This window comes from Carassius auratus, chromosome 14 (genome assembly GCF_003368295.1).
Source record: "Carassius auratus strain Wakin chromosome 14, ASM336829v1, whole genome shotgun sequence".
Classification (NCBI taxonomy): domain Eukaryota; kingdom Metazoa; phylum Chordata; class Actinopteri; order Cypriniformes; family Cyprinidae; genus Carassius; species Carassius auratus.
In genome coordinates, this window is record NC_039256.1 from 24352367 (window position 1) to 24424455 (window position 72089).

The following is a 72089-nucleotide window of genomic DNA, read 5'->3' on the forward strand; positions in this document are numbered from 1 at the left end:
TAACAGAAAATACAAAATTTTGAGTGGCATAGTGCTCTCAGACAATGTAAATATGATTTTTCGAAGCTATAATAAAAGTATGTTTTATAAGAAAATGCTATGCTTTCCACTTTAAATGTGCTCAATGTGTTACCTGCCGTTTCTTTGTTATTCTTGGTAAATTTACTAACAATTCCTGCAGTTTTGTCAATATATTACAGATAGAGTTATTAAAAGCTGTGAAATGTCGAATGTATAACATTTGCTATAATCATATATTGCAAATGTTGTTCAACACCTGCGAGGGCAGCCAAGCCATGATTTCTGTTGTCATCAGACAAAGTCAATGTTAAGCCTTGTGATTCAGCCTTTGAAAAACTCCCATTGCATTCAGAGAAAAGACCGATGCCACAATGTTAACCTGTGAGTGATGTGTCAATGCTCACACAACACTGTTAAAGCTAAACTTTATATCTTGTTGCTGCTGCTTTTGTCTGCATAGTCTTTCTAAAAGCAATTTTTCACTAGCTATGATCTTGAAAATAGGGGCCTATTTTTATCTTTCTTTGAATCTACAATGTTGTTCAGAGAAAGTTTTTACTCTATTTAAACCAAAAATAATGGGATAAACAGATGCAGTATTGAACAAGTTAAATTACACTTTTGTTACGTGTATGTAAGAGCCCTGCATTTAATGTCAGTGAATTCCAGCAGCTTTATACCTTGAAGTGAAATCAACAGATAACTCATGTTTGTTTGTTTTTTTGTACTTGGTGCTTAAGAAATGTTCAAAGGGGATGCAACACAATGTGCTTTCAAGTATGCAAACCTGGTCTCCACTAGACATCCAAGTGATGGCTAGATCTTGGATCCAAAGGCACCACTGCACAATCATTTGGCCAACAGAAGCTACCAGAAGTGCATGAATTTGGCCAGAGTTTTGCATCATGTTTGTTATATTGCTTCAAGCTATGCAAAGAGCAACATTGGCTCATTGGAGAAACATGCCTTATCACATGCCATGTTTCTTATCCAGACATATTATGATTACAGGGGCTTATAATTAATATAGTAACCATAGTGCATAATTTCTAACTTAATATATGTTGATGTTTGTATAACCAGCTCCATACATATGGCTTTTCTGACATGTAAACTTGCTCAGTAGCTAACCTGATACAGCACTGCAGCATTCGGTTATGAGTCCTGTGATACACAAGTTGCTAAAAGACTTGTGCATGCATATTGAGAGGGTTACTTCAGAAATTCTGTTTTTATCTCATGTTTGCTGTTGTTAACAGTATAGGTTAGGTTTAAGGTAGGTTTTAGAGTAGGTGGTATGTTATTTTGAAGCTTTTAGTACCATTTATAGGACATTTCATTTCTAAATTGTTGTGATATGTATAGCAACCAATTTAATAAAATGGCCACATTCATATTTGTCTTTTTCGTATGAAACTGAAATGCGCTTTTAGCGACACTCATTGGAAGTTTTCACTTTGAAAGTCACGAAACTTGCGAGAAGCAACAAAATATAATTTTATAAATATGTGTCCACAAGCATATTTTTTTATTAATTCTGGGATGGCAGACAGATTGGTGGATGCGTCTCTTGGTATGTTTTCAGTCTCACGTGACATTTTTTGAGGTGGAAAGAACTTAAGAGTCTAGACCAAGAGATATCTCCACATTTTATTGTACATGGCCAACAATTTGAGAGGTTTTAAGTCATTCTTTAGCTCTATTTTCTCTTCATAATAAATGGCTTGAGGTAAAAACAGTTCATTCTGTATTTGTGATTTACAAATCTATTAAGCTAGAGGACATTTGGTTCGTTGAGTCTCTGTGTATTGTGTTTCTGCCTTAGAACATACTGGTATAAATGACCAATTGTGTCACAGTGGTTCACAAGCCTTTGGAAACCTCAACACATTGCTCCACGTGGACCAACAGTGCCATCTACTGGTGAGATGGTAGACTATAAATTTTAGATAAAGTCACCGTCTGCTGCACAATGTCTTTGCTTATTTTGCCCTGTTACATTGTCTGTTTATAAAAAAATATTTATTTTGGTTGTGTGTTTTCTTTAATTCACCTCAGTCTTATTGTTTTTTTTCTGTCTATGTCCAGGTAAAGCCCAGTAGTGGAACACTGTCTATTACTGAATAAATTAATGATACAGTGAAAAAAATTTAATGCACAGAGAAGGGAAAAACAAGAGCATTTTTTTCCACTTTTTTGGAACAAATTATTGCATTTACTGAACATATACAAAATCCTTGAGGTGTAAGATGAGCAGTGACATTTATTACAGAAAAGACTGGATCGTCATGCTGCAGAGCATTTTAACATCTGTTTCTCACCTTTCACCACAATGCATGATGTGCAGATGCAGATGGCCCTTGTCACATTAAAGCAATCAGAACGAGCAGTTGAAATCGGCTAAATGCTACACTTAGTCCCATTATACAAACCAGTCATAATGAGTTTTCATAATGGAAGTGTCAACTGGAGAAAGAAAGTAAAATGGCCCACTTGAGTTATACCAGCTATCAGGTCAAGCGCATGAAAGCTCTTGAGTTTATAATCACAGCGCTAACTCCTGCTGCATGGATTCATGCACATTTTTGTATTTGTTGAGTGTTTTGTCTTTTTTTAATCATGATTGTATATGCATGAACGATGGAGCAGGAATGCAAGGAGAAGAAGTGATACAGCAAACAAGAGGACACATGGAAGCTGAAGTTAAGGACAGTTTAAATGTGAGTGAGAAACCTTCTTCAGAAACTGTGGTTCAGAAGTTGAAAGGCAAAATGGAAGGACTTATCAGCCAGCGACTCTCAACATGAGGTAGATCATTGCTACAAGGGAAGGAAGGGTGTATACGGAGGACACAGGAGGGGGTTTGTTGGGGTTGAGAGTAAAGCTCTGTAAAGTTCAGATTTGCCTTTTCCTCTATCTTCCTTCTACTTTCTAAAGGGGACAGATAGAGACACCTGTCACCTGTGAACCCAGCATGTGAAGCTAAGACTATCTAAACTATGAGAGTGGCTCTCATCTACCAGAAGTGACATGTATTCAACTGTCTTTTTCTTCAAACTTTTAGGTTTTAGGACAACTTTGATGAAAGGTGTTGATACACTTCAAATGTTGACTGCTGTGTGTGTGTGTGTGTGTGTGTGTGTGTGTGTGTGTGTGTGTGTGTGTGCGTGTGTGTGTGTGTGTGTGTGTGTGTGTGTGTGTGTGTGTGTGTGTGTGTGTGTGTGTGCGTTTGTGTGTGTCAAAAATATCCAAATGCAGTATATACATTTTATGTTTCAGTTGGTTTACACGATGAACATTAGATTCAAGTATTTTCTGTTTGTCTGGACTTTGCTTTTATACATGCACAGACACACACTGCAAAGATTTCAATCTTCAAGTCTCTATTATCTGTGCTTCAAATATCTCAACCTGATTTACCCTGCATTCTCTCTCTTCCTTAGTGGCTCAAGCGGAGATACGTGATGCTTAGATGTTTTTCATGCTTTTTTCTCTCCTTTGATTTATTTATATTTACAAATAAATGCTTCATCATGGGAGAGAACATTTCAAACCATCTCATGCCATCAATAAGTTGTGCACTTTTAAATGGTGCCGAAGCTCCTGTTGTACTCACTGCCAAGGCTACTCATTCTCAACATTACAAAACATTGGCTCACCTAGCTCGCTCAATCTAAGCTTCTCTCAGGTGGTCTTGGTGGGAACACCGTCCATATTTACCAAGCCTGTGACAATTTGGATCAGCCAGCAATCAAACCTAAAGTTATAAATGCTTTCAAACAGCTCAAATTATTGTGTTCTCTGATAGTTTTGACATTTTCCTTTCATTGTGTCTATGCGCTGCATTGCCACAGAGTTTCAATCGAACATGTCAGGAGAGCAGACAGTTCCTTTCAGCCAGTGTCTAGTTAGCCTCGTGCGACTTGTGTTACTGAAACACCACTGAAAAGCAGTTTAAACACCGTTGTAACAACACCAGACAATAGAAGAGAATGTCTGTGTATGAGTGTGTTTGTGTGTAAAGTGCTGAGCCATGCAAGCACTTGCTGAGAGTCATAAAACTCCATATGCAACTTTTGGGTGATCCAAAAAGCAAGAGAAGGAAACTGCATGGGACCAGAGAGGAAATGAGCCAGACTCTCCTATGGCTACAAAGCACTGTTAAATCACCTCCCACCATCAGACTACAGAGTGGGTGGATGCTGAGGACATCTTCATCCCAGATATCTGAGCAGGACTGCCAGGGGGCCACGGGGGTGGTGGAGACCTATGTAAGGTTTCTCATCCAGCGCCAGATCGCTCTGGGAATCCGCTTCATGTGGATGGGAAGGAGGAGAGGAAACCGTAAGCCCCCCAGGAGCTTCTGCACACCACAGAATCTCATTTTTGATTCATGAAGAGGTTGCAGTGACATCAAATTGCACAGCTACAGAGATAGAAGTGGAACGAACCAGTTGAACACAACAATTCTTGAAAAGTCAGCCACAGCTGTGGCATACCATAAAAGGGCATTTGTGAAAATCAAAACTGCAGTCAAAACACCCTGTCTGGTAGAATCAGATCAAAAGGATAGTCCACCCAAAATGAAATCGCTGCCATAATTTATTCACCCCTCATGCTGTTCCCAAACTATATGGACTTTTTTCTTCTTTTGTGGAACATAAAGGAAGATAAACAAAAAAGGAATACACTGGAAGCCAGTGGTCACCAAAATTGGTTGCTAAATTCTTCTAAATATCTTCTTTTGTGTTAAGAATAATGTGAATACAGGTTTGAACAGGCATGAGGATGACTAAATGATAACAACATACTTATTTTTAGGTGAAGTACTGTATACCTTTAATGTTTTTGGTGTTGTTTTTTAAGTCAATTTGTCAAATGATTCAAGTAATTTGTTTTGCTGTAGCCTACAACCCACACGAAAAAAAAAAGCCTATGAAATATGGAAAACAATTTTGGTCTTGGCCTGAAACATTAAAATACTTTAAACTGTTTTTGTTTTATTAGCTAAGCTCTTCAGGGCGCTCAAAGAATATGAAATATAATGTATTTTGATGTGAATAGAGTCTTGAAGGCTGTTGGAGACATCACACATACTTGGAGCACCATCTAGTGGCGGAGAGCTGTAATAAAATATGACCAAGCTCTGCCTAACATGCTTCAGATATGTAAGTGCTTTTAATAGCATTGAATCAGGTTGAACAAGTAGGCCAAGAGGGTAAGAAAGTAAAATAAATAAATAACACAAAACATGGTTTAACTTTAAATAAATAAGACCATAAGAGACTGCAAGTTGTTTTATAACTGATTTGCTGAGATGTTTAAAATGTAGCAATTGCAGAGTTATTAAAAATAAATAAATACAAGTATTTAGTATGAAAGTCTTTATCTGGATCGAAACCATGAACTGTTATTTGCTGAGAAAAATGTTTTTATTTTGTTTGAACTAGGCTACTTAAATTATTTAGTATAAAGAAAGAAAGAAAGAAAGAAAGAAAGAAAGAAAGAAAGAAAGAAAGAAAGAAAGAAAGAAAGAAAGAAAGAAATTGCATATTTAACCCTATCTAAATGTTTTCTGAGTTTTTTTTTTTTTTTTCTCTAACGGTAATGTATGGATTGCCGTGTCTTGACCCCTCCACAGTGCGCGTACAGGGGGCGCTCGTGTTTAATTTGTGCCGGTCTCCAGCTGTTGGCGTGGTGGAGCGCTGCTGTGATTCACAGCTGTAGATCTCGAGTTCTCTCCACGGTCAGGGATGCTGACGGGTCATGTCAAGAGAAGAGGCGAGTGGAACCTAAGTCCTCCTCAACTTTTCCTCTCCTGGACAGAATACTAAAAAATCGGAAGACGTTTAAAAGAAGACCTCGCTGCTCAAGAGTGTTCGTCTCCATCCTTCTATTAGAAACCGATTAACTCATAGGATTCAATTACTTTCGGCTGACATGTAAGTACTCAATACCCCAGCACTACTTTCATAAGGCTCTATTTACACCACATTTACTTTGCAAACGAACGCCTAAACGCGACGCGACTAACGAGCTGATGAAGAAAGCTGCTGATGTGTTTTAGTTTATCGCGTCGCAGTTTTATAGGCTGTGCAGAGTAAAACTCCATCGTTATGATTCTCATGGTTTCTTTTAGTGGCGGGACATCATAAAATGTTTCCAGAGAGAGGAAGCTTGACTTTTTTCACTGGGGTTTTGATCGTGGCGTTATCATGTGAAGCTAGAGGTGAGTCATGTTGTCTATTATCAATCTTTTATTCATTCATTAGGACATTATTATAGCCCGTTTCCCTTGACACATTCCTTTGATACAGAATACGATAGCGGTATAATGCTGATTTTATGTTTTTGGCTCACAAATAACATATTTCAGTGTACCTTTTAGAAGATCATTATTTGTATGTTTCACTTTTGCCTCTTGAACTTTTGTTCTGTCTAAACTTCTCTGAACTAAGAAAGAAGAAGTGTCCAAAAGTTTTCAAATATGATCACAAATCAATAAATCACATAATTTTTCAGTATTTTAGGGGTTTGAAGGGTTATACACAGGTTTTTAGTGTTTGTTTGCATGTTTAGGGGGGGTGTATGGGGGGGGGGTTGTTCTGTAAAAACTTGCAATATAATTAACCTTAATTGAAAGTATTCAAATATATATTTTTTATACATTTAAGCAATAATCTGTAGCCTAGTGATAAATTCAGTTTACTTTTTCTTTTACAACACTTAAAATTGACAATAAAATTGTGTGGAAATTATTAGTTCATAAGTATCAATATTAGTTATTGTTATAACTGATTGAATCAAAGATGTTATTGTAGCATTAAAAAAAAAATTACAGTGCTACTGAACCAATTTTAGTTTGTTATGAGGTCACAACATTAAAAAGTGACCTTTTGCTGCCCAATTTGTTTATTGACTACTTTAAGCACGTCAGGGAACGGGCCGGCCGTGTTTACTGACACAGCAGACTAACCGCAGTCATTCTTTTGGAGTTTCACATTTATATCTGCACTGCAGTGTCTCAGACCAAACAAGAGGTCCCTGTTCCTTGAACTGTAACAGAAATGTAGAGGTACATAATTCAGTGTTCCCTGCCAAGTTGAAACAGAATTTACATAAATCAAAGTCTAACTAACGACACCAACTGTGCAGGAGATTGCGTATCGGAGAGTTGAGTCAGAAAGGTGTGGACCTTCTCCACATGTGCCATCACCCTGCTGGGAGCCCAAAGGACATTTTACTGCCTCTCAAAGGAAATAAATGAGTGTGTTTGAAAGAAAAAGCCATTTCTGTGTGTTGTGTAATATCTAAGCTCATCTTGTATTATCGCAGATTAAAATTCCTTTACAATTTATGCTTTGACTCATACTGGGATTCCAGACCTGTTTATCTTTTATGTTGGCTTAGCCATTTATGGTCTCATTTTGGTCACTATTATCTGAAACAACATTATTTGGTCTGGCATAATAAATGCTGGATGAGTTAACTGTGGCATTTACTCTGTTAAAGGTGATTACTATTATTGCACTGATAAGAATGCCAGGTTAACCCACAAGTCAGAGCCTGACCTCTGCTAAGTAAACAATCCATTGTCTTCTCTGTTTATTGGTCCATTTGTTGACTCTATCCCTCATTGTGTGCTATGAGCACTTCTTGAGGGGGGGGGGTTCTCAATCTGTGTTGTCCTTGGATTGCTCTTCCTTTTCCCCTATCAGCCATTCTTGGAATTCTGGGCCCCAGTTTGCCCACTATCTGAGTGTTAAAAGTAGGGAATAAAGGAAAGAGGAGTGAGATATATGGCATTTCAGTAAACTGGCTATACAGTGGTAGCTGAATGAGATGTATGGCAGTGGATTTTCTAAAACAGTGGCATTCTTCAAGCTGTAATATTCAATAAACAATTAGGGAAAGTTTCAGGAAACCCTTTGTGCTTTAATAGATTTTGTCAGACACAACTGCACTTGGTTCATTTAAGAGAGTTCATTGTTGGGTAAAGTGACTATTATGTTGTGGAGAAACACGATATGGAGCTTAAGGCAAGGCAGTTACTGGATATGTTTCTAATGACACTTTGGCACTGTGTGTTGAGATCATTAATGTGTGACAAACACTTGTATCCCTAGAATTCTGGAAGAGCATGAGGTCTGAAATGACTTCACTGTAGAGGGGGGCAGCTTGAGCAGAGCAGGTCTTTCCTGATAATATTTATATTTCAATACTACTTTATTTGCCAGTACGTATTTTACTTGTGAGAAGTTAGAAATTAAGCAGGTGTATCTGTACATTCAAAATCATGATTAGATATAAAACCTTAAAGCAGCACAACCTAAGCACAAGGTTGTGTAAGATAAAGCGCAAAAGTTAAAATGCATTCTGCCATTGATCATAGATGTCGCTGGATATATTTATTGAATGCTTTGTCGATAACTTGGACAAATTATCGACTACTTTCTAATTTAATCATCCATTCAGCCTGTTCGTTTAAAACTGTAGGTGCGTTTCCATTACCTTTCAATCTGCACAAATTAAATTTGCATTAGTTCACTGCTGCATACTAAAATTGTCTTTTTGCAGGTTTCCAGGACATTTTTTTACCTAGGGAAAGGCCTATCTTTTCCTAACCTTATCAAATGTACGCATTATCTTTCATATCAAATTCTTACATTTTAGTCTTTTAAATCAGTTTTTGAATCTATAAATATGAAATGGTAGGGGGGAAATGCAATGATTGGCTAATTTTAAATATGAAAGTAAACCACTAGTTGGTGGAAGTATGTGATTGTCTTAATGAGTGAGTCATTGAGTCATTCATTCAAATGATTCATTCAGTTGGCTGGTTCATTCAAGAATGAAGCAAGTGTCTGGCTGCATGCAAAATCGAATACTGTCTTTTAGGTACTTTTCTGAATAAGTATTTACTTCCTGACCAAAAAAAGAATATGTTCTAGTATGAATGCATGTACATGCACATTCACCACATTGTCTCTGTCACGTGACCTACCACCATCAGTTGCGTCACATTTCTGCCATTTCTGAATCCTCTCCCATGGCCTGTAGGGATAGTCTCCATCGAAGATGAAAAAGCATAATAGTGAAAAAGCATAATAGGACCCCTTTAATATTTACTACTCATTTTAACTTGCATAAAATCAGTGTTACATTTGCAATCAACCTGCCAAAGTGACTAATGGGAGTGACGGTGCTACATGCCACTGCTAAAATCCACCCGCATTTGGCGGGTGTTAATGTCAGCATATTTTGATGTAGCAACTGCAGACCATGAATCTATGATGTAAGGCACACACGAGTGTTTTTTGGGAGGCTGTTTGGTTGTTCCTTACTTGTACACATACTTGTTTGTCTTTTTTAGCAGCATCTTAGTTGATCTATCCTTTTAAAGCATGCTGAATAGCAGTTTGATTGAATCATTATTAGAATATATTCCTTTGTGTGATTCATATATTTATATAGTGTAATCTATAACTTAGACCAGAGTTCTGTTATTCTGGTATTTCTGCCGTTATCCAACTAAAATGTGAAAATACTATTATTTACATAGAATATTTCAAGAATCTGATCACAGCAAGTGTGCACACTAGTGTAGGCTGCTTGCTTTCATCTTAAAACCTCACTGGTTTTCTATGAGTATGGGCAGCTCAGATTGGCATGACACTCCTCCAGCAATCCTTACACACACAAACACAGCAGTCAGCTCAGACAAAGTGTGAACACAGCAGTTTGAGAAATGCTCTTGCATCCCTGTTCTCTCGTGTGGTCAGAATATTTCCTGTTTCTCACTAACTTTCCTGCTGGTGGAAAGAAGCTGCCTGCTTTCTCCCAAGAAAATGTTTGGGTTCCTGTGGCACGGCGCCTGGCTGTTATGAGCAGTGCAGCTTGACATTTGTCTGTTTTTTTGACGTTTGTTCTGATCTGGCATATGATTGCTGCTGCAGAGCGTATACTTGAAGTTGAGGCGAAACAAACCGTGTCCATGCTAATAAATATAGCTCTGATTTACACACTCTACCGGTCGTGGAGTTCGATGAAAGACAGAAATGTGTATCCAACAGTCGCGGCAGTTACCAGCTGTTTAGAGTGGCACATGTATCAAAGGCCTGGATTGTGTTCTTTAAAGAGGTCAGATACGGTAAAACGTGGTATATTTGCAGTCACAGAAACATCAGGAAAAGGGTTTCATTTTTTTTCTCCTCTCAGATATTTAAATCAGTTCCAGACTCTGGGGTTGTAAACAGGAGATGTTGGCCCTCATGCCCCATTTACCTCAATGATCTACCTTTTAAAGTAGAAATAGCTTTGATAAGAACAGGGAAAACAGGCTTCAGTTATGCAGCTCTCCCTTCAGCTGGTCTCTCAGCAGGTGTCAGGATCTCTGGGTTTATTAGACAGATAATGCAGCTCTGCAGGCAGGCCCTGCTTATCAAACAAATGATAATGGAGCAGCTCTGTTGGGGCCATGCTGTGTCTGTGATCTGCCTCTGCAGGACAACAGTAATGCAGGCGTCAGTCTCTGGCTGCACCGGCCAAGTTACAGAGAAGCCAAATGCAATGGAAAACCATAGGCTGCTTAATATGGTTTGTATGATTAAAGTCGGCCTGTGCTTTAGTTTAATGCAGAAAACTAATTTGTTGTTTCAAATCTGCGTCACTGTATTCTTTTAAAAAGATAAATTTTAGCAGAATATGAATGATGAGCTCTGAAGAAATGACAAAAAGCACCATAAAACTAGTCAATGTAACTTGCATGCTATATTCCAAGTCTTCCGAAGCCATAAGATATCTGTGTGAGGAAGAGACCATATTTAAAACTTGTAAAGCAAACATGTTTCTAATTTAATTTTTATGGGTCTTAAACATAAACGTGCATATGCAAATTGCATGGAATTTTTTTTTGAAATTGTAAGCTATGCAAAAAAAAAATCCTGTAATTTTATTACTAATTGTGTTTGATTTAACCATCAGGGGCTTTTTTGGGCTTTGAGATGTTTTGACATGTCCTGACATTTGTGGTTATTTCAGTTACTTTCAGTTACATTTAAATGGCTAACGTCTGATGCATCTCTGTAAAGTAGCACATCTTTGGTGTAGTTCTTTTATAATGCCTTCTTATAGATTCTCTATAGAATATTTATTCAAATAACTTAACTTGCATGTTACTATAAGCACATTTATACAGTTTCAGTGAGCTACACATAGGATTGAGTTGTACATATTCCTGTGTTAGAGAAATTATGTACTTGGCACAGAGTTGACAATGCCTAAGGATACAAACAGCTGTAACCAGAGTTGCTCTTATCTGCCTGTCTGTCTGTGTGTGCTAGAGAAAGAGTTATTGTCTGTCTGTCTGTCTGAAAGAGCTGCAAACTGTATCAGTTAAATGCAGCACACTTGTGAAAAAAACTATATAAAAATAAATAAAAATAAAACGCACACACACATATATATATATATATATATATATATATATATATATATATATATATATATATATATATATATATATATATATATATATATATATATATGGAAATGTCAGTATTTAGTTCTTTTGAGGGGGACATTATGTGTTTGCATGCATGTGTACATGTGTTTCCAATTTGGCCCAGTTTTAGAGATAATTATGTTGTGATTTCACTATTAACACATTTTCTGCATAAGTTTGTCTTGCCACAGGAAGTGAGCATTGTTTAGTGTACCTATGTGGCAGCTGAGTTTTTTTTTTTTTTAAAGGATTATTTGGCAAATACCTCTGTCTGCGTGTGTGTATGTGCACACACATGCACATGTGCGTGTGTTCCTTGGCATTGTAAATGCTGAGCAAGTTAACCAGCACATTTCAATCGGGGAAATAGTGCAGTTGTTAAATTTGAACATGATGTTCATAACATCAGGTCCTGCATTGAGTCCAAACACACACACACACACACACACACACTAGAACATTAATGTCAGGACATCATGAACCCAGTCTGGCAAAAGCTGATGCTGTATTTTATCCCCTATTTTTTAATCTCAGATGAAAACCAGAACCATTAGCCCATAATTCTCCTCTGAAGTCCGAGGGCTTTTCTTTGTAGTTTGTGATCTATGTTAAACGTGCGCTCACATCACAAAAGCCGTCGGTTTTGTGGGTGAAAAGTCAGTTTACGTAAACAAAGCGGCTAATGAGCTGCATTTGTCGTTGCTGTATTGCGTCGACGCGGCTCTTTGAGTGTCGGTATTTATGGAGGAGGCATTAAAACACAAAGGAGGCGCGCCAAGCCTTTGAACATTTCTTTTTATAATCTGAGTTAAAAAGTTTCAGCGCTTGAATAGTTCTGGGTGTTCAACTGTTTCTTCCCCTTCTTGTCTATGTACCTGTGACATACCGAGCTGGAGTGTTTGCACAGGTGGGAGAGGGCAACTCGATTTGAATGAGAGATTGAGAGCTGCCATCCCACCTTTGTTCTCCCCATTCCCGCGGACTGAGCTTGTCGGAGCATTGTCCTCGTGCAAGACCAGGCCGATGCCTTCGTCATGTGCAATTTGCCGTGTATGGGCGGTTCACTGTTTCGATACAGGAGGCTGCTTGGGAATTTCTTTATCCCTTGTTTAAAAGAAGGATTAGCTTGTGTTTTACAGGATTACAGGTGTCCAACACAACAAGGATCAACTTCAGCTGCAAGAGATGCACTTCACTGTCGAAAAGCGAATCCAAGATCTCATGTTGTGAGCTCTAGCATTCCAGGTATTTCAAACTTGGACAGAAGGGCCTCTTTTCCAATAGCTGTTTTTAATGTTCTCTCACACTTATTGCTAACTTGGGTGCACTTTTCCTAGGGTCATTGCAATAGGTCAAAGGTCAGGATGAGGTCAGGAAATGCACAGAGAGCAGGAATATAAACAAAGATCAGTGGCCTCGCGTTTGTTTCAGCATCTGGGAAATAAAAGAGAAGATAAAAGGAATTGGGTGAACTTTTTGTGTTCTTAGTGTAACGTTGGGTCAGATGTGATTAATAACGCGAGCTCGGCAAATGCGTTGTGTGCAGTCTTGTCTTTTCGTGAACAGCTGTGTCTGCTCTGGCACGCGATTCTGTCAGTGTCATTGCAACAGCAGTAGCTCACGCTGCAAGGCATAACTTAATATGTAAACACTCATGAAAAAGAAAGAAAGGAGAGAAAGCAATAGAGAAAAAAAAGAAGCAGCAAAAAGAGAGCCAAATCAGGATTAGAGGCCTTGCGTGTGATGGCTGTCGGCCGGGATTTTTGACACAAAGGCCGTGCTTAATAAGCAGGTGCTCATTACAGTGCTGGAGACCAGGTTACTCAACATTACCCCCGAAACCCTGCAGAGCTGTGGGTCTATTTACGAGGGCGGGTTTGGCACGCTGCAGTGCCCTTCCCTGTGGTCCAAATTGCTGGTGGTCCATATGAGGAGGAAACAAATAGGGAATGCTGTCTTACACAGAAGAAATTGGAGATGCTGTCCTGCATTGGGTTTCTGAGGTTGTTGGATCGCATCCTCACTTTGGGGGGGTCTTAAGGACTGAATAATAAAACAGAAAACTGTCATAATTTTAAAATATTGTAGAAACGTAATTTTTTGTAAAGATGCTTTGCAATGATTTGAATTGTAAAAAGCACTATACAAATAAACTTGAATGATTTTAGAGCAAAGATAAATAAGCAAGATAAATCTCAGATTAGCTCTGTATCCATAATGAATCGTAGTATATAATTGCAGCCCACAATGAAACACCAGTCATGGTTGAATAAGGTATTTTTTTCTGTATATACGGTAGCAGTCTATGGCTTGAAACCATTGGCAATAATCTAACATCTCCTCACTGTAGATCATTTGGCTGAACTGCAGACTGAAGCAGCATGGCAGGTTGATGACAGATAGGAACACTTTAGGTGCATTTACAGTCATGGATGCTACTTCTCATCTCCAGCTCTCAAAATATCTCTGTCAGGGTGAGGGTTTGGCGAGCTTGATGAGACTGGGCAGTCTTGAACCAGATTCCCCAGCTGGCAGTTTAAATGTCAGGGGTTCATCTGAGATCCTTGGCATCAGCCCCTTTCTAGCAAATGGACTTAACAGGGTTATTATCGTAAGCTCGAGTAAAGCTATCGTAAATGTAACTAAACTAAACCAGTCCTATTATATTATATTATATTATATTATAAAAACAGTAAAATAAATGAATTAACTGTTTTTAACAATAATAAAAATGCAAATCAGCATATTAGAGTGATTTCTGAAGGATCATATGACACTGTAAATTACACTTTAAAATATATTAAAATGCAATATATATATATATATATATATATATATATATATATATATATATATATATATATATATATATGAAGAGTTTGGTAATAAATCCATTTTGATTAATTTGAATAAAAATGTTTTTTCTTTAGCAAGAATGTGGAAAGATGAAAACCACTATTTTTCCACTAACTAACTAACTAGATAAAGCACTAACTTTCACATAGCATCTTTAGGTTATAATAACATAAAGAATTTAAGTCCAAGATTTTATTTTCAAAGATTTTTTATACAATTTTATAATTTATTCCCCAAAATGCAATAAATCCATGATACTTTTTTTTTCTCAAAATGCAATAAATCCATTGAATCGATATGACAGTTCTTTTTCAGATTGACACTGATGAAAATGCACAACATAGTAAGTTGATCCACATATGACAGCCTCTGAACTTGGTCAAATCTAATCTTATATACAGACACTGAACTAAAAATACATCCATCAGTCATCATTTCCAAAATTAATTCAACAGGTCATCTTGTTAATGCTATAAATTAATTACAGCAATAAAAGAAAATCTCATCATGAACAAGAACATGAACAACATCAACATAATATTTCCCTTACATTCCACTTCCAAAAGTGCATTCATCTTTGCCATGTTACGTTCATTCAGTTGAAAGGTTCTATGTGCTGTATTAACAAAGACATAAATGGCATTAATAAAAACACTAACACCGACAAGCTACGCAATATCGCATTCATAATCAAATGCGATTCATCTAATCAACGCAATATTACTTGTCACTGATCTACGGCTCTGTGTATTAAATGCATCTGAATAATTTATATCTGAAAGCACGTAATGGAGATTTACCAATAATATTAATCACAGAATTGGCTTTACTGACGAGATGCGCAATCACATGCAATTTATCGTGCAGCCCTTGTTTGTTGATCACAAAGTACAAAGTAAATAAGGAAAACTAGGATGCCGGGTGTATTCAAAGCACTGCCATTATTATCTAGAGTGCATGGAATGGTGCGCTGTGATTGGTTGTTACCGTTTACAGTGCATGGAATGATGTACTGTGATTGGTTGAGCGGATATATCGCGTTCTCAAAAAAAGGGAGACTGGCATTGGTCACGGTTTGGAAAAAAAAAATAGGGAGAAAACCTGATTTAATAACCCTGAGAATATCACATTTTGCATAAATTAAAAATTAACTTTTCAGTACCAACCAGATACAATACTGATTAAGGCGGAAAATCAGTTTTTTTTTTTTTTTTTTTTTTTTTTTAATGCCGTTTATGATTTTTTGGAAACAAACTCTTCATATATTTAACAGTTTTTACTGTATTTGTGATTAAATAATTGCAGTCTTGGTGAGCATAAGAGCCTTTTAAAAACATTTAAGAAATCATATCAACCTCCAAGGTTTTGAACGGTGATGCACATTTCAAGTTTGAACGAAGCAATAAAATAACAACATAATTTGCAAATGCAAAACTAACAACCTCTTGGTGCTTAATTTGGATGTAAAGATGTACAGAAGGTCATCAGAATTAAGACAACATGAGACCAGGCGGCCTGGGCTTCGCTGTGTATAATTTAATAAATGGATCAGTGGATGACGAGCAGCTGCTCTGTGTCCTCTTCAGGGCACAAAGAGCAGTCCATAACCCACAAGGAAGTCTGTGTGGAATCGCACACATGATGTCAGACTTCTGCAGTGCCTTATTGAGTTAGCTTGGCTCCAGAGGCAGCAGTTGGTCGAGGTACAAAGTCTGGCTCAAGATCTGATTACACTCCGTAGAGAGACAGCTGTGACCAGTGGCGATGACAGAACCACAGCTCTGTATTCAAATAACCAGAACTGAAAGGGAGAGGTGTAAGTGAACCTGTTTACCTAGCAATCCTGTGTTTGTATCAGTGTAGGAGGCTCTGTGCAAACAGCATCAGGCCTCAGTCTCTGCCCATTATCTCTCTTCCTGATAAAAGAGTCACATTCCATTGCCAAGACCAGTGCTGCAATGCTTGGTCTATCTTTCTCTATCACTGATCACATGCTGAGTACTATTGCAGCTCTCCTCCCCTTTTGCAGGAGATTCACCATAAGAGAAGATAAAGCTGGTGGGTAGATCACATGAGAGTGGTAGATCAAACTCTAGATGACCTGGCAGAAGCTTGGCTGCTAGTGCTGTTTGTATTTTTCATAGAGGAAAAGAGTGTTAAGGCAGAAGTAGGGATTCACGATATTGTATTTTTGCCGATATCTGAAATGCCAATAACTTTCTACTGAAACCGATATATAGGTTTAAATGTTTAATTTTGGTTTGTTTTTAACAGTAGCCTATTTGTTAGAATTAAATAAACAATAATAAAGTTATTTTATAATGACAGCACTGAAGATCTGAAATTAACTATAAACAAACTATATGTTAATCGCTGCATTTATTAATGTCTTTCTTCAGAAAGATGCAGTGGTAACCTTAACATTTTATTCTATTTTAACATTTGTAAATGGTCTAAAGCGAAAGAGTTGCAAAAATTCTGAAAATCTTTTAGAGCTGATAAGTTTTTTTTTTTGTTTTTTTTATTAAGCATTAATGAATAAATTGCTATATATAAAATTATTTCATTAAAGTGTCATGTTTGTGATTAAAAAAAAAAAAATTCATGTAAGCTATAGCCTCTGACCTTCAAGTCAAAACATACTCATGATTTTATGGTATCAGTTGCTGCCTTGTTTAATCAGAGAAACAGAATTTATATTAATTGTGTATTTTGCTTTTATTTTATTAGAAGTAAGTCAACACAGCCCCCTTCGGAATTAAAACTCCTTACTAAGCGGGCATTAGGACCTGGGGGAGGCTGCTGCTGCACGTGTTATTACGGTTCAACCTATTGCTGTTTCTCAAACAGAAGGCTGTGAAGGCTGCATCCTTCATTGGTTACATTTGCAGGCTGCATACCTCATCAAGTCTGGTTTATTTCAGTTAAATGAGCATTACATTTGCAGGTAATAAGCAACAATTTACTCTTAACTGAGAATTATGGTAAAATATATATCATATGTATAATATATAATATATGTTCTTTATGACATATGCAGCCTACAAATGCGACCTCCAGGGGATGCAGCCTTCCGTTTGAGAAACGGCCCATATCATGCACCATACGTGTCATTCTGCACGTGCATTCTCAGTTTAAATGCAAGAGTTCCAAAACAGTGAATCCAGTTCAAGCAAAACTTTGCTTCAAGAATGAGCCACAATAATAACGTGATCTAATAGCACTGTTGAGAATCTAATCACTAGCACACCCTGAGCACATGTGAGTTAATGTATTCCTCTTATCGGCAACACATATCAGCATAATTTTTTCATATCGGGACCGAAGCTGATATTTACATTTAAAGCCATTATCGGCCGATTCCAATATTGGTTCGAAAATATCGTGCATCCCTAGTCAGAACATCCACAGGCATTTTTTAATGATGAAGCCTACACAATGTACTAAGAACTAGTACTAGTTGTTTCTTTTAAGGTTATTTGGTAACACTTTACAATAAGGTTTAAAAAAAGAAAAAAAAAAGAAAAAAGAAAGTTTTCATCACAAATTAGGTCTAATGTTGTTGTAAAACTTTACTATGTAATATCTGGTGTTTAACACACACAAAATATATATATATTTTTTAGATTTTGTCCATAGAATGAAAGTCAATGGGGTCCAATTTAGCTTGGACCACCAACGTTGTTTAAAATATTTTCCTTTGTGTTCTGGAGAGAGAAAAAAGTCATACAGAATAACTTGAGGGTGAGTAAATGCTGACAGAATATGATACTATTTTTTATTTTTCTAACATTTGATTAATATTATCATATTAATAAAATGTGAAAAATTTTATAATTTAAAAGGTAAGAATAAAAAGTAAAAAAAAAAACAGTAACTCAAATATTAACTCATTTATACTTGAACTTGAAATTTCTAAAATATATTAGTGCTTTATGTGTACACCACGGTTTCATTTCTTTTAAAGTTAATTTTATTCAGCAAGGGCACAATAAACTGATCAGAAGTGAAGGTAAAGACTTTTACATTGTTACAAAATGTTCCATTTTAAATATATTCTGTTCATCAAAAAAAAAAAGATGATCATGGTTTTCACATTAAAAAAAAATCAAGCAGATCAAATGTTTTCAACATTGGTAACAATAAGAAATGTTTCTTGAGCACCATATCAGAATATTAGAACGATTGTGAAATTGAAATACATTTGCATTTAAAATATTATAATAGAAAACTGTTATATTGAATCGAGCAAATAAGATATCATGTAACATTAACCTTGATTAATAAATGCAGTTAAAGTGTTATTTCTATATTGTTAGTTCATCATGCCTAATGCATTAACTAATGTTAACAAATTGAACATTTTTGCAATAGTCTATTAGAATATGTATTCAGTAGGAATCAACCCCATGACCCTAATGTTAGTAGCACAAAGTTAAGCTACAGGAACTAAAATGCTATTACATGTTTTATTCAGTTCCTGCTGAACATTTTTAATATGCGGTCATAGGCTATGTTGAGCAGATTTGTAAAAGTGGCGGGTGATTTACCGCTGAAATAATCCCCGGGAACGCTGACAGAAATGTGCAGCGCGGTCTCTTGCTCTCATAAAGGGCCGGACTGTTTGGATGTTGTGTACACGTGTCCTTTGACAGCAGCACTTAGTTAACTGGCTGCCATGCCTGGACTGCTCATCCAAGTCTTCAGTGTTACTCCTGCACCTTCCTCTCTTACACACTGCCTTCTCTTTCTGTCTTTCTCGCTCTGTCTTGGCCTTTGATATTCATGTCACTTCCTCTATTCTAATCATTTATCCATGCAACATGCTGTCAAGCTCTGTTTGAAGCTCTCCGTGTGACACCAGTGATGTTCATCTAAAGCTGTGGAGGCTGCCCAGGCTTCAAAGTACTTACACTGTGGTCTGTAAGGCCTGTTCATAAATCCTTTGAGAAATCAAAAAAACCATATCAAGATGTCTGAGACAAAGTGGGCCAGTGAAGGAGTGCATGCCTGGTAGCTAGTTATCCTTAGTTTGGTCTTCTTTTGACGTGGAGACAGTGGAGAGCTGTAACTGGTCGTGTGTCTAGTCCAATCTATAGATCTAGACAGAAATTAGTGATTCATATTAATGTAATCATTTATTGTACAGTCGGGCAATAACTGTGTATACATTTTTATGTAGCATCAGTCCATTGATCTTGTCTTCAGTGATGTCTTGAATGTGGTAAGGGGGTGTTTTCCTGGGAGGTCTGTTAAAAACACATTGTATGCGATGCCTGCACATGGACGCAAGATGATGATTCCCTTTCTCTCTGTTGCTCTTTGTCTTGCTCTCATCTTCTTTGTCTAGAGACTCAGTATTCATAAAAGTTACCAATAGTGTGACGTGCACATTAGTGGTGCTTAATCTAAATCTGTTTGCATGATAATTTTTATTTTAGAATGCACTGATATTGGATGAAAGAGTTGGGTTTAATTAGATTAGACTGAAAAGTGTTGCTAAAATAGTTTTCATTAAGTATATTTATAATAGCACTTAACTATGTCAATCATCTTTTTTTTTTAAGATTCGCATACTCAGATTTTTTTTTTTTATTATTATTATTATTGGTTTTAAGTTGATGCCAGAAATGAAGCACACTACCAAGGCTTTATTTTATTGAAAATACAGTAAATATTGTAATATTGTGAAATATTATTAAAATGTACAGTAGCTGTTTTCTACTTTAATGTATATTAAAATGTACTTTTATTCCTGTGATGCAAAGGTGAATTTTCTGCGGCAGTTAATTCAGTCTTCAGTGTCACATGATAATTCGGAAATCATTTTAATATGCTTGAGATTTGCTACTTAAAAATATTTTTTGTTATTATTTATTTTATTTTATTTTATTTTTACTTTTTTTTATTTATTTTTTTGCTTAAACCAAAAAGCACTTTTCAGTATTTTTGAAGGTTCAAAAGAACAGCATTTATTTGAAATTTAAGTATTTTGTCTCCTTTGTTTAATAACATTATAAATGAACAAGTTCATCCACAAGTTCATACTTGCTGCTAAAAGATTTATTCATTATTTAAAATAAATAACTGAATAAATCTTACTGCTCCCAGACAGGTAGTTTATCTAGAAAGGCAATATGACAGTAGTAGGTATGGGTGGGCAAGATTGCTCACCAGTTGATCCAACAAAATCAATAACTGACATTAACTAGTTTATCTAGATTAACGCAGAAAAAAAAAAATCTTAGCTTTAATATTATTTTTAACTGTGGTAATACAAAGAGCATGAGCTTAGAGATGCAACTTTTAGTGTCCTGTGATTTAGCAAATGGTACTGTCTGCATGCAAAACAACCAAGCCTTACCTTAACCTCAAATACTTAATATTCTGCCTAAAAAGACAAAGACACATAATCTCTCTGCACACAGTGTGGTTATTTTCACCTCGATTTCTTTTGCCACCCTGTCTGCCATCAGCTTCAGACAGACATGTTTTTTTCTGTATGGGGTGTGTGTGTGGCCTCAGTCATCTTTTGTCTTTTCCACTGTTATGGGCAATATTTGTCTGTCAGCACGTATGACGCTTCACATCAAAGCTTTTTCGGACAGCTTAGACACGGCTCTGTGACAAATAGTTAGCAAGCATGATGGATTGAAGCAATTTTAAATGACAGTCCCAGGCTTTCTTCTAATACATTCTTTATCAAGTGCGTGATGTATGCTGAGTGTGAAGCTTGGCCTGTGGACGGAAAGGCAATGAGATATTTCAGCTTCTGCTCAATGGTATCCACCAGGTTGTTTTAATATCCTTAAGCAAACATTCAAGAGCTACCCTCTTATTTTCTATTCATTCAGCCACCAGGTTCATCAGATCTATCTCACATGGCCCATGCAATCCATCTCCTCTCTGCTGGTGAATAGATCCATTGTTTGTTCAAGGAGCCCACCAATTACATTACATCTTCATTATAAACACACAACTGTTTTCCTTTCCAAAGCCTCACAAATGTTTATTAAGCCACCAATAGCTTTATACACTTACATTTGGAAATTCATCTGACATCGACTTCTCTCCAGCTGTGATGTTCATTTCCACCTTTTTTCTGCTCTATTTCCAGAGAGGAATTTTTCTGCCATTCTCGGCCCTTCTCAGTCTAACATTCTGGAATTTACTGTAATTTAATTCCAGCACCAAAACAACCTTTTCTTTTCCCTCCCGCGTGTTCTCGTGGCACTTTCCTGGATGGCAACCAGCATCTTCAGGTGAAAACACTTCACTCCAGCAGAGAGACTTGAAGGGAAGTAGGGAAAAAAAGAACGAAAAAGTACATTTAGGGCCAGTGTCATTTTTCAGTTTATAGTCTTGGTGGTTCTCACAGCAGCTGCTAGAGCAGAAACAGGATGTGACAGTACCAGGCATGAATGAGAGGTGCCTTCCAACGTACACACACACCAGTGCAAAGGAAATGGAAAGCAAGTGCTCATGGGAGTCTTCGCAAGCTGCAAGGAGGGGATGAAAAGGACTTTGTACATGCAAGGACAGAGATTCCCATAAGATTCTAATGCTTAGCTTTCCCCTTCATAATATCTCTTTGTGGGTTTAGATGTATTAGGAGCTAGAGTAAAAAAAAATAATAATGCCAGAAATTTTGTGCCCTTGACACTTCTGGCAGTGTAGTCTTTGTGTTTATTGTGCCATAACACTGGCAACGGAACATTTCAGGCTAGGGCGCATAATTCTTCACATACTGTACATTTCACATAGCATGAGTGTGCCAGCAATAAATAAATAGGACCTGCTGTTACTGGAACTGGAACTTTACATAATATATATGTAGCAAATATTATATATAAAACAAATTGGAAATAAGTTCACAAAATAATAATAATAATAATAATAATAATAATAATTATTATTATTATTATTATTATTATTATTATTATTATTATTATTATTATTATTATTGAATTAAAGCAAAATGCAAGAAAAAATAAAATTAAGAATTTTTTTCAAAACATTAATAATTAATAATAAAATGAAATTAAAATGTATAAGTAGTTTATTAAATGTATATTATATATTATTCATATTATTATTATTTGCATTAAAGCAAAATGCACTAAATATAAATATATGGGTCTATATATGGGTCTATTTATATTTAGTGCATTTTTTCTTTATATATATATATATATATATATATATATATATATATATAAAGAAAACAGTGTTTCTAATTATAAAGGAGTGATGATCTTTCTTTGTTTTTTATTTTATTTTTTATTGTTTTTATTGTACAATCCTCATAGATAGACGCTGCTTTGATTTATTTTCAAAAAGTAACTATATGCTTTTTTAGACTAACGACATATTTTGGATTCTTAAACTTTCAGGATATTTGTATACAAATTTACGATGACCTCTTAGTATGTCAAAAGATCAAGGGAATTTTATCTCAGTACATGACTCCTTTAATGTGCACTTAATGTGTTCACTTACATGTTAGGTATGTGGTTATTATTTGTTATTCAAATGCACATGCTATACTTTTACTTAAGACAATGCTTTTTGCTCCAGGTCCTCCATGGGTGAGTCGTCAGGTAGAAGACAGACAGACAGCAAAACTGGGACGCACGGTTCGACTTCCATGCCCGGTGGAGGGGGACCCCCCTCCGCTAGTCCTGTGGGTGAAGGATGGGCGGAACGTGAACCCAGGCTGGAGCCGCTACAAGGTTCTGAAGCAGAGTCTGAAGATCAAAGAAGTGGAACTGGAGGATGCCGGCGTGTACATCTGCCGCGTCACCAATGGATTTGGCAGCCTCGCCCTCAACTTCACACTCATTGTAATTGGTAAAGACTGCCTCCCACACCATACACCACAACCCTTTATATCTCAGTTCTTTATACTTTGCTCACCCAGAGCATTTGTAGGCCACATCACTCATCCAGACATAATCAAAACCTGCACCGTTGCACACGCAAAACGGCTTAAGGTAGTGTTTTAGGGGGTTAGTGACCCAGCTAGACATATGGCATCTCAAAACAGCAGAGCTTTCAACTGCAATCTAAAAAGAGCAGGGCAACTTTCAGATGCCCTTTCAAAAGGCTAATTATGGCACAGGAAAGCAGTTGAGTTTACGTAAAGCTGCTCCCAAATCATATTTGACAAAACTGACATGACTGGCAAGGTACTTTAGATCAAGCATGGTTTCATGAACGTAACATTAACTCCAAAAGCACAAAAGAGCATTGTGCTGATGGAAATGTATGACTTGTTAGCATTTGTTGGAGCATATGGCACTGATGCCGTCTTGCTTTATCAAATCTAGAGAACAAAGAACGGCTTCATGTCGTTCGTCACACAATACCTGCAGTTGTTTATGGAGGCAGTAATTTAATACCAAGTTTGTACTTTTACCCGGGTAGTGGAGGCTTTTTTGTCCCACTAGAAGCTGACAGGCAAGGAAATGAATACATACCTACCTGGATGGATGGAAGGAGAAAGAAAAAGAGGTGTAGAGGCACGTAGATATTGTTAGGCAATGGGGGGGGGGGGTTATGTTGGAGCGTGTGGTTCTCACTTCTCCTGATGACTGTTGAGGGACTGTGGGGCAGTCGTTTCCTGCCAAAACGTCCTGTTCAGGGAGAGGAGACAGAGACGACCTGCCGCCTTCTCTGCCATAAATCTGAACTGGTCCGGGTGAAGTTGAGAGGCCTTGAGGACCCAGAAGCCCTTGGCTCTTTCTGTATTGCCACATTTGGGGAGCCAGTCGAGACAACTAGTGTGTGGATGCAAATTATGATTATTCTGCTGTGCGAGGCAGCTTCTTAATTGGTTCCCTCCCCTTGATGTCTTTGCTTTGGGCCTCCTGTATGGGGAGTGATGGCGGCCTGCTGTTTTCCTGTTTCGTCCCTGAGAGCTCTGTGGAGCTCAGACTTATGGTGCATTGGACTGGTTCACTCCCTTTGGAATATAGTTGCAGAGTTTACTGAAGTCATTAACTGCAATGACCAACAGCCCCCGAACAAAAGGCCCATTAGAACCTCCGACTGCAGTGTTTGAGTGTTTAAAGTTGTGATTTTTGCTGAAGGGAATGACAATGTTAGTTAACCAGAGAAGTGTTAAGAAGCAGCATTGTTTAATAAAGATTAGTTGACCCTGCAGCTAAAGAGTTAAAGGGGTTGTTTTTTCTTCTGTAGAGCAACATTACAACATTAGACTATACGCTTTATGATATTAGACTACAACTTCTTTCATATTTCATCATTGCCAGCATTTTTTTTCTATCAGTTATAATTTGATGATTAATCATGATTATTTGTATTAATTTAGCTTTATTTATTTATTTATTGCTATATATTGAGCTCTTGTGTGCTGTCTTCAAAATGAATGGTTAAAAAAAATGAGAAGAATTTTCAGAATATCTGAAAAATAATATGCATTTAAATGTCAGTGTGAATGAAAAAGTAATAATACAGTTGTTTAAGGTGGGTTTTGGCAACTTTACAGCAAAAGCCCAATTGCAAAATTACCTAACAGATGTTTTTTAGAGATTATCCTTTTAAGAAGCTACTTAATGTAAATTAATGTTCACCAAAAGCACAAGAGGGAAACTCCAGCCAAGACTGACTGCATCAGGAGCTATTGAATTTGGGGACATTCAATAGCACCTGTTGTCATCTGTGCAGCTCTAATCTGCAGCAGGATTCGCACTCACAGCAAGCATGGGCAGAACCGTGCCCTCATATTTTAATGTGCGTGCAATCTATACCCCACTTATTTCCTCATGAAAGTCTAATTTTAACTTTCAGTTGATATTCTGCCCCTGTCAAACCAGGCAGTTGATGGCTTGGTGTAATCACTTGGCAATAAACCTAAGCTGAGGTAACAACTATAATTTATGCCTTCGGTTTTTCCTGACCACAGTCACCAAAAAGTCTCTGTGCTTTTTACATGTGTAAATAGAAACACTTTTTTTTTTTAATCATGTCTGCAGTTGTGCATGAGAACAACAACTTGAGTTTTAAATATAGACAGATTAGTGCAGCTTTACAGCTTTAAAGCATTTTAACGGGATCTTTAACTTGCTCTAAAGTGTTGCTCACATATTCAGTGCTTTTTTGCAATCTGGCACAGGGAGCTCTGGGAATTTAGGTTTGTAAGAATGGTATATTGGGCTTTAAAAGGTCACAGAGAAGGTGTTGTTTACTAGAAGGTGCTAGAAGAAATGCTTCACCACCATCTCCACTGACCACTCTCACATTTACCGATGTGTTAGGGAGTCAAATCAGTCTCTATGTCATAAACCGCTGTACTTTAAAATGTCCCACAGCACCTGGGCCTCTCTCTCTTTCCCCCGCGGTGGTCCCAGACCCTGTACCCCTGCTGTTTCTAAAGAGCTCCACACACTGTCAGCATTGTTTTTCTCACAGCTCTGCTTTGCAGGAGTCCAGAGCGAGAGATCTTATGCTTTTTTTCTGCAACATAATTGTCTGTATTGTTTAAATATATGTTGGATGTATGAATCTGTGAGTGGAGTAGAAGATCTCAAGTTTGCCTCCAAAAGTAACAGACTCTGCTCACAATTGCACTGTTGTAGAGTCCTGGTTCATTTGCATTGGCTCCCTCTTGTCTGCATTTCTCACCTATCGTATAGAAGGCCGTACTGTGTGCGGACGCAGTGGAGGGAGATTGTGGTTTGTACTCAGACGGTGGTTCGGGCTGCCTGTTTTATGAGGGGACTGGTGGAGAGCTTCCAGCAGTGGCCTTTTGTTCTTTGTTTGCAGGCCACAGTTTACATGTGTTGCAGTTTAGCCAACGTCCTCCTCACCTAAATGGATAATTTTATCAAAATTACACTCGTAAGCCAACCCAAGACTGCAAAGGGACGCCGTAGGTGGGATAAGGGAGGGGCGGCATGTTTAGGATGACGTGGATATGCCTTCCAGTCTTTGGGTCATGCCACCTTGGCCAGGTTTGGCTTGAGTGGGAAACACGGCACTGACGTTCATTCATTCGAGATGATTTGCTCATAAGCTTTCCCGCTGTTGAACTCTTACACAAGCTCTTTTCCATTCCATTAGACGTGCGTTTACTCATTTAACATGGCTGGTCTGAATGCAGAACAGCCTCACTGCTGGAGTATTTATGTTTAGTCTAATTTATGTCTATTTTCCACGACAGCTCCTCTTTTGGGAAATGCTTCTCTCCTATTTAAACAGTCCAAGGGGGAAGAAACATAAACTGGGTCTTTTATAAAGTTATAAATGTTATAATATTTCAATAGATATGTATTATAAAAGTATAATACACAATTTAAATAATACAATCTACTTCTCTGTTTTTTTTTTATTTTTTGTTTTTTTATGATAGCAAGTCCCTTGTTTGTCCTGAACAGTTGAACTGCCCACTGCATGTCCTCCAGAAAAATCCTTCAGGTCCCACAAATTATTTGGTTTTTATGCATTTTTTGTTTATTTGAACCCTTTTTAACAGTGACTGTATGATTTTGAGATTCATCTTTTTACACTGAGGACAACTGAGGGATTCATATGCAACTATTACAGAAGGTTCAAACAGTCACTGAAGCTCTAGAAGGAAAAACCTTGCGTTAAGAGTTGGGGGTTGAAAACTTTTAGAATTTGTAGATCAGGGTAAATTTAACTTATTTTGTCTTCTGGGAAACATGTAACTATCTTTTGTAGCTTTGAAGGGCTGTACTAAATGTAAAAAAATGATATTAAGGCAAAATAAGACAAAAGTTTTCACCCCCGACTCTTAATGCATGGTTTTCCTTCTGGAGCATCAGTGAGTGTTTGGAGCATCAGTGAGTGTTTGAACCTTCTGTGATAGTTGCATATTAGTCCCTCAGTTGTCCTCAGTGTGAAAAAATGGATCTCAAAAGCATAGTCATTGTTGTAAAGGGTTCAAATACTGGAAAACCAAAGAATTCATTGGACCTGAAAGATTTTTTTTTTTGAAAGACAGCAGGCAGTTTGACTGTTCAGGATAAACAAGGGACTCGTGAAAAACTATCACTAAACAACAAAAAAAAAAAACACATCTGTGGATCATTCAGCTAACAACACAATGTTAAGAAGGGGGTGTAAACTTTTGACACGGTCATTTTAATAAATTCAGCTATTATTTTGTCTTGTGGACTATAACATTAAACATAACGTATTTTATGTGAAATATCTTATTCAAGTCAGTACTAAATAAACAATAGCATGCATTTTGCTTGATCCCTCTTATTTTGTTAAAAGAATTAACATTTTGCATGTTCTGTAAGGGTGATGTAATTTTTTACCTCAACTGTATATACAGTATGTGCGTACATATAAATTGTCCTTCCATAATATAATTGCTTCAAAAATTTACTCCTTTTTAATAATTCAGATGGTTTGTACCCTACTGGCAATCATAAGAAAATATAAAGTGATTAATGATAAAGTGATTTACAAACAATTTATTTATGGATTTTTATAATTAAGTGAATATAAGTAAATATTATGTAACAGGGTTAGCACACTAATTGGATATGGGAGTTATATAAAAGTATAAAGTCTTATTGTATAAAGAGAGATTATAGCTAAATACTAGCTTTTATTATCATGTATTTTGATTTCCTTGTGGATGTTTTTGAATATGCAGGTTTTTTGTTGTTGTTGTTTTTGTTGTTTTTTTTTTGTTGTTGTTTTTTTCACAGATGTACTGTATATGAGAGACACAAGTGGCACACATTTTGTAGAATGACTATTAGTATTTTAAGAAAAGACTAGAAGAATACAGTATAATTTATTTATCTGATGTCAAATGTATCATAAGAACAAACCAAAATGCTTTTAAAGCTCTACTTTGATCATGTGTCTCTCTAACACTGATGTATTTCGTAATTCTGATTACTTGTAACGTGACACACACGGAGCTTCACAACTTGGGCTCCTAAGAGCGTGTTTGTTTTATTTCTTTCATTGTAGGGAAATAAGCTCAGGCAAGTTCAAAGAACAAACACATATGGACACAAATGAATTCATGCTTGTGAGTAGCAGAAGAAAAGACATGGTTGAAAAAAGGGAAAGATGAAAGGATGCTTGATGGAATTGAAACCAGTCTGGACTCACATGAAATTAAGCTGAAATGGCACATAAGAGTGAGTTCAGGCGAAGAAGTGAGAAGCATAACTGAGAAACAACAGTCTTTAAGTTTAGCAGCAAAAGGGCATAAAATAACCAAAGAAACAGTTTCTGCTGATTCAATCTAAATATAATTATAGTTTGATATAATAATGTAGATTGTATTTTATCATTCCTTTATTTAGATACTTTGTTTTTTAAATGACCATTTCAAACCTATAGTGGAGTCCAAAGTATAAAATGGAGGGTTAATATTTATATATATATAGAGAGAGAGAGAGAGAGAGCTTAAAGAAATATTTCTTATTCATTAGATATCATAATGTTTAAGATTCTACACTATATCTTGGTCACTAGAATGACAAGCTGTCATTAAATAAAAAGGAGGAAATATGACAAAATACATTTTGAAACTCAAATTATATGCACAAAATCTGGGGACGATAAAATTTTGTTTTTGAAAGAAAGTCTCTTATTCTCACAAAGCATTTATCTGATAAAAAATGCAATAAAAGCAGTAATAATGTAAAATACTATTACAATTTAATAAGTGTTCTCTGTATTATTATATATTTTAAAATTCCTTTAATGACAAAGCTGCCATTACTCCATCCTTCAGTGTCACATGATCTTTAAACATCGCTCTATATGCTGATTCAATGCTCAACTAACATTTCTTTCTCTTATTTTTATCACTGTGATGCTTAATATTTTTGTTGATATTTTTTAAAAAGTTCAAAAGAACAGCCATTTTTTATATAGAAATCGTTTGTAACATTATAATGTCTTTACTGTCATTTTTGATCAATTTAAAAACAATTACTTGTTTCTTTGTTTAAAAAAAATAAATCTGTCCCCAGATTTCAACAGTAGTGTATAATATGCATATTAAAATAGAACACTGAGAAAAAAAAGGCTCTCAGATGTTTAAACCCAACTTTAGATCAAATTATAGCATCCAGTAAATGCACTAAATATTTTGACTCCAGTATTTTATGATGCATCTCATGCCCACCCTGCCTTTCCTTCTATGCACAGTTTAAACCAGAACCTAATCACATTATGGCTTTGGTTTCATTGCGTACAACTGAGCCTTCTTTGAGCTGCAGGGGGAGCAAAGGTTTTAATTAAACTAAAAGGATGCAAATTACCCACCTTCATCAGAGCCACATTAAAGGGCCTTTCATCCACCTCATTAGACGGGCCAGAGGCTGGGCAGGGCCCTTTGCAGGATGCTCCGGGCCCACTCCTCTCACAACAGAGAGGAAAAGAACCCGGGCACATTAGGTTTGGCCAATTTCCTCCTGGGTCTCCATACTACTGTTGCTGCAAACCACTTATGGCCCCATAAAAGATACAAGGAGACTTCTAATTACCCTTTCTCCTCTGCTTCTCTCTGTCTTTCCCTGCTGTGAATCAAGCAACAGTCTCTAATTTACCTCTTTAGTCAGTGCATAGAGATCTGCCAAATATACAAACTGAAATGAGGTGTATGTGTAAATCTAACAAAAATGGAGGTACCAGATCATATGCTTAAAAACATGAAAGCTTACCTACATTACCCATCTGATATGATTTTCTTTTTTCTTTTCTTTTTGGCAAGAATAAGCACTTGCTTTCATAACAGCTCAGTCTATTCTTTTGTATTTCCCTCTCATCTCTCTCCAGTATTTTTGAATACATTTGAATACATGAAAACACATAACCATGCTTCTTTCAAGAAAGATTAGAGCTCTGTAATGTTTTCATCAGGAACAAAATGATTGGAAGAGCTCAAAAGAACTGGAAAGCATTCAAAAAGTGCAACATGTAGCCGATCGGTTCATACCTTTTCCATCCTTAAGGAACTTCGTGAGAACTATAATCCCACTATAGTAAACAGCATTGGCAGAGTTTTCCTTTGATTTACAGGAACAGACATGGTTTTAGTTAGTGATAGGCTATAACCTGAAAAACACAGCATCACTCTCAGCCAAACGACTCCTCAATCTTCATTACGTCTTTGATTGAAAAAAAAGGTAATGAGGCCTTTTTTTCCTTTGATGTTTATTTTATTTAGATGTCGCTGGAAATCAGCAGAAACATTTCAGTCCGCTTTCTACTCCATGTTTTGCTTAGATTTTTTTTTTTTCCAATCATGTGGAGCTCTCCATGACAGATCTACAGGAATGTATGTTTGCTCACACAGGTATGAATGGAGAATGAAGCTTTTTAAAGGCACGGTTGGAAAAAAATATTAACACTGAGTCCACATGAAGATAATTTGTAAGTTGAGCTGCGGGGCTGCATGTGGACCTCTCTGGACCAAAGCCTCCTTCTTTAAGCAGTCCTCTCTTTGAGCATATCTCTATGGGGCTGCAGAGGAAAAGGAGCTCCCAAACCTTTTCCGCAATTTTCCTGTCCTAAATGTTCAAAAACATCTGTGAGAGTATAGGTGAACTGTCAATTGAATCCATGAGAAGCATGCATAGTAATACCCATAAAGCCATACAGCTCCAGAATGCCCTGTCAGGAAGAGTCTGTATTTTAGACACCTGTTTAGAGAACTCGTCCCTTCACAGACCAGAGAACAGGGAGTCTGGGGTCTGGCTCTCAAGTAAGACTACTTTAGTCCACATAAAGCTCCGCTGATTCCACTCTGCTGCTGCTGAATAGAGCGGCAATGGCTTAATTTTATGCCTACACCCCGGGGCCAAAGGTAACAATGGACTGAAGGCTGGTGAAAACACTTCTGCTTGCTTTGGCCTGGCTGTCTGTGTTGAACATGCAAGGCCTGTGCTCAGCATATGAAGCTTAGCAGGGACAAAGGTGCAGTGCTTTACTCCAAAGCAGCTATACACACAGCCTCAGGACAGCAAAAACTATAGAGAGTTTGAAGGCTTTCCTAGCAGAAGAGCCATTACCAAACTTTCATTGTCGTGTTCAGTAATGTGGACATGCACTGTGAATCAAAATCAGTACGATTTTTATTATTTTTTATTTTATTCATTTTTTTTTTATTTTGGACAGAATAAAACATATGCCAACAAAATAGAAGAAAACAAAACTCAGCTTTGCCATAACATGAATTATTTAAAATGATATTCAAATATAAATGTAATCTTTTAAATTATTTAAAAAAAAAATGTAGAAATGTAACCTTTTAGAGTGTGAGGCATCCTTCAAAAACTTTTTTTTAAAAATCACTCTGACCCCAAATTTTAATCATTTATTTGAATGAAAATATATTTACTTTATATTTAAAGATTTGCAAGACCATGAAAATGGAAGTGAGTTTTTTTATAAAGGTTTTTATATATTTTATGCACTTATGTAAGTATAACATTTTAAAAAAGATCTACTAACCAATGGTAGCAACCCTTTTTTTTCTCTCACCTTTTATTTTACATTTAATAATAACACCAAACAATGTATATGATATCCAAATATTGGTACCAATCATAGTGACACTTGCTGTAAGCTTTAAACTCTGCGTCATTTAAGGGGGAACAGCAACCTTATAAAATGGTTTCACTTCCTCCCAAGTGAAGAACTAGCTGTACCGAGCACTGATGACGCTGGCTGAACCGAATTATGGAAAATATTCATAAGGCATTTTATTAAGTAGTTTCATCACCTAGCCATGTGAGAACCATTTGTTGCTAGTGTTGATTCATGGCTTGTTGATTTGGGATCGCTCAGAATAAGTAATGTTGTGTACATAAAGATGTTGTGCTGGGTTCATGTACACACTTACGTGTGCTGACGATCCATCCGCTGTGGATTCAGGGAAGTGAGAGGGTTCTCTGTGCATTCCCGTGAGCCAAGCCAGAGAAATTCATCCCAAACAAAGCAGGGCTCTCAGCTCTGTCTGCACAGTTTAGGTTAAAGCCAGTTAATTGGTTTCCTGTCCAGGGTTAAGTCAACAGGGTGTTGTGTCTTAAACAGTGTGGAAACCGGAGAGAAGCAACAATATAACCATGTTTGTTCACCTCCAGCACACAAACCCCTCTAAAATAATACATCGGTTCGGCCTGGTTATCGTTCCCATGGAGTTCTGAAACGTCACCATTTCCGAAACAAAACAAAATCCTTTACACACCTCAAAGTCCACTGATCTCAAAGTGAAATCGCTTGTTTTTCGGCACAGAGGGGTTCTGTTGGCTCTCAAAGCACTACAAATAAATCTCACCAAGTGTTGGCCTTTGCATTGACCCGCTCATTCAACATGATTTACATGACACCATTTGCAGGCATTAATAGTGGCTATGAAGATGAAAGAGCTCATATTGCTAGAGAAACATCTGACCGCTGATTTATGGACCAATATCTGAACTATCCTTTAAAGTATGCCTGAGATCATGGGGATTGTTCAGTTGATGAGTTAGACCGGGGTGCTTAAACAAGTTTCAGTGGTTTCACTTATGCTTTAAAAAATGAATTTAATCCATTAACACTGAAACAAGCTGACATTTAAATTGCTCCCTGCATAGCAGAGATTTGCCTGAAATCATTTGTCAGCAAGTCTTTACAGATAAAATATAAAATATTTGTACATTTAAGTATTAAAGGTTTTCAGCATTAGAAAACAAAAAAAATAATAATAATCTGACAGTTTTGGACATTTAGGTAACATTTAAAAAATATTATAAGTGGCATCTGGAAACAATACTGCATTTTTTCCCAGACATTATTTTGAAATTTTTACAATGATGTGTAAAGTCAGTTCACCACATTTCACCACTTTGTTCGAGATTTTGTTATCCAATGCAAAGATATTCATGAATTTTTTATATAAGGTTTAATTATCTAAATACTTTAAAAGCCATTGTACAGTATATTTGAATGTTACAGTTAGGTAGAAATCCACAATGATTCATTTCTAAAAATCTGTTTCCTCCACAATTCCTATTGATTATTTAAAAAGGACACATGATGAAAATCATAACAGCAAATACTTCTCATGATTCTTTACTTTGGATCGTGTCTTGCAGATGATGCAGTTGTGACTCAGAACCAGCCTCCGCCAGACGCAGAAGAACCTAACGCAGATCTTACCCTGCAGGACCCTACCGGAGAGCCATGGGGTAAGCATCTGATACACACCCTCCTCATCTTTCACTCCACGTTACTCAACGCATGAGGTCATCAGCATGGGCCGTGTCTGTGCCCGCGTCCTTAAAAAGCTTAAGACGGTTTATTTCATCACTGCTGTCTGACTACCTAACAGAATATGTTTAGTCATCCAGCCATAACCTCATGCTGTAAATGTTTTATTTCCTCCGCAGTGAAGCCACGCTTCACTCAGCCCACAAAGATGCGCAGGCGTGTGCTAGAGCAGCCCGTCGGCAGCTCGGTGCGTCTCAAATGTCAGGCCAATGGCAATCCAACACCGGTCATTACATGGTGGAAGGACCAGAGCCAACTGCCCAATCCTCACCAGAGTAAACGACCACAGTGGACACTAACTCTGAAGAACCTGCAGCCACAGGACAGTGCCAAATACACCTGTCATGTCTCCAATGCAGCTGGCCATATCAATGCCACCTACAAAGTGGATGTAATTGGTGAGTTTGGAAGCCAAAGATAGTTTAGCAATAGAATATGCTTGTTAATAATATATCATTTGTAATATATGCATATATATGTATATTAGGGGTGTAACGATACGCGTATTCGTATTGAACCGTTCGGTACGACGCTTTCGGTTCGGTACGCGGTACGCATTATGCATACCGAACGGTTCGTTGGACTAATTAATTATATTTGAAAAAAAAAAAGAGAAATATAATGATATGCGTTCAACAAGGTAGCCCAATAACCCAAACGACGTAACAGGCAACGCCCCTGACACTCCCGAAGAAGAAAAAAACACCAACTTATGTTTATGTTATGTTATGACTCAGTCAGGCGCTCGCTCACTCAGTACGCGCTGAAGGCTCGTTGCAAAATGGCCAATGCGTTTAACAGACTAGAAAAAGAAGATGACTCTCAAACATATTGTTTGAGATGCATGATTCCATCTATGAGCTGCTCGATCAGAGTGACATGAGAGCCCCTCCTTAGAACATTATTTGTAAATCCATGTTATGGTAAGTGTGCACGTGAAGTCTTTGCACACTTTCTGAAATCCACACTGTGGTAAGTTTGCACACTACACTAGTGCTCTGCATTCTTTCTAAAATCCTATATAGTGAGGGCTTCGCGCGGTTGCTTCATTGCTTTAAAAAAAAAAAAAAAACACCAGCGTGAATACTTGAAACATGTCAACTCATTTACGCCGACATCACCTTATTGTGTCAGTATCTGGGAAAAGACGAAAAAAAGGAGAAACATGCACGCAACAAACTATGCCTGCAGCATTTAGACACCAGTATTATAGCTTACAGGGAATCCAAAGTGCACCCAAACACCAGACCTGTTGGTTATTTTAGGATCTTATATTTCTGGTCTGTTAAATGCATTAGACATTTTGCAATGAGCCTTCAGCGCGTGCTGAGTGAGCGAGCGCCTTAGGGTCCGTTCACATATCGCTCCTGAAAACGCTAAGCGCGTCTTTCTCCTCCTTTCCAAAGCGCTCGGGCAGAAGCGCTCATGAGGCGTCTGTCTTTGCTAAGCAACAATGACGTGCTCTCTCCATGAGACGCGGAAATTTCAGCGAAGGATAAATGGATTTGCAGCTCTAAAAATCGCTTGCAGTAGCTCTGCTACTAAATTTATTTCAAAATTGCAATCCATATACAACTATAATCAGCTGTTCCTTCATCTTGGCTGAGTTTTCAACGTTGTTACGGGAAAGGATGAAGCTGATTGGTTGGTTCTTGTCACATGACCCGCGGTGCGCTTGCGGCATTCTGAAAAGTTGAGATGTTTTTGCATTTTGCTGTATCTAAAACGTATCGAACCGAACCGAACCGAACCGTGACATCAGTGTATCGTATCGAACCGAACCGTGAATTTTGTGAACCGTTACACCCCTAATGTATATATATATATATATATATATATATATATATATATATATATATATATATATATATATATATATATATATTTATATATAATATTACGTTTTATTTATTTAATTTATCATTTTAACCTAACAAATTTATTTTGTGGTTTGCATCTTTTTTTACAATAATAATAGTAATAATAACATTTTATAATAATTTGTATATTTTGTTATGCAATGCAAAGATATTCAAGATTTCTTTTTTGCATGTGTCTTACTTGTCTAAATATTTTGAACTTAATTTTAAATACTATATCCACAGTATATTTTTTGTGAATGATTTTTTCTTGAAAAATTAATGGCTGTAGCCTATTTCTTAGCATTTCTTTGTCATTACGTTCAGTATTATAAATTATATATATATGTATAACATTTGAATAGATTTGTTAATAATATATAAATTATAAATAATTATGAATATGATAAATTATATCAAATAAAATATAAATAAATATGTTTTTTTCTTGTATAAAATGTATATATTTTAAATGTGAATATGAAGAAATGTATCAGAACATGTTGCGAGCCAGACTTGATTCTATTTTATGGATTAGCACCATGACTCATTAAGTATTCAGTATGCCATGGTTCCATCCACTGTTTCTGTTAACCATTACACCATAATCAGTTACGAATGTGATATGCATAAGCAAGGTGCGATTTGTGAAAAAAAGGAGGGTGCTTTTGAACATTTTTATTATTTTTTTTTATATAACGGAAACTTTATTTAGTGTGATCTCAATTTGATAAAAACATTGTAGGCCTACGTTAGGGTTATAAATTGTAAGGATTCAATGTCCACGGTTATTCAAACAACAAATATAGACAAAATGAGCACAACAGAGCTTTTTGAAACTCTGAATCAGTTAAACCATTGTGTTGCCAAATCATTCACTGTTTCGAAGCGCTTCAATCGGGTCGCGTATCACAAATTATTTTATTCAGATCGGGACTTCAAAGCGTGTATCACATATCATTTGATTAAGATTGGGATGTCAGTGCGGGTTTGCAGGATGTTTTTATCCCCACCGGGAAAAGTAATTCAGGAGAGGCAGGGATGCATAGACCAGAGCAAATTGCACCCTGTGCATAAGTAATCTCATGTTAGTTTAGACAACATTTTCAAACTGCTTTTTAAGTTTTCAGTCTGTTTTCTCCACAGAGCGAACCAACTCCAAACCCATTCTGACTGGTACCCATCCTGTTAACACGACTGTGGAGTTTGGTGGAACAGCTTCCTTCCAATGTAAAGTCCACAGTGATGTAAAGCCTGTGATACAGTGGCTGAAGAGAGTGGACCCAGGCACAGAGGGGCGTTATAACTCCACGCTGGAGGTAGGAGGCCAGCACTTCGTGGTGCTGCCCACTGGAGACGTGTGGTCCAGACCTGACGGTTCCTACCTCAACAAGCTGGCCATCGTCAAGGCACGGGACGAGGATGCTGGAATGTACATCTGTCTAGGAGCGAATACCATGGGCTACAGCTTTCGCAGTGCCTACCTCACTGTTCTCTCAGGTCAGCTCCTGGAATTCTCCCTCAGATTTAGGTGGATGATAAAAGACTGTAACAAAAATTATGGTAAAAAAAAAACTGTTCCCTTACTACTGTATATACTGTGAAGGACTAACTTTTCATGTATTTTACAGTGAAATATAATTAAAGCTTTATATATATATATATATATATATATATATATATATATATATATATATATATATATATATATATATATATATATATATATGTGTGTGTGTGTGTGTATGTATATATATATATATATATATATATATATATATATATATATATATATATATATATATAAAATAAAAAAGGTAAATTAACATTCCTGGAATTTCCTGTGACACTTCACATTTGATGGAAGTCTCTTGTTTTGTTTTTGTTTTTCCTAATTAGTTACATATGTCATATGTATATGTCAGGGTATATTTTACTTCATAAGTTGTTAAATAAATTATTATTGGATTATTTTAGTGTCAAGTTTTTGTATGACACTATATGCCTTCACCCTAAAGAAAAAAAAGGTACAAAAGCTTTTACAGAATATATTATATTTATATATCTAAATATCTATATTATGGATGGATGGATGGATATATATGCTTTTTTTTTACTCTGTTTTAAAGTTTAATTTGTAAAACCTAAAATGTTGCTAACATATTTTTAGGGGAAAGTTATAGCAAACATAGCTATTTTTACTGTTCAGTGTAGTAAATCAAATTAGAAGTAATGAAATGCCTCTGTTTGTTTGCAGATCCCAAGGTGGATAAGGACATCATTCCCCGCCACATCAGCCCCGGTCTTCCCTGGCCGCTGATCATTGGGATCCCAGCTGCTGCCTTGCTCATAGTAGGAGCCATCGTGCTCTGGTTGTGCCACAGCCGCAGACGCCAGAGCGTTTTGCCTCCCCGACCGACAACCTATCGAGACCACCACATTCCAGACAAGGAGCCCAACACGGCCAGCGGCATCAACCCTGACCTGCCCAACCAGAGACTAATGGGAATGGGGCTCCCAGCTCTCAGCGGTCCGCCAAAGATTTATACCAAGGTCTACACAGACATGCACACTCACACCCACACACACTCCCATGCACACATGGAGGGAAAAGTACACCAGCATTTCCATTACCAGTGTTAACAGGTTACCATCATGTAACCCACGCTGCTGCTTCCTCTGTTCTCATGAGCTAAGGGCCACCACTCGAGGACCACAACCGTACTGTTCTGATGGAGCCCATTTACCTTGAAATGTCTCAGGTCAAGGAAAATGTCTCACACTCAGTAGAGCTGCAGTGGACCTCAGTTTTCCTTTAGGTTCTTCGGAGTTCAAAATCGAATAACACTGAAAAGCAACCCGAGTGCTAACAATCCAAGAATACTTGGACCTTTTTGCTATCTGAAAGCCAAGCATTAAACAGGAAGTAGAGCAGAGATATTTTATATTTGGAGAAACTGTGATGATCTGTGTCAAGCATACTGGTGGCCCTGTTTACAATGTGTTCTATCAGTAAATTAGTAAGGATGTGTTTTTTATTTCTTCTTCTTCTTGTTTTTGTTTATTGTATTGTGAAGAAATTATGCAAGGAAATGTCAGGGAAATAGATGGATGACTAAATGGAAAGGGGGAAAGGGCTTTTGTTGTATTACCATTAAAAGGTACTTTGTGTGTATGTATTCAGCTCAGCTTTCTAATAATTGCAGTATTACATAACGTACGGTCTCTCTTTGTCAATTCAGTCTCTCTGTTTGCTAATTACAGTCGAGGAAGCTATTTTATTTCAAACACATTGTGTATCATTTCAACTTACAGATGAGCTGTAAACCTAGCCTTGCTGTTTGATGATGATATATTTTAAGACTCCACCAAAAGCTAATTAGCAGGGTCTCTAGAAACCCCTTGTGAGCCGATATACAAATTTAAAATCTATAAATGTGACATGTTTATCTGAGATACTGCATGCTGCGATTTAACTTTGGTGCTCATGTAAGTGTATTTTAATGATATTTTTGTAAGAAATAAATCATTCTTTTATTTTGCCTCATGCGTTTACAGTTTGACCCCCAAAAGCTTGTGTATTTTCTGTGGGAATTGAACATTGGATGCCACCGCGGTGGCTGTTGACTCTCCTCACCCTCCCTAACACGGCCTCAGACCACTGTTAGTTCAACAGGCTGAGGAATGCAATGAGAAAATCAAGTTATTCTTTTCGACACCAGGGAAGGAGGGAAATATTCCCAGCAGGATTTGATGGGTATTAATATTCGGATAGGGTTACAGAGAGGGGGCTACAGTTCTTAAGGCTGTTTCCTCTGTGTTCCCTGTGGATGACAAAGGCAAGAAAAACTCTCCGGCAGCACCAAAAGCCCCAGAGGTGAGCGCTGACTGAGCACTGGACATCTGAACTTTCCAAGGAAGAGGAGAAGGGGTTAGACTGTTTAAATGTGATGAATCAATTGTGTGAATTGAGGGACTGTCAGTACCTGCCAAAACAATTTTAGAGTAATATTGAAGAAAAGGCCAGGCTGCCATCTAGAGGCCATAATTAGTGTTCCCACTCAATGTGCAATAATAGTGCCTGCATATTAAAAATGTTTTATAAAACAGTCTCTGAGCTCGAACTAAAATCAAGTAAATTTCAAGTTGAGATGTTAAGCTATAGGCATCTTTAATGTGATAATTACATGGTTAACTACAGTTGATTATCTACTCTAAATTTCTCTCAGTTCATTGATCTTCAAAGTGTGTGTGTGTGTGTGTGTGTGTGTGTGTGTGTGTAGCGATAGAGTAATGTCTGTCATGTTTTCAAGCTTGTCATTTTGAAAGCATGCAACAGCAGCTGACACTTGTTTCTGTCTTTGTGAATATAGTGGGTAAAATCAGGCTGTTTTTGTGAGTGGTTTAGTAACCACACCACAATAGTTTGTGTATACTCTAAAAATAAAGTGTCTAATAAATAGTCTTTCTCACAAGCAGAAGCAAGTTTTCGTCAATTTTCGCAAATGGTTCAAGCGCAACTTTTGAAGTTCTTTAAAAAGAAAACAACAGAAAAGTATTTTCCTTTTTGTAATTTAAAGACATTCCCTGACATTGTTATTGTGCTGTATGTGTAAGGGACTGAGAGACTGTTAGAATGTTCTTATAATTCAAGCAATGAAAAAAAAATCATATATACAAATATATAGGCTATATGAGTTTGTATGTTTTATATTCATTGCACAAGCAATGCACTTTTTTAAATATCAGCACATGTGCTATTAATGATATACAAAAGTACATAGAAACACGGTGTTTTGTTCTTTGAATGAATCAGATTTTGAACGAATCGTTTGATTTGAATGTTTCAATCAATCATTTATTAAAACACGGGCCTGCTGCCACCTACTGGCGGTTTTACTATCATCATTAATATCAATGACGGGCCTAAACCAGACAAATTTTTAAAAACCTTTTTAAAAATTACACAAATGTTGTACTCATTATGTAAAAGTAGCTACAGGAACACAAATAGGATCACTCACATTTTTTACACTTCGACCACTGACTACAGTGTACCATCTTCTGATGGCTAATTCCAGAAGATGTCACAAAGCTCAAATCATCTCAGACTGGTTTCTTGAACATGCCAATGAGTTCACTTTACTCAACTGGCCTCCACAGTCATCAGATCTCAATCCAGTAGAGCAGATTTGGGATGTGGTGGAACGGGAGATTTGCATCATCGATGTGCAGCCGACAAATAAAATCTGCAGCAACTGCGTGATGCTATCATGTCAATTTGGGCCAAAATAGCAGAGGAACGTTTCCAACACCTTGTTGAATCTATGCCACGTAGAATTAAGTCAGTTCTGAAGACAAAGGGAGTCTAACTCATGACTAGTAAGGTGTACGAAATATAAAGTGCATGGCTAATGAGTGTAGTTTCTATTTATATGGTGTTTTTGTGTTTGTGGTCTTCTTGTGCTGTGCTACATGGTTTTGCATATCATACTTTTGTATCTAAAAATATCTAAAAATAAAGCACCCTTCATGTTAAGACAAAAAGAACACTCCTCCTTTTTGTGGTTTTGATCTGTCCTTTGACAAAGCAACCATTAAAATCAAGCCTTCATTTACAGACCTTTCGGGTTATGTTTAGTACATTGGAGTTATTGGTGTCATACAAAAGAAAAATGCATTATTATTAGATTTGTAGAAATTATTATTTGACTCTGATACAGCTAATAGTCATGTGATGCGTACATGATGTATGGAACTTTACAACCAGAATAGAGTGAAATAAGGAGGGGCTTCGAGTTTTATCTTAGATTTGGACATCGACGCATCTTTAATATGAAATTTTTCTATGTACTTCTGCTTTTGAGCGTTGTTTGTAAGTATCATCTTATAATGCTTTGGATCAAAAGGAAAGCAAACTGGGGATTTAGTTGTTGTAAATAGTACATTTAGAACATAATGGTTATATTGTAACGGTTTGACTGAAACATTTTTCGGCATAAGAAATCACTTCCCTATAAAGCCAGTATTTTTTTTCTTTTCAGGCTCTGTGGAAGGAGGTAAGAAAAATGTCACTCTAATTCTAGATGCAACAATATTTGTGATATATATATATATATATATATATATATATATATATATATATATATATATATATATATATATATATATGCACCATAGATAGATAGATAGATAGATAGATAGATAGATAGATAGATAGATAGATAGATAGATAGATAGATAGACAGACAGACTGTTTCAAGCAGTTTTCCATCTTTCTATATAATACGATTGTTTTGTGTGTATGAAGCTAGTTTCATAATTTCAATCATATCTATATATATATGTATATATATATATATATGTATATATATATATATGTATATATATATATATATATATATATATATATATATAGAGAGAGAGAGAGAGAGAGAGAGATTTTTATTTTTTTTTACATCTCAGGTACTTGTGATGGAAACATTTACATTCCTATCATCGTAATTCTATGTGAAGCAATGCTGCTTTCTTTAGCCGTAAATGTCTACATTATCTGCATGACAAGATATAGAGACTCGTGCCAGAACTTTTACAGTATGTATCTTTTGTTTTTATTACCCCTACAAAATAAACTTCATTAGTTATTATAATAAAAAAATTACAATAATTATCGTATGCTATTTTGCCTCTTTTTAAGATAATTATATTGCTGTCTGGTGTAGTCGTGGAACAGCGAATGAGCCTGAGCAATCAGATGACCAGGTACAGTTTTAGCACATGCAAACATTTTTATTATTTACAGTTTTTGTTTTCAAAGATCTTTCCTGCAAGTATAAGATCGTTCAACTTTTATAAGTATTTCATATAAAACAATTATGAAGTATGAACATGCATAATGTATTTATTAAATCGATATACTGAGAGATATACTGTGTTTATTTGTAGGTTCCAGACGACACATTATACTCTCTGAGTGTTTCCAGAGACAGAGAGTGTGAGGAACGAGCAGAAGTGAACCCCAATGAGTGTGTGTACTCTGCTGTGAAAACCTAGAAAAGATTAGACCTCATCAAAAACGTATGCTAAAAATTTTTTATCTTTCGCTCTGTTATTGTTTTTCATTTTTGTTTTCATTTTCATTAAGTTTATCTGTCATTTATAGTTAAGAAAATGTTGCATACTTTTCTGAATATGTTAAAGTTTTGCAGTGTGAAAATAAATAAATAAACAGAGATGCTTGTGAACTACTGTCCCAGCACAAGAGTCAAAGAGCTGAAGTCTAGTGGATAGTTTATTGTAGAACCACCTCACTCACAGTTTATCAGGTTTCAGTGGACACTGTTAGTAGTTTTTGGTTGTTAATTAGGTTCACTGTTGGTTATCGGCTGGTATCTGTATCTTCTGGCTAAATGCAAATGAGCAATTAACACATTTCTGTGCGATATGTGCGGTTACATGAGAAGCATGCACTTTAAAGAAACTGGTTGCGTAAGACAGTAAATTCATATATCTGTGAATTTTGTGGTCGAGAAAAAAAAATATTTAGCTTTTTTTTCATTATATTTACTAAAGAATATTTTGGAAGGATTTGGAATTCTATATTAACAGAAAAATGGAGTTTAAGATAGAACATTTTATATTTTATGTCATTTTTTTATACAAAAAACGAAAATGTAAATTATAAAGAACAACATATTATACAGTTGTTTATTTTGTTAGGAAAATTCCATATACAGTACATGAGAAAAAGTGGGCTCAATGTAAACCAAATTTTGCACATTTTATAAATGATTTTAAATTGGAACAAACAAAAAAGCACTGAAAACATGTAATGCTCTGAAATCATTGAAATGTATTTCATTTTCTTTTTCTCTCCCTCACTCTCTTTTTTCTTCTCTCTGGCAGCTAATGTTAATTTGATAACGCAAGTATGTAATTTCTCATGTTCTTGTGGCATTGAATTAATAAATCATAAAAGAAAGAAAGAAAGAAACCGGTTGCTGTCAGCAGTTCAAAACATAGCAGATGCATTTTTCTATTGATTTAGCCTTTGTGTGATGTAGGACTTAATGTGATTTACTTTTTTTTTTTTATCATATGTCTGAAAATTTTATTTCATACAGGCCAGCACAGAAGTGAATGTACTAATGTTGTAAATTTACAATTCAACAAGTTTGTTTGACTTGAAATGCTATGTATTGTGACTGAAATGCTCATATTTTGGTGACAATAAATGGTTAACAGCACAAGCTTTGTCGTTGCCTGCAATCTCAAAGCTCACCTTATGAGGGCAGCAGAACTCACTCATTTTAAAATGGTTGAAAAAACGATTTGACTATATTTGAATATAATGAGCTGATTCTTATACTAAATTGTAGGCTAGTCTTACAATATGATTGTATTACTCTAGATGTTGGATGGGCAAAGGTCGTAAAGATATGGTGATAGCTACTAAAATGCATTCAACACTTTCTGTGATTCATCAAGTTTTCTGAGCATTGTCAGATGAATTATGAAATTATTTTGCCCATGAACACAGAAAGATCTGTCACATCAGATGAACATCACAGCCTCCTGAAGCTCTCAGATTGTGGCTCCTCTCATGACTTTGTTCTTTGAATCTGCTGGATGACTCAGGATTTATATGCTTGACCCCAGAGCTGCCCCAGACGTGACAGACAGTGTTAGCATATGCATTACCGAAAGGGCCAAAATAACTGCAGTGTTAAAGAGGGATTTTTACCATTCAATTGAACTATGTGCATGTATTTTAGACTCATTGTTCTTGTTCCATCAATGCAGTACGGTATGACCCTTTTCAGGAGTTGCAATTTATTAGAACTCTCTCTTTTATTACAATTTAAAATCAGATCAAAGCTCACATACACTAAAATACTGAAACACTTATGATGCTGATTCAAAACAACAAAGCCGGTGACTGACAGTCAAACAAAGTGCGGTTCGAGCGGTCCACCCCCACAGCTGAACTAGAAGTTTTGATTGTTTTTTTTACCCGAGCCAGACCTGTCTGTTATTGGCTGAAGCGTAGGGGCTCCACCCTAGGATTTTGAAAAATTCCTGTTAAAAAATGCCAGCTCGCTCTGTTATCCATCAGCGCCTTCTTTGTCTATTTTTTAGTTGAATACACTAGTTTTATTCTACTCTAGTAAAAGTACCACAATTTAATTATATTCTATATCTACTCAAGAAAGTAGAAAAAAAGTAAAATGTACTTAAGTACTGTAACAAAAGTATTTGTAATTAGTTACTCTCCACCTCTGCTTTTTATCAAGACCTACAACACATGCAACATTTTTTTTAAGTGTGATGAAAATGTTACACCCCTTACCATATACTATGATGCTCTGTGTCCCGGCGCGATGAGACAAAACCAATAAACCCATTACAAACAAGGCATTTGTTTGCAAGAACATTAGGCTGGCGTTATGCAAATCTTCCCACATCGTGACGCGGACATGTGGGGGTGTGTTAGAACGAGCCGTTTTAGGAGGGTGTGGTTGACTCTTAAATTTATAAAGAATATATCTTTGGATTTCAGTCTTCGCAACTTTACAGATATATATATATATATATATATATATATATATATATATATATATATATATATATATATATATATATATATATATATATATATATATATATATATATTTTTTTTTTTTTTTTTTTTTTTTTTTTTATCACATCATATGACCCCTTTATTATATGGTAATGGTTTGTCAGCCTTTGATTCTTCTCAGTGAGGCAACTTGGCTTTTTAATGATTTCAATTTAAAATGAACAGGTTAAATTAATATGCAGTCCCAGGCTGGATGGTAAAGAAATCTTGGTAGTTATAATAATAGATAATAATAGACATTTTTTTTAAATAAATGTTTTCATTTTAGATTTTTAAAATCATATTTTAATTTCGACTTACAGAAAAAAATAGCAACATGAGCATAGATTAACGTAGAATGGAAACTTCTGGTTTCATTTTTACACCTATGTCACACCTTGAACAATGACCAGTGTGTGGTAAAGGTTCTGTCGCTGGAAGAACAGGAAGCTCGAAGCAAATGCACACAGTATACTGAATGTCTCAAATGTATTATCGTGCTAGACAAATTATGTTTGTCCAGATTATCCATACATTTGTGGTACTTTATCTTAATATATGTAAGTGACATTTTAACCTGCAAAAATATTTTATTTAGAAAGCAGCAATAGGATTAAAAAAAAATACCATTATACATTTTAAGTCAGTGGCTTGTTTTTTAAACTTGGTGTGAATGCTTTTGTTTCTTTATTTCAGATTTTACTCACTGTACAGTTCTTCATCAGCCTGACTCTGTTATCCCAGTTGACCTTGGTGCCAATGTGAATCTGCGGTGCTTTTTTGCAGAAAACTTCAGCATGTACGACATGTTTTGGTACAAGCAATTCGAGGGCCAGCAGCCATGTGCTGTTGTTAAGGCGGGAGCTGTTGCTGATCCTATTTTTCATAAATATATTAATATAAATATATGGATATATGAACACTCGCTTCAATGTCATCAGGTCAAAGAAAAGACTTTCTCTTAGTATCATGGAAATATAGTATCATTGGAAATATAGTATTGTGACGTTAAATATATCTTTTCTTAACTCTACAGGTGAGTTTTTGTTTTATGAGCTGAAAACCCAATAACATCGAAACCAAACCAGATATATTTGTATTTCTTAAAGGGTTAGTTCATCCAAATACCAAAATTATGTCATTAATAATTTACCCTCATGTTGTTCCAAACCTGTATGACCTCCATTTATCTTCGGAACAGAGTTTAAGATATTTTAGATTTAGTCCGAGAGCTCTCAGTCCCAACATGAGGGTAAATTATTAATGAAATAATTTTGCTATTTGGGTGAACTAACCCTTTAAGTTTGCATGTAAGAGTAATTTTAAGTCATAAAATGAATATTAACTGTTCTGTTTGTTTTGCAGATTCAAATCCAACAGAGAGAGATTATCGTTATCAGTCGTTATCTTTTAGTGCAACATTATTGGAATATCTGTCATGTGGATCATATGTCTGTTAATCAGGATTAAACAACAAAAGGGTCTGTTTTCCTATATTTCATATTATGCATCACATAATCTACAGTATATATTTTTAATACTCTTCTGCACTCCTGTAACCTCAAATGATGTATCCGCAAATTTACAAAACTCATAACATTGTAGAAAGAGTACTTTCATTTGATAGGTATAAAACCACTGTTTATGTTAACAACATAGAGTAGGCCTTATATTTGCAAGTGATGGCCTTTCAAAAATAACTGTTGATTATTATTAGTTATAAAAGGCAATCCTCAGTCAATGTTAATCTAAATTAATGTATCTTTTTTATAGCTTTATCTCCAGTTAGCATTATAGAGGAAACACACCCGTCCATATTGAAATGTCGGACACAAAAGGTAAAGTAATTGTTTTTTGTTTTTTTCCAAATTTCTGTTTGTGAAGTCAGAATGTGTTTTATAAATGCAACGTTTTCTGATTTCTAGGAGCAAAAGTTTCAGAGGATCTTGTGATCTAAACCATTCATAAAATTCAAGCGCTGATGCTTACACATATTTATGTAATTTTTGAATCACTGTAAAATCAATTAAAATCACACCAGAGCTTTTATTTTAACAGATGAAAATCTAAGATTGTGGCCTTCAGTTTGCACTAACCTCTTCTAATTTTGTATTTATTTTATTTGTATTATTATTATTTTTTTACAGAGACACACATCCAGTTTTTGATGCCAATAAAGATCAAGAAGCTTGAGGGGACAATGATGCACAATAAAATGAGGATCATTTGAGACTGAAACATCTTGGTCAAAAAGAGGAAAAATTGGCTATATTCCTTTAACATAACACATTTGTAACAATTGCTGTATAAGTACTGTATATTTGATAATTCAGCATAGTTTTTTTTTTTCAGTAGAATTTACAATTTGAATAAATGAGCATTGGCAACTTTTTATGTGCCATTTAATGGGGACTGCAAAATTTATTTTGTCTGGGCGAGAGGTTGGGGGTTAATAAAAAATGTAATCACAACTGTGTAAATTCAAATATGTTTTATGTACACAATTTTATTACAAAATTCATGCAATAATGTAATAACAAAAACACACATCTAGCTAGTTAGTAAATAATTCACCATACATTTGCTCTCTAGTTCTATACACTTCTGTACTCAGCTACACTATAGCCGGTCTCATGGGGGTTATTGATCAGGCTGTACACTCTGTCTTGAGGCGTTTCCCCATTCCTTTGCACTCTTCTGTTTTTTCTCTCCTTAAAATGTAAAGCAGCATAACTCAACTCCACTGCATCATGGTCCTAAGAAGTAACACATTAAAATAAAGATGCAGTTAAAAGAAGATGGAAGAAAAAATGAAAATCTATGTTTTATTTAATATTAAATGTGCACTTGAATTTAAAATAAAATTAAATCATTACATTATATGAAATTACAAATCACACCACCCTGCATCATATTTGCTAAATTACATTTTGAGGGTGCTGATTTCCAAATATTCTATCACATCAAACTTTTCACAAAATAAATACATGCATTACATAGCGTTTTTGTTTTTGGCAACTATTCTTGTCTTGCAACAAAAGTCTTGTATAATCTCTTAATCATCAGAAAAACTGCGACAAAGACATGATTCATATCTTCTTCTGAGCAAGGTTACATTTGCTCAATGCTTAGCCAATTTTCACATGCATGGATGATTTTTATGATCATATCTCGAGGTTTCAATGTAAGAATTATGGTCAGTGACAGAAGACAATATAAATGATTTAGTTTTTACCACATCCAAGCAGCAACAGAAAATTTACATTAGAATTTTTTTCAGGAAAAGCTAATTTATAAACTTTTATGTTATTTATGTAAAATTATTTGACATTGAATGAGTACATGAACATACTTTTCCACTCCTGTGCAGTGTTAACTGATAAAAATATTTTATGCTTTTTTAAAGTATTCTTTATTAATACTGCCATGAAAAAAGTTCATTCATTATTTGGGGGGTCAGCATATTTTTTTATTTTATTTTTTTACTTTTAAGATGCAGGGCTGTGTTATATATAAAATAGATGACTGAATTGAAATTGATTATGATGCACACCTGACTGGAGGGACGTTCTTTTTCAATGTCTTGTAGAGTTTTTTCTGGTTGAAAAAAAAGAAAAATCTTACAATGGATGCTTTTGAAAAAAATAATAATTTTGTCAGATAACTTAAAGCATTTAAAATCTCAGTTCAGGAAGAAAATTTCTTAATACTTTTTTTGCTGGTCATTTTACTATCATTTACATTACCAACAAAGACAGTGATCTTTATTTAAGCCCATTAAAGTAAGCTTATATATATTATATATATATATATATATATGTATGTATTCAGTACAGACCAAAAGTTTGGACACACCTTCTCATTCAAAGAGTTTTCTTTATTTTCATGACTATGAAAATTGTAGAGTCACACTGAAGGCATCAAGGGCTATTTGAGCAAGAAGGAGAGTGATGACCTGGCCTCCACAGTCACCGGACCTGAACCCAATCGAGATGGTTTAGGGGTGAGCTGGACCGCAGACAGAAGGCAAAATGGCCAACAAGTGCTAAGCATCTCCTGGGGAACTCCTTCAAGACTGTTGGAAGAACATTTCAGGTGACTACCTCTTGAAGCTCATCAAGAGAATGCCAAGAGTGTGCAAAGCAGTAATCAAAGTAAAAGGTGGCTACTTTGAAGAACCTAGAATATGACATATTTTCAGTTGTGTATATAATTCCATATATAATTCCACATGTGTTCATTCATAGTTTTGATGCCTTCAGTGTGAATCTACAATTTTCATAGTCATGAAAATAAAGAAAACTCTTTGAATGAGAAGGTGTTTCCAAACTTTTGGTCTGTACTGTGTGTATATATATATATATATATATATATATATATATATATATATATATATATATATATATATATATATATATATATATATATATATATATATATATATATATATATATATATATATATATATATATATATATATTTATTTATTTATTTTAAGGAGACAAATTAGATCAAAATGCTCACCTTTGTTATTGTAGTATCTTTCCTTTTTATGACTTAAAACAGCTTGAGCAGTGATAACAATCATACAAACACCCAATAACACACCCAAAATAATCACCAGAGGATCCACTGGATTTACTGCAAGACAGTACAACAAAATATATTGTGTGTATGTGAATGTGCTGTGTCGACTGCAGGGGTTTAAATTTATGATTTATATTAAACATTTAAAAGAATTAAATGAATACAACTTTATTAATTAAGTAAATATTAGTAATCATACCAACATTTAGTCAATTGGCATATACAGAGGCTGTATTTTGTCGGAAAAAAAAATTAAACCTGAGAAGAAAATAATTTGGCACTTACCCATATTTATTCTTGTCCCATTCCCAAAGAGAATTTTTCCACAGGTGACCACAGCGCAGTAGTAAGTGCCCGTGTCCATTTGGCTGCTAATGTTTTTAAACAGTTTGAAAGTGCAGCTCTGTGTAGAATCAGTCTCACAATGATTAGACTGATTATGAGTGTAGAGGATTTCTGGAACAGATTTTCCTGAATCGGATCTGAACCAGAACATCCTGATATCTGTGGTGCTGTGTTCATACAGCACAGAGCACTGCAGGGTCACTGTGTCCCCAGGTTGGACAGGCTCTGATTCGGGAAGCTGAAGAACAGACACCTTGGATTTATATTGGTTGTTTTTTGACCCTAAACAGACATGGAGACATTTTATACAAAGTCACGTTTCAGCAAAGGTCTTATTTTAGAATTTAAATTAAATGCAAATAATCATATGTAACAAATACAATTATATTGTAATAGTATAGAAATACTATTACAGAATTATAGTATTTCTAGTATTATTTACTGGAGACAACAAGTAACAAGTTGACTACATTATTTGAATCTTCAATAAATGTACTCCTCAAGAATAAAACACAAACCTTTCAAAGCCAAGTATGTGCCTCTAGTAAAGAGAGTTTCATACTTTCTCCAGCCACAGTAATACATTGCTTCATCCGATGAAGTGACATTTGAAATCCTTAAATGACATTTTTTTATGTCTGTCTCAATGCTAAAACGTGAGGATTTAAAGTTGTCGAAGAAATTAGGAGTTATGGCAAATGTCTGCACCATCCCAACAAGTTGTGGTTGGTGTCCAGAGGTTTGCTTGTACCAAGTAATTGGATCTGTGTGATCTATCAGAAAAAAACAGCGCAGAGTGACATTGTCCCCAGCAGAGACCATTATCACTGGATCTGGTTGATAAAAATCATTAGAATGTGTTGGGTCTGTAGGGAGGAAAAAGAGAAAGAAAGGAAAATAATGTCATTTCATCTATGTGACAGAGTTATACAGTAAGCTCATATTTTAAAAAAACAATGTTCTTGTGAGTACCATGTTAAAGTTAAATTTAGATATATATAAGTAAAAAAAAATCTATTCCCCATAATGACTTACATAATTTATGAGATGTTTAAAAAAAATCCAAGAGGCAAATAAATACTCATAAACAATTAAATAAATCCTTAGTTCAAGGTAATACATTCTTTGAATAAAACTATTGAATTAGACAAAAAATATAGCCCTCATTAATTATATTAATTATTTGTTCAAAACAATTCTTTAGAAAAGTTCTCTACAGAGGTTAAAAAAAATATGAAATTATAGAAAAGTGGAGGTTACTTACCTTTGTTTATTAAAGAAAATTATTAAAGAAATGCATTTAGATACAGCACACGTATTACAAACTTACACATTTCATTTAGAAGCATGACAGATATCCACAAAACCATCATCATCTCAGCAGTCTGTGAATCATTGGCCTGCCTTCATAAACAACTGCAAGATTATACTGTACACCTCTGTATTGTCTTTCCTTTCGTGACATCACAGACTTCCTGTAACCTTTTCGTGTAAACATTACTGCTGTTTGTAGGACAGTCAGGATATACTGTAATCTCAAAAAAGCATCTCAGTATGTTGCAAAAAAACATTGTGAATGTCAGCTACCAAAATTATGCAAACTTTTATTCAATTGAAAAAGTGCATCAGTGAAAAGGTGAAGAATCATAAAAACGTTACACTGTACAATTAAAACTTTCTAAAAACGTTTTCTTTTTTAAGTCTTCTCTAACAGTCACTAATCTACAAAGTGGTCAGTTACATTAAATATGCATACATAATTATTATACCAAATTAAGTAAAGACAAGGCCAGAGGTTACTAAATACATAAATAGGTTCAAAAATAAAGTTTGACCACAAAATATAATCAGTTTGATTACATGAGATCAAATAACTGCTTGATTTTTCTGCCATATGGACATCGACTTGAGTCACCACTGATAAGCTACTACTAAATATAATGTGGAAACTTTAAATAGTCACTATCTGAAGGTTTGGGACTCTATGCATGTGCTTGGGTTGTATTGCAACCTGGACTAAAATAATTCCTGCAAGTTTATAGTAAAATAAAAGGCTATAGGCTAGTAAATAAAAAAACTCCGAAGCCAAGGTAAAAAAAACTTAATTTAAAAGAAAGTGTTGTGGAAACCCAAAGGAGCCTATAGAGACAAACTAACAAACTTAATAACAAAACAACAGGAAGAGGTGGGACATCAAAGTGGGGAAATTGATACCACAGAAACTTGCATATGTGTAGTAAACCACTATTAAAGCATCAAAGGAAAAACAATGTTCACATTTATTTGAGTTTTCATAACCTGGGAGAACAAATAATAGGCTAACAGCCTGCTGCCAAAGCCGAATGTATATGGCACTAACACATGGAGTTAATTGTTTAACAGATGTTCAGGAGCAGGGGCACACCCCAAACAATCACCTGATCTTCTGAAACCTCCATATATATCGGGTCACCTCATACCATACTGCTAGTCTCGTTCTCTCAAACCCACCCTTCCCTCCCTTTCTCATCCATTTAGCCAACCTTATCCCACATTATCTTTCTATCAGGTTGTATCGGGGGGTCCTAATTGTCTGGCCTTGATGTATGCTAGAGAACATACCCCCACTCTGAGTCTCTCTAAGCCATCAATTCTAGATGCCCTGATCAACCTGACCATCATCCCATTCCCTCGACCCCTTCATCCTTTTTCTACTCTTCCCCAACTCCCTGTTCAACTAACAGCTTCATAGCTTGTTTGTGGCGTGGTCCTAGCTAGTGAAATCTTATGTAAACCGCTGCTTTCACACAACGAAGAAGTGGAACCGAGAATTAAAAGGAAGACATCTACGCATTTCAAAAAATGATATGGCACTACAAAGGACAGAGGAAAGGCCTACAATAATGACCAGATCTGGACGCAATAAATTGGATATTACATTTAATCTTATTGGGGAACATCTAACTGTATTTTGTGAACATTGTCAAATATCATGATCAGCTGAACAAGTGATTATTTGTGGTTAATATGAAAAATAAAATAAATGGAAATAATCAGAATACAATCATTCACATATGTGCTTTCTAAACAGTGGGGTAAAACATCCCTACTGTTTTTCCCCCCAAAAAAGAATCAGAATCAGAAAGGGATTTATTTTCAAGTGTGTTCACACACAATGAATTTGTCTTGGTGACAGACATAGTGCAGACATAATTTGACATAGGCTATAATAGATATGCCTATAATACTAATAATAAAGAGAATAGACAATAAATTAAAATAATAATAACTATGTGGCACTAAAAATATAGTGGAAAAAATACCATGCTGTACAAATGTGCTATTTAAAGATGAACAGTGATTAAACATATTGCATTGTTCAGGTGGAATATGGCCTAAGGAAAACAGCTTCACAACACTGGTGACATTCCTGAGAGAAAACGGATTTCACAGTATAAGTGATCTAATTTTCAAGTGTTTTAAAGCTTAAAACATCACAGATTATATGTGATATAAGTATGGTAGGCCAGTAGTTATTTAAGAAAAAAATATATTTAATAATATTTCAGAATGGCATAATTTAATGTTTTGTTTACCCAAAACTGGAGTAAAAACTTACCCAAGCGGCATCGCTCCTAGTACTGCAGTTATTCATTTCTGAAAATCTCATCTTTTGTTTTAAGAAAATTACCTCAAATTAGCATCAGCTATAGTTAGCTTGCTAGTTAGCATCAGCTAACAATATTTTTTTTAATTATTTTATTTTTAGCATGTTTCATTGATACATACTTTTCTACTGTTTTATTAGCTTGTTTTATCATCTAAATCTATAATTTAAAACTAACTGTACTCTGATTTTGCTGAAAACAAATAAAGAAAATTGCTTTGTCAATTGATTTGAGTGGGGAAAAAATCAAATTTGCATTGACTGTGGGGCAAAACACCACCTTGTTACAAATTTAATTTTTGTCAAAAATCTAATAACATTAAAACTCTGGACATTACACACTTGGTTCATAATCAACCTGTACTCCAACCAATACACTCGCATAGGTCGTTTGTCCAAATCCCTGAAATACAACCCATTGCTTGCACAAACGACCTATATAGTCGTTTTCTGTTGGAGGACAGGCTCTTTATAATTGATGTCATTGTCACTTAAAACTAGGATATCAATTCTAGACACATTTAACTTCTATTTCATAGAGAACAAAAAAAAAAAATACACAGTCTTTAAGGGAGGCGTTTTCCCCAACTCTGTTTTCTTTTTTCAAATGTGTTTCTCTTTTTAGTCCACTGATAAAGAACAGGCGGTGACTGGAATGAATGCATGGTCAAAGAAAAGAATGTAATTTCCTCTTAACTGATACAATAGTGGTTTTAAAGCAGGATGCTGCCCTGGATGATGTAAAAGGTGCCACATACTGTGCTGATGGGGCTTCTTGACTTCATCAGTTATGCTAAAGAGATCATGAAAATTTACATTGATGCATGATCTGTATTCATGGACTATAAAACAAACTGTAAGTGTATAATTTGTAAAAACAAAATGTTAAATGCTTGTTCTGTGTTGTTTATTAGAAATGGAGTTTACACTCTTGTCATTCATACACATGCTCACATTCTTTCACACACACATACGTCTGTTAAATGTTATAATATCAGTGTTAATGTTGTGGTTTATTTGTGTACTGTCATGCCAGAATATAGTTTGTAAAGAACTTAACTAATTGTACAATTATTGTATAATAGTGTTTTTGTATATTTTTATACAATATATAAAATTTACTTATAAGAATAAAAAACGAAATAATTGATATGCAAGGTTAATGGTTAAGTAAAGAAAGGGGTTTATTGAATAATTAAGGGATAATGCAGCTACATTTAGCCGGTTGTTCTCGCAGAATAAACAACGACAGGCAACCTGAAGGGGTTTATTCTTCGAGAACAACCATCTGGATGTACATTATCCCGCTTATTACACGGCTAATTGTCACATAAGTAAATAATTAGACATAAAATATTTATTTGAGTTGAAATATTTGAAAGCAAATCTTCTGTGAAGACAGCAGTAACTGCTGTAATCCGGATGAGTCTGTGTGACCATTCGTGTACCCAGAGAGACACAGGGAGAGAGAGAGATCCAAATGCAGGTATTTATTAAATGGGGTAATCCAAAACGTAATCCAAAAACAAGCCAAGGTCAAAACCAATACAGCAGTCCAAAGCAAACAAACAAAAAAACAAACAAGGAAGGGAACAGGAAAGGGAATAGAACGGGAACTCGGAGGACGAGAAGAAAATTAAGGAACTCGGAATACGAGAAAGCTGGTAACACGAAGGGTAAGGACTCCATACAAACAACAGGAAAAGACTGGAATATACAGGGAGGCTAATGACAATAGATATCCTGCACCTGGTGCAATTAACAGGAGTGCAATTACTGTGAAGACAGGACCAGACTAGAGGAATTCTAGTGCCTACAGTGAAGTGCCTAAGGGGAAGTGAGCTCACTAGTGGACACCCAGGGAAACAGAGACTAGACAGCATGACAGTACCCCCTCCTCCATGGAGCAGCTGCCAGATGCTCCACCCGAACCCAAGGGAAAACCAAAGACACAAAGAGACCAGGAGGGAGGTAGAGCGGCGGAGGATCAGAGGGAGGGACGGAGGGCCAGATAAAATGGTAAAACAGAGACAAGAGGACCAGGTAGAATGGGGAAACAGAGACAAGATGACCAGGTAAAATGGGGAAACAGAGACAAGACGACCAGGCAAAATGGGGAAACAGAGACAAGAGAAGTGAAACACAAAACAAGGAGTCCTGGAGGGTGGTGGACCAGTGGAGGATCAGGGGGAGGGACGGAGGGCCAGGTCCTTAGAGGGAAACAGAACGAAAGACACAGACAAGAAACCCAGGAGGGAGGTGGACCGGCGGAGGATCATGGGGAGGGATGGAGGGCCAGGTCCATAGGAGGAAACAGATAGAAAGACACAGACAGAAGAACAACAAAAAATAAGCACAAACACAGAAGTCCAAGAAGGACATCACGTGACGCCCACCAGGGCAGAGCAGAAGACTACCACAACCGTGTGGTCAGGGCAGAAGCCCCCAGGGCTGAGCAGAAGACCACCACAACCATGTGGTCGGGACGGATGCCCCCCAGGGCGGAGCAGAAGACCCCCACATCCCTGTGGTGGAGACCGGAGTCCCCCAGGGTGAAGCAGAAGACCCCCATAACCGTGCGGCCGAACCAGACGCCCCCCAGGGCGGAGCAGAAGACCACCACATCCTTGTGGTCGAGGCAGAAGGCCCCCAGGGCAGAGCATAAGACCACCACAACTGTGTAGTCAGGGCAGAAGCTCCCCAGGGCGGAACAGAAGACCACCACGTCCGTGTGGTCGAACCAGACGCCCCCCAGGGCAGAGCAGAAGACCACCACATCCTTGTGGTCGAGGCAGAAGGCCCCCAGGGCAGAGCAGAAGACCACCACATCCGTGCGGCCGGACCAAGAGGAGGACAAGTCTGGTTGGGTAAGTCTGAAACATAGAACATGAACATGTTAGGGGTAGCCTCCGTGGCCACAACAGGAAAAGCCAGGTGCTCAGAGAGTTCGACTGAGACATGATGAGACTCTGGAAGTTCCGCAGAGGCGAGGAGAGACTCTGGTAGTTCATCAGAGCCATGGAGAGGCTCAAGTAGTTCCTACGACGAAACTCTGGTCGCATGGTGTTTATACTGGATTCCAGAAGATCGGTGCTGACTTGCATTTGTTCATGAAGATCATTGGTGACTTGTATTTGTTCATGAAGATCAATGATGACTTGCCTTTGTTCATGAAGATCAGTGGTGACTTGCCTTTGTTCATGAAGATCACCAGTGACTTGACTCTGTCCTTGAAGATCACCAGTGACTTGACTCTGTCCTTGAAAATCTCCAGTGACTTGACTTTGTCGTTGAAGATCACCAGTGACTTGACTTGACTCTGAAAGGTCAATGGTGACTAGCCTTGACTCTTGAAAGTCCATGGTAACTAGCCCTGACTCTGGAAGGTCAAAGGTGACTAACCCTGACTCTGGAAGGTCAAGGGTTAATAACCCTTACTCTGGAGGGTCCACGAGCACCTGACTCGACTCTGGAGGGTCAACCGGAACCTGACTCAACTCTGGAAAATCAACGGGCACCTGGCTCGACTCTGGATGGTCAACAGGAACTAACCCTGACTCTGGAAGGTCAATGGTGACTAACTCTGGAAGGTCTACGGTGACTAACCCTGACTCTGGAAGGTCAACGGTGACCAACCCTGGCTCTGGAGGGTCCATGACCACCTGACTCGACTTTGGGGGGTCAACATGGACCTGACTCAACTCTGGAAAGTCAACGGGCACCTGACTCGACTCTGGAAGGTCAACAGGAATCTGACTTGATTCAGGAGGATCAACTGGAACGTGACTCGACTCTGGAGGGTCAACAGGAGCCTGACTCGACTCTGGATAGTCAACAGGAATTTGACTCGACTCTGGAAGGTCAACAGGAACTAGCCCTGACTCTGGAAGGTCAACGGTGACTAACCCTGACTCTGGAAAGTCAACGGTGAATAACCCTGACTCTGGAGGGTCCATGAGCACCTGACTGGACTCTGGAGGGTCCACGAGCACCTGACTCGACTTTGGAGGGTCAACCGGAACCTGACTCAACTCTGGAAAGTCAACGGGGACCTGACTCGACTCTGGAAGGTCAACAGGAATCTGACTTGATTCTGGAGAATCAACTGGAACGTGACTCAACTCAGGAAAACCCCCTGTAGCTGCCATCCTCTGCAGTGGCTCCGGGCTGGCGGCCGCCTTGTGCAGTGGCGCTGGGTTGGTGGCCATCTTGTACTGTGGTGCTGGCTCAGCAGACGTGACGTGAACAGCCTCTGGATCGACAGACGTGACGTGAACAGTCTCTGGATCGACTGAAGTGACGTGAACACTCCTGGGAATCTCAAGGATCTTTGAAAACGTCTCAGCGTCCATCTTGCACCGTGGCACTGGGCTGGTGTCCACTTTGTGCTGTGGCACTGTGCTGGCATCCATCTTGCCTCGTGGCGCTGGGTTGATGGCCATCTTGTGCAGTATCACTGGACCTGCGGCCATCCTGGGCAGTGGTGCTGGGCCGGCGGCCATCTTGTGCTGTGGTGTGGGGCTTGCATCCATCTTTCCTCGTGGTGCTGGGTTGGCGGCCATGCTGCGCAGCGGCATTGGGTTGGCAGTCCATCTTGTGCAGCAGCACTGGACTGGTGGCCATCTTGAGCAGCGGCGCTGGCTCGGCAGACTTGCGCCTCCTCTCCCTTCTCTGTCCACAATGGGGAGACGGCGGCTCCCATCTGAACCCAGGGTCGACGGGGGACCACAGTGGAGAGCGATGCCGGACCTCCTCTCGACCACTCACTCCTGAGCGACCTCCCCTGGTTCGACGGAACACGATCAGGCGGGTACCCTCAAAACCATTCCTCACCCGCTCGGTGACTGGGGAGAAAATATGAATAGACATACCGCTGGATCTCTTTGGATGGAGTCCTTCTGTGAAGATTCATTTACCCAGAGAGACACAGGAAGAGAGAGAGATCCAAATGCAGGTATTTATTAAATGGGGTAATCCAAAAACAAGCCAGGGTCAAAACCAATACAGAAGTCCAAAGCAACCAAACAAATAAACAAACAAGGAAGGGATCAGGAAAGGGAATGGAACGGGAATTCGGAGGAGGAGAAGAAAATGAAGGAACTCGGAATACAAGAAAGCTGGTAACACGAAGGGTAAGGACTCCATACAAACAACAGGAAAATGCTGGAATATATAGGGAGGCTAATGACAATAGATATCCTGCACCTGGTGCAATTAACAGGAGTGCAATTACTGTGAAGACAGGACCAGACTAGAGGAAATCTAGTGCCTATGGGGAAGTGCCTACGGGGAAGTGACACCCAGGGAAACAGAGACTAGACAGAGTGACACTGTGTTATTAGCTTTTTCTGGTTGTTATCCATGGATAACGAAGCTCGGAATGTCGCGACCGACCAATCAGAATCAAGTATTCCGCAGAACTGTGTAATAATAATCGATATCGAACCTGATGAAAAAAAAATCATTTATTGTTATCTGTGTTATATTTCATCTGCAAAAACAACTAAGTAGGTGGATTGGGGGACCGCATAAAACATGCTACTTTGTAACTGGCAGTAAATGTAACATTAAAAGAAAGCAAGATGCTGTTAAAGCTTAATGAAGAAGAAGAATGCTGCATCCAAATGAAGTAAATCCTCTGAAGAGGACTGAAGTGATTGTAGCTACAATACAATTGTAGCTACAATACTGAAGTGTCATTCCAAAGTGAAGTGCTCAAAACTGGCCACTTCAAAGGGCCCTTCGTAATGATGGATTTTGGATGAGTGCCTAATTTTTTTGGTCACTACACCCTTCGGCCATCAGAAGCTCTCACTCTGGAGGAAAAACCCTTCAAAGGAATCAGAATGGAATACAGTATTAATCTCTGATCAAAACCCAGCTTGCAAGCACACACATAAACATGTTTACTGTAAAATTAAATTCTTAACTTTGTGCATGATCCCCAAAATACTCAGCAGTAAATTTAAAGAAGCCCCTTTTGTTCATGTTTACCTTTCATTCTTTTTTAGTATATTTAAAATACTAAAATACTACTTAAAATTAAGTACTTTGCAATAAAACTATTACCAGTTTGATGGAGTAGATGGGCAGCAGAAAATTGTTAACATTATTTTAACTCTGAACTGTTCTTTGTATTTTACGTAAGTCATGTTTTATTAAACATTTATTACAGTTTTGAAATATTTATTTTAAATGATTGCTCTGATTATTTAGATTTTATATCTCTGTGGATTTTTGTGGTTGATTTTCTGCAAACATATTGTGAATTAGTTATTTATTGTTACTGTATATCCAGTTCATGTCTTAACCTGTGGACATGATCAGTTTTTTCAGGTACTGCACATCCTCGTGTTCTTCAGCAAGTTAAAGTCATAACTGTGGTACTCAGCAACACTGTGACTCTGCATTGTTGTTCAGATAAAGACAACATACAGTATATTGGTATAAGCAAATTGAACAACCACCTTGAATCATGTCAGCATTTCAGAAAATGTCAGAACCCATATTTTTCAAAACTGATCGATTCTGGGGCAAGAGATTGGGCAGATCCTCCAATCTGACAATTTCAGACATCATTCAGTCAGTTGAAGCAGTATCCTATTGTGGAGCAAAAGCATTTTATATTGAGTTTGGAAATGGAACACATCTGACCATTAAAGTTGTATAAATATTAAGTGTATTTTTATCAGGTTGTTTCATTGAGATTATTTCAATATGAAGAGTATTTTTATTAATTGATCATCTTGGGCTTGTCCATTCATTTTCTCCCCACTCTATCCAATCTTCTGAAAAGGGATCTGTTATCTTGATTCATTTATCCTCAATAACATAAAGAAACTGACGTACACTGATAAATAATCACTGAGGTAAAACAAATAAAATAAATAAATAGTCCTAATCTCATTTATGTAAAATTTCCAAAGGACAGTAAGCTGAGATGTTGGTTATAAATTATATGTAGCATTATATGTAGCTGTTATAAGTCTTATTGTAACTGGGAAACAGGAGGACCATAGAAATAAATGTATTTTATAAATGTCAAAATACAATTGAAAGGTTATTTTGAGTTAAACTAAACATGCATCTAATTAAAATAAAATACTTGAAAGAAGTGTTACTAACAACCAACCAAATCAGTGTCATGTTTGCTGATCAGATTAATACAGAAATACTTTTTAAATTATTTTAAATACTGTTTCCACACTGTAGTGAAAATACAGCTGCTGTAGTCATGAATATAATTTATTCTGCACTGTTAATTAACACTAGCATGAAGGCATTGTAGTGCAACAAATGTGTGACTCCTGCTCTGATGATTGTGTGGTAATATGTGTTCCATTGTAGCAGAAAGCTTGATTAAACTGGACTAAGCATTTGCTCTAATCCTTGCAGTTTATAGTGACTATATTACATTTCTAAGCCTTTGTGTGGGCTGGTGATAGGTTTAGGTGACATCCACCAGAAAGAGGTCAGTCATTTATCTGGTTGAAATGTGGCTACTTGAAAGAGAGTGGAGTAGGCACACTTTATAAATGGTTAAATTGATGAGAAAATACAGAACACAATAACTTTAATTTAGTATTCTGAAACAGGAACGCTTGTCGTGAATAGTCAAATAGCTTATCAGTGGTGACCATCTCAACTTGATGTCCACATGGCAGAAATGTACCAAAAAAAAAAAAAAAAAAAAAACTTGTATAATTGTTTTTTTATAATTTGTTTTTTGAGGGGGGGAGGGGTCTTCATAACTTAAGTATGTATACATCTGTATTACTTGTCGACACTTTTGAAACAATGTTTGATAATTGTATTTTAATACAAGTTTTGTTTTATTTATTTGTTTGGAACATTTTCTTCCACAAAATAAGGAATTAAGAATGTTTCCTCACCGTGTAACTTGCAGAATATAAGGTCCAAACCTTTCAACAGAGTTTGGAACTTAGATTTCTTCTCAGCGGTTCTTTTGTTTTTTTTGCATATGCTTGTATTTAGTTTATGGTTTATACACATTTTATATTCCTCCTGAATGTGAACTAATAGACTTGATCTGTAATTATGCTTGGGAGGGTTAAGATTCAGTCACAGTTTAGGCTACCAGATTAGGCTACAGTGAAAAATCATTTTCTATTTTTAAACAGTTTTTTTTTTTTTTTAATTATCATTTTCAAAGTTTTTAAATTGCTTGTTTTATTTGTTTTATTATTATTTTTCTTCCAGATCTTTTTTTACTTTATTTTATGTAAAGCACTTTGAATTGCCATTGTGTATGAAATGTGCTATATAAATAAACTTGCCTTGCCTTGCCTAGGCTCCACCTCCACCACAGTGGATGAAACACCCATCTTCGTTTTTCAAAATGTGCTTTTGTGTGTCAGCCTATCCCGAGTTTCTCAGGCAGGCCATTATTATATGCAAACCCGAGTCCAAAAAAAGTTGGGACACTGTACAAATTGTGAGTAAAAAAAGTATGGAATAATTTACAAATCTCATAAACTTATATTTTATTCACAATAAAATATAGATAACATATCAAATGGTGAAAGTAAGACATTTTGAAATGTCATGCCATATTGGCTCATTTTGGATTTCATGAGAGCCACACATTCCAAAAAATGTTGGGACAGGTAGCAATAAGAGGCTGTAAAAGTTAAATGTATATATAAGGAACAGCTGGAGGACCAATTTGCAACTTATTAGGTCAATAGGCAACATGATTGGGTATAAAAAGAGCCTCTCAGAGTGGCAGTGTCTCTCAGAAGTCAAGATGGGCAGAGGATCACCAGTTCCCCCAATGCTTGAGCGAAAAATAGGGAAGCAATATCAGAAAGGAGTTTCTCAGAGAAAAATTGTAAAGAGTTTGAAGTTATCATCTCCTACAGTGCATAATATCACCCAAAGATTCAGAGAATCTGGAACAATCTCTGTGCATAAGGGTCAAGGCCGAAAAACCATACTGGATGCCCGTGATCTTCGGGGCCTTAGATGGCACTGCATCACATACAGGAGTGCTACTGTAATGGAAATCACAACATGGGCTCAAGAATACTTCCAGAAAACATTGTTGGTGAACACAATCCACCGTGCCATTCGCTGTTGCAAGCTAAAACTCTATAGGTCAAAAAAGAAGCCATAACTAAACATGATCCAGAAGCACAGGGGTTTTCTCTGGGCCAAGGCTGTCACGGTTGGTAAACCGTGATCTCTAGGTGTGTGCACTTTGTGGTGAAGTCTGTGTGTTTCACGTCTGCACTGATTAGTTTGTGGGCGTCTCCGTTAATTGTCATCAGCAGCAGCTGTCACTCATTACTCATTCCATATATATTGGCTTGTCTCATGTCTTGTGTTTGTGAGATCGTTGTTTAATGTCGCTTCCCCTGTTTGTTGGCTTCAGTGTTGTCTGCATTTGGATGTTCGTGTTTTCCCGGAACCTCATCCACTCTATGCACTTCCACTCAGCCACAAATACTTACCTTCGGCTCTATTCTCCACAGTTCCTGTGCCATCCTCTCCTGCTGCCTTCTCACCGTCATCATTTGGATTCCTCATCACCTCACCACCATCTTGGATTGTCGTCTTCCCAGCATCATTGTCTTTTTCATGTTTGTTTATTTATTTTCATTAAATCGTCTAACTCGCTATTGTTTCCAGTCCTTCCTTCACCCCGCCGTCACAAAGGCTCATTTAAAATGGACTGTGGCAAAGTGGAAAACTGTTCTGTGGTCAGACGAATCAAAATTTGAAGTTCTTTTTGGAAAACTGGGATGCCATGTCATCAGGACTAAAGAGGACAAGGACAACCCAAGTTGTTATCTGCGCTCCGGTCAGAAGCCTGCATCTCTGATGGTATGGGGTTGCATGAGTGTGTGTGGCATGGGCAGCTTACATATCTGGAAAGGCACCATCAATGCTGAAAGGTATATCCAAGTTCTAGAACAACATATGCTCCCATCCAGACATTGTCACTTTCAGGGAAGACCTTGCATTTTCCAACATGACAGACCACATGCTGCATCAATAACAACATCATGGCTGCGTAGAAGAATGATCCGGGTACTGAAATGGCCAGCCTGCAGTCCATATCTTTCACCTATAGAAAACATATGGCACATCATGAAGAGGAAGATGTGACAAAGAAGACCTAAGAAAGTTGTGCAACTAGAAGCCTGTATTAGGCAAAATGGGACAAGATTATTATTCCTAAACTTGAACAACTTGTCTCCTCAGTCCCCAGACGTTTGCAGACTGTTATAAAAAGAAGAGGGGATGCCACACAGTGGTAAACATGGCCTTGTCCCAACTTTTTTGAGATGTGTTGATGACATGAAATTCAAAATCAATTTATTTTTTCTTTAAATGATGATTTTTTTTTTCAGTTTAAACGTTTGATATGTCATCTATGTTGTACTCTGAATAAAATATTGAAATTTGAAACTTCCACTTCATTGCATTCTGTTTTTATTCACAATTTGTACAGTGTCCCATCTTTTTTGGAATCAGGTTTGTATCATATAATGAGAGAAAAAGACCAGTCCTCTATCTGTGTATGATTTGTTATACATGATTGGTTCTGGCTCTAAAACACACTTTTTTAAAACACAGATTTTGTGTCTATTGGGACCATCAAAGTGTCAAAGATAAAGATTAATCAACCTGTGTGCAGTGTTTTAATGCATTTGCATGTTTGAGTGGATGTGTGAGTTTTTATGTGCATCTCTGTGTGCAAGAGTGCATCTGTTCTTAAACGTGTGAGCATGTGTATGAGGTGTTGTGCAGAAAGCGTTGTTGTGCGGTTTCTCTGTACTGCTCTTGTCCTCCTGTCACCCACCACCTTCACTTAAGTTAACCATGACCACTCATATCTACTGACTTCCACCATCCTCAGTGGGTTTCTCAGTAAACAAGCCACTTGCTGCAACAGCATTTAAAATTTCCACAGGATGTATAGTTATTTTTGCCACTGTTAAAATTAGTAGTGCTCAAATACATGTTGTTATTTAAGGTAGAACTCATAAAGGTCATCTCTAGGAAGCCCTTAATCATGGATATTACACTCTTAAAAATAAAGATGCTTTACACAATGTCATGGAAGAACCTTTTTGTCTAAATGGTCCCATAAAGAACCTAATATCTGAAGAACCTTTCTTTTTCACAAAAGGTTCTTTGTGATGAAAGAAGGTCATTCACATAAAAAAGTAAGAAAGAGATAGTTCTTTAAAGAACCTTTGACTGAATAGTTCTTTGTGGAACCAAGAATGGTTCTTCAATGGTATCGCTGCCAAGAACCTTTTTTAGCACCTTTATTTTAAGAGTGTTTTTCGTAACATTACAGTTGTAACTAAATTTGTGTTGCATTTAAAAATACTTGCATTAATCTTTTAATGGAAATTATTTTCTTTGTTGGTTTTTGTGTGGATATATATATAAATATGCACAACACTAAAACTAAAGAGACAGTCAAGGTTAAGGAGTTAATTATGTTGTTGATAATCAGGAAGACTTATACCTTATAGCTTTCTGTGCTAAAACCACAATGACACACAATAAGCTTCCAAACCATGGCCACTACGTGCAAAGACAAAAACTGCTGCTCAGTAGTGTGGTTTAAAACTATGGCCATAAAACTGCTGTTACTGTCAGACCAGGACTAGTTGTCACACATGGAATTTGTCATAAAATTAAACTTTTTCTGGCAGTGGTATTATATGTTGATTTTTAAGAGCTACAGTTCAAAATGCAAATGCATTGACCAAACCGAAATACATAAAAATCATACTTTTGCTATATATATTGGGTGAACAAGTTATACTACCATACTAACATCCATTCAGACCATATGTTAAAATGATTTCGATTTTAAAGCATTACATTTCAAAATTTTAAGTTTTAAACTTTTAACTTTTAAGAGTTTTAAACATTATTTTTAACCCCCATTAACATTGAGATAATGAAAGCCAAGTTGTCGCATAATATTATTAATGTCAATATAAGCTTAATTTATACAACTGTATTGCCTTGAAAGCTTACACTGTTTGATGACCGTTTCTTTTTTGACAAAATAGCCCAGATTGTGACAACTCTGTCCTGCAACTGGGGCATGTTTTCACAAAGGTCAACACAGGCCCAGTGTACAGTATATTTTAATTGTAAAACCTGTGGAAAGTTTTACATTTTTATTTATTTTGTGCCCAAGTCTGTATGTTCAACCTGAAAAAAATGGATCTATCTAGTATTAATCTATATCGCCATCTATTGTTTCACTGTATATTGTGTAAATAAATCTGTCCAGACAAATCAGATTTAGATTAAGATAAACAACCCTCTATGGACACATTTGCAATTAAATCGGCATTGGCTAGTACATTATTTAGTTTACTCGCCACACTGAGATATATACACTCACTGCCCACTTTATTAGGTACACCTTGCTAGTAGCGGGTTGGACCCACTTTTACTTTCAGAACTGCCTTTATTCTACGTGGCATAGATTTGGAGTGTTGGAAACATTCCTCAGAGATTTTGGCCCATATTGACATGATAGCATCATGCAGTTGCTGATAATTTGCCGGATGCACATCCATGATGTGAATCTACGATTCCACCACATCCCAAAGCTGCTCTATTGGATTGAGATCTGGTGACTGTGGAGCATGGGCGTAGGTTTGGTCTCAGCTTTGGTGGGGACATCCTCATACAACATCGCCCCCCCCCCCAGAATTATTTTGTTGTAAGATACCAGTGATTTAATGGTGATTACCTTTTTTATTTCAGACTGTTGGCAATAGCTACTGTCAGGGATCTGCAAGAAATGGGACCCAAATGCAGAATGAGCAGGCAAGGGTATTTTATTAACAAGACAAAGACTGGAACAGCTGGGGAATTTGCAGTGAAACAGTTCAAACAGACGGGCTAATGAAAATTTAAATCGAATGAGAAACAAAACTAGATTAGAATACAAAAAATATTTCACTTTCTTTTAAACTAGACAAAGCTAAAGACCAAAAAGGATATAAACATCTAGATAAGAGATCAAAATAATTATCAAGCTCAAAGGGATAAATTCTAGGCCAAGAGACGGGTAAACACCAAAAACGAACCAGCAGAGACACAAGGAAAGAAACCCCAATATATAGGACAGTACACATGAGGGTCAGGTGAAAGCAATCAAGCAGACAAGGGCTAAACAAGGGGGTGTGACCAGGGGTAACAAGGAGGTGGCACAAGGGGACAAGGGGAGCACGTGGCAGACACAAACAAAGACAGAACCATGTGCTTAGACACAAAATAAACAAAGAAACATGGAACAGAGACAAGATGGACAGGGCTGTCAGGGCAGGATCCTGACAGTACCCTCCCCCACACTGGGCAAGACAGTACAGGGAGGTACCAACTGGGGGGGGTGGGTTGGGAACAAAGCTTGGAACTCCAGGGTAGCTAGGAACCCTAAGGGGTGGGACTGGGAGGGAGGAAAATAATCCTGGGGAATAGTTTGAAGAGGACCAGGGAGGTTCTGGCTTATGGGATCCAAAAGGACTAGCTAAAGGGGTGGATGGGATAGGGATCTTGTTGGTGGTCCTTCTAGGGAGGTGGACTTGTTTTACTGGAGGAACCTTGGAAGTAGCCTTTATGGCCTCTGGGGCCAACTCTTGATGCGTGAAGTGCCTTGGGACAAACTCAGGTGCCATGACCACATGGGCAGAGAGGGGGCACCCTTGGGAAAATTCCGGAGATGCAAGAATGGATTCCGATACGGACTTGGAAGCACTCTCCAGGGCTTCGGAGACAGCCATTGGGCTGGACTCTGGCGTGCCCTCCTTGGCTGTAAGGGAAGGCACTGGGCTCGACTTGGACGTGCCCTCCCGGACTGTAAGGACAGGCACTGGGCTCGACTCGTACATGCCCTCCTGGGCTGCAGTGATGGACTCCAGAGGCTCCTGGACCAGCGCAGACTCTGGAGCTGGCACAGACACTGGAATGGGCTCAGAGATTGGAGCTGACATGAGCTCAGGGGGTGACATCTCAACAGCAAGCCCTGGGAACATGGCACTACTTATTTGATTGCCCTTCTTGGGCATGACAGGATTAACCAGTGGTTCAGGTGAAGTTACATAGACAGTCACAGATTCCTTCTCTAGAGGAGAGACAACTGGTGAAGTGGGCAGCTTAGGGTGTGGTTCCACCAGGTTACATACTTCTGGGACCACTGGATATTGGACCACCTGACTAGGGTCCGCCTGAATAACAGGACTAGGGGCATTCTGAATCTGGTCTTCCAAGACCACTGGAGGTAGGGCATCCGGACTTGAGAAATCCTGGACCTCTGGACTAGGGGTCTCACGGCTTAGGCCCTCCTGGACCAGAGGACTAGCAACCTCCTGGGAGGGAATGTCGAACTGCACAACACAGGCCCTCATTTGATTAGGCTTCTGGGGGCACAGCAGTGTGTTATCGGCTGCCTCTGAATTGACTGCATTTAACTTAGTCACCTTAATTTTGGTTGCTGACTTGGCCACCTCTGGGATGAAAGGCCCCTTCTTTACTAGCTTTGAAACAGCAGGATCTGACTTGATTGGCTCTGGAATGTCTGTGACAGGCTGGATTAGCTCTGGAATAACTGGAGTAGACTTGACTGACTCGGAGACAGATGCAAAATTCTGGGCTGCGCTCTTTCTTGCCCTACACTTCCTTGGAGTCAGAAGATGATCTGGGACTTGACTCAGCGAGGGCAAGAGAGCAGACTGGTCTTTGCAATCTGGCTCTGGAATGACTGAAGACTGGACAGACTTGGGGATTGGTTCCAGACTGTATACCTCTGGACCCACTGAATACAGGACCAACTGAGTCTGGTCCTCCTGGACCAATGTGTTAGAGCTCTCCTGACACTGGTCCTCCTCGACCACTTGAGGAACCATCAGAATCAGGTCCTTTGGAACCACTGGACTCTGGGGCACCTGACTAGGACCCTCCAGGGTCAATGGACTGGCAAACTCTGGACTCAGGCCCTCTTGGTGCAGTGTGCTTGGGATCTCAGAAAGAAGAGCATTTGGCTGCACAATGGGTGCCCTCCTCTTCTTACGTCTTTGAGGGCTCAAATGTGCACAACTGGCAGCTTCTGGGGTGACTTCAACACTTCGAATAAACTCTGGACTGACTGGCGTGGGCACGACCGGCTCTGGCGCTGCAAGGGCAGATTCAACCGGCTCTGCAACGGATGCGGCGTTCTGGGCAGCTCTCTCCCTCCTCATTCTACGCTTCAACGTAGGAGATGGGATAGGGTCTTGAATTTGACTCGGCGTGGGAGGGAAGGTGGCATGGTCCCTGCAGACTGACTCTGGGGGTGTAAGAATCTGCCAGTCCTTGCGATGGTGCAAATATTTAGAAAAGGTCCAATAATCTATGCCTCTTAGTTGCTCCATCTCCCATTGTGGTAGGGGATCATCCAAGCAGAGATTAAAAGCCTCCTTTAGAGTAGAGTCCGGATACTCCAAGCCCCTTGCCATGGTCCAGAAGAACTGGGCGAATGAAACAACCTCCTGGCCCTGCTGGCGGAGCGATGCCACTGCCTGTTGGAGTGCCAGTCTCCCCTTAGCGGTACTGGGAGGAACAAGACGGATGCTCATTGCTGGGTCCCGAACTGGCTGATTCGTTCTGTCAGGGATCTGCAAGAAATGGGACCCAAATGCAGAATGAGCAGGCAAGGGTATTTTATTAACAAGACAAAGACTGGAACAGCTAGGGAATTTGCAGTGAAACAGTTCAAACAGACGGGCTAATGAAAATTTAAATCGAATGAGAAACAAAACTAGATTAGAATACAAAAAAATATTTCACTTTCTTTTAAACTAGACAAAGCTAAAGACCAAAAAGGATATAAACATCTAGATAAGAGATCAAAATAATTATCAAGCTCAAAGGGATAGATTCTAGGCCAAGAGACGGGTAAACACCAAAAACGAACCAGCAGAGACACAAGGAAAGAAACCTTAATATATAGGACAGTACACATGAGGGTCAGGTGAAAGCAATCAAGCAGACAAGGGCTAAACAAGGGGGTGTGACCAGGGGTAACAAGGAGGTGGGACAAGGGGAGCACGTGGCAGACACAAACAAAGACAGAACCATGTGCTTAGACACAAAATAAACAAAGAAACATGGAACAGAGACAAGATGGACAGGGCTGTCAGGGCAGGATCCTGACAGCTACAGAATAACACAATACAGAAGTGAATCTACTTCATTTCATTATATTGTATCCTGACCCCGATATACCATCCTGTATACTGTCCCTAAAGAGCTAGTATAACTGTATAATCTCAAAGATGCACTCTCAAAAAATAAAAACCTGAGACTGTGTAATGCTGAACAACCAAACGTTTTATTAAAATAAATCATTATGTACATTAGTATTTACACTAACAAAAAAATACTCAGCAACAAGGAAACAAATATAAATAAATAAATATAATAACCTTTTTCTATTATAAACAGTATTTATTTTTGTGGCTAGCTAGTTATTTTGCTTACTTACACTCTGACTCTGCTTTATGAAAAAGCTTCTTATATCCCCTTTTTTCTTCTTGGGTGGCATCTACAAAGTACAAAAAGGGGCAAACCGGAATATTAAAATGTTTTTACTCTGGCCTTGTATGTGGTAACCTGGTAACTTACCTTCGGCGTCGTCAACATGCGCGTACACACACAAGCACGCACACAAAAGTAGTCCCGGCCCACGCGTGTAGCTTGTCCGATACCCCGCCGCCAATCAAATTATGGCATTTTTGTACTGTCGTCATCTTGGCCGTTAGAATCGATCCAAATAGCAATGCAAAGATCCAAATAGCAGTTCAAATGAGCTTGCTAAATATTGGTGGGGACAAATTTGTAATCTCAAAATATTGATAGGGACTAGTACCTAGCGTCCCCCCCTAAACCTACGCCCATGCTGTGGAGGCCATTTGAGTAAAGTGAACTCATTGTCATGTTCATTGTCTGAGATGATTTGAGTTTTGTGACATGGTGAATTATCCTGTTGGAAGTACTAAGGAGCCCAAAGTGTGCCAAGAACCATTGAGACAAGGCAGGATGGATCCATGCTTTAATGTTCTTTATGCCAATTTCTGACCCTACCATCTGAATGTCAGAGCAGAAATTGAGACTCATCAGACCAGGTAACGTTTTTCCAGTCTTCAGTTGTCTAATTCTGGTGAGCCTGTGCAAATTGTAGCCTCCACTTCCTATTCTTAGCACCCTGTGTGGTCTTCTGCTGCTGTAGCCCATCTGCTTCAGGCTTTGACGTGTTGTGCATATAATCCTATTGTAATATGTACCAAAACACACTACAAGACACTATTTAATGGTTTTAATAGTTAAAAGTTGATGCTTTGTAATGTGTTTGATTGCATTTGTAGTGGAAATCATAAAAATTTCTGTGAAGGTTGTAGCAGAAATGAGTCGAACCAGACAAATTAAAGAGTCTATCAGAGCTGTGTGCATTGAAACGAGAGCCGAACTCCTCAGGAAGTCATAAATCAGTTCTAGTGCCACAGGAACCAAGCAAGATAACCAACCAACCAACTTGTTCACACAACAGCTTTCAACATTAACACCAATAGAACAATTATTGACAATTTTAATTAGAAGAAGAGATTGTCAAATTTATTGTTCGTGATTGAAATGCAACGCTGGACATCACATGTAAACCCAGGAGATCAAGTTAAATACTTGCATTGACTTCCCCCATCCAGCAGAACCAGACTGAAATTCCTAAGGGGGAAGGGCTTTAAACCTTTGTCTTCACAGAAAAGTCCCTTTGCCAGAGAATGGCAAAGAAACTGCTTTTTGTACATTATATATGGACCAGAATGAACTCAAAAAGACTTATAAACGAATCATTCCATTGCTTAACCCTTTGACACGTACGATCACACCGGTGTGATCAGTCTTGACTGGTCCCTGGAGCGTACGATCACACCGGTGTGATTAGAACGTTCAGTAAATCACGTGATCAACTGCTAAATTCAAAATTTCAAACTTTAGCTTTCACTGCTTTCCCGCTTTGACTGGCACTGAGCCAGAGACAGACGTGCTCAGCTACAATTATTATCACAACTGTTCAATGTATTTTAATGTTTATTTTATGTTTCATTCACTTTAAAATACACTACACAATAACAGAAATATATGTTGTTATTGCACACTCATATATATATATATATATATATATATATATATATATATATATATATATATATGTATATATATAACAGTAAAAGAACATTTTAAACATGTAATATTAATATTTATTCAAGTCAAACACATACCTTGTAGATAACAGCTGTTTCACAACGCAAGTGTCAGCTACGCGTGAAC

General features: G+C 37.3%; 2 protein-coding genes and 1 long non-coding RNA gene across 5 annotated transcripts; 2 read left to right on the forward strand and 1 right to left on the reverse strand.

Annotated features, from left to right (window-relative positions):
- The first annotated feature begins 5730 nt into the window (after positions 1-5730).
- On the forward strand, positions 5731-38623 carry LOC113114097 (fibroblast growth factor receptor-like 1). Of its 2 annotated transcripts, none has more exons than XM_026280841.1 (7): positions 5731-5963; positions 6161-6250; positions 22958-23230; positions 33490-33582; positions 33784-34062; positions 36670-37086; positions 37781-38623. In XM_026280841.1, the coding sequence occupies exons 2-7, from the start codon at positions 6178-6180 to the stop codon at positions 38164-38166; spliced, it is 1521 nt and encodes a 506-aa protein (XP_026136626.1). In that variant the 5' UTR covers positions 5731-5963; positions 6161-6177; the 3' UTR covers positions 38167-38623. The 2 variants fall into 2 exon arrangements, with proteins under 2 accessions (XP_026136626.1, XP_026136627.1); XM_026280842.1 differs by having other exon boundaries at positions 5733-5963; positions 36670-37023.
- Positions 38624-46382: 7759 nt separating this feature from the next.
- LOC113114099 (uncharacterized) lies at positions 46383-47591 on the forward strand. Its single transcript, XR_003293678.1, has 3 exons — positions 46383-46623; positions 46916-46980; positions 47290-47591. It is a non-coding gene; the product is annotated as an uncharacterized LOC113114099 (long non-coding RNA).
- A 27-nt stretch (positions 47592-47618) lies between these two features.
- Positions 47619-51478, reverse strand: LOC113114098 (uncharacterized). Of its 2 annotated transcripts, none has more exons than XM_026280843.1 (6): positions 51405-51478; positions 50593-50940; positions 50015-50356; positions 49667-49783; positions 48696-48739; positions 47619-47898 (listed from the first exon to the last, which is right to left on the reverse strand). In XM_026280843.1, exons 1-6 carry the CDS (start codon positions 51448-51450, stop codon positions 47737-47739), a joined length of 1059 nt encoding a protein of 352 aa, XP_026136628.1. In that variant the 5' UTR covers positions 51451-51478; the 3' UTR covers positions 47619-47736. The 2 variants fall into 2 exon arrangements, with proteins under 2 accessions (XP_026136628.1, XP_026136629.1); XM_026280844.1 differs by having other exon boundaries at positions 51339-51424.
- Between the last annotated feature and the right edge of the window lie 20611 nt (positions 51479-72089).

Excerpts from the sequence above, each read along its gene's own strand:
- LOC113114098 (XM_026280843.1), bottom strand. The coding sequence starts at position 51,450 with ATGATGATGGTTTTGTGGATATCTGTCATGCTTCTAAATGAAATGT. Across the intron at positions 49,784-50,014 it reads TGGGACAAGAATAAATATGG|TAAATCCAGTGGATCCTCTG; the intron begins GTAAGTGCCAAA and ends ACTGTCTTGCAG. Across the intron at positions 47,899-48,695 it reads AAGAACGTCCCTCCAGTCAG|GACCATGATGCAGTGGAGTT; the intron begins GTGTGCATCATA and ends GTTACTTCTTAG.
- LOC113114097 (XM_026280841.1), top strand. The coding sequence starts at position 6,178 with ATGTTTCCAGAGAGAGGAAGCTTGACTTTTTTCACTGGGGTTTTGATC. Across the intron at positions 33,583-33,783 it reads CCCTACCGGAGAGCCATGGG|TGAAGCCACGCTTCACTCAG; the intron begins GTAAGCATCTGA and ends TTTCCTCCGCAG. Across the intron at positions 37,087-37,780 it reads AGACTGTAACAAAAATTATG|ATCCCAAGGTGGATAAGGAC; the intron begins GTAAAAAAAAAA and ends GTTTGTTTGCAG.